At 39.1% G+C, this 72,089-nt stretch overlaps 1 protein-coding gene and 2 long non-coding RNA genes across 12 annotated transcripts in view; 2 read left to right on the top strand and 1 right to left on the bottom strand.

Annotated features, from left to right (window-relative positions):
* The window catches only part of LOC133577284 (myocyte-specific enhancer factor 2D homolog), a 38,944-nt gene extending 15,146 nt beyond the window's left edge, over positions 1 to 23,798 (bottom strand). For 6 of the 10 annotated variants that reach the window (XR_009811711.1, XM_061930957.1, XM_061930958.1 and 3 more), the window contains exons 1-8: positions 23,619 to 23,798; positions 15,522 to 15,746; positions 8,262 to 8,465; positions 8,046 to 8,183; positions 7,765 to 7,975; positions 7,621 to 7,677; positions 572 to 753; positions 319 to 348 (exon numbers count right to left, since the gene is read on the bottom strand). Coding sequence is in view for 9 of the 10 variants with exons in the window: in XM_061930957.1 (XP_061786941.1) it covers positions 319 to 348; positions 572 to 753; positions 7,621 to 7,677; positions 7,765 to 7,975; positions 8,046 to 8,183; positions 8,262 to 8,465; positions 15,522 to 15,575 (876 nt within the window). In the remaining variant the exon portion in view is untranslated. The remainder of the gene's footprint in view (positions 1 to 318; positions 349 to 571; positions 754 to 7,620; positions 7,678 to 7,764; positions 7,976 to 8,045; positions 8,184 to 8,261; positions 8,466 to 15,521; positions 15,747 to 23,618) is intronic. The other 4 variants (XM_061930959.1, XM_061930964.1, XM_061930960.1 and 1 more) reach the window with 3 other exon arrangements.
* Positions 23,799 to 34,416: 10,618 nt separating this feature from the next.
* LOC140677590 (uncharacterized) lies at positions 34,417 to 50,165 on the top strand. The gene is made up of 4 exons (XR_012049361.1): positions 34,417 to 34,665; positions 35,567 to 35,615; positions 37,111 to 37,307; positions 46,151 to 50,165. It is a non-coding gene; the product is annotated as an uncharacterized lncRNA (long non-coding RNA).
* A 10,699-nt stretch (positions 50,166 to 60,864) lies between these two features.
* On the top strand, positions 60,865 to 66,042 carry LOC133577269 (uncharacterized). The gene is made up of 3 exons (XR_009811710.1): positions 60,865 to 60,950; positions 63,942 to 64,054; positions 65,228 to 66,042. It is a non-coding gene; the product is annotated as an uncharacterized lncRNA (long non-coding RNA).
* The last annotated feature ends 6,047 nt before the right edge of the window (positions 66,043 to 72,089 follow it).

The following is a 72,089-nucleotide window of genomic DNA, read 5'->3' as shown; positions in this document are numbered from 1 at the left end:
ATATGTATATATATATATATATATATATATATATATATATATATATATATATAAAATAATAAATGTATATGTGGATTTTTTTTTATTAGGGGCATCATGGTGGACATACTGAATTAGATAATTCATTTATTGAAAGAGTATAACTTCCGAGACAAGACTACATAACACCACGCTCATGAGGTCTGAACCACATGCTGTCACAATGAACACTATCCCAAGAAAAATGAGAACGTCATCTTGTGCGACCATGCTAAAGACGCAGGAAGTCGTCCAAAACCACTGACTCATGCGGGGGAATGGGGGTGGGCTAATATTCACCTCGTTTACCAATTCCAGCTCATCCTCTGTCTGTAAAGGGCGGTAACAGAGAAGGTTACAACTTATTTTAAACGGTTAGTAGAATGTGACAAAACTACAGCAGAGTGGGAGTGGCCTGTAAAAACAAAACAAGAAAGGGGAAAGTACAAGCTACAAAATGTGCTAGCGACAGTCGAGAATGCGGACTAACGACTCTTGGTGGAGGTTTCATCTTCAACAAGTGTTTGACTTTTACAAAATGTAACCAGCTCACCATTTGCATCAGGCTCTTCCCGCCCTGAGAGGTGATGACGCGGAGGTCCGGCTTGCGGTTGTTAACCATCTGGGGGCTCTGAGGCGGGGGCGGAGACTTGGCTGGAGCCACCTTGCCCAGGCTGTTGCCGTTGGATACGCCCAGGAGGCCCGGGGAGGCCCTGGCACTGGTGTAGCCGTTAGCTGAGTAGAGGTAGACACAGTCAGTCGCCGCACAATTTAATTTGTCCATGATTGTGCCGAGTTCGCAACTTTGTCATATCACCACAAAGTCTGTTCATATTTTTCACATCTTATCTTGGATAACTGCTGGGACTCCACAGCATTTGCAAGTTCTCCCACTTAGAAATTAGGGATAGGTCTGAAATGTTCATCATAGATGTATTTCCACTAAAAGGAAAAATCCGGATATCACATTGTATGTTTTTTTAATGATTTATTTGTATTTTACTGGGGTTCATAAGTATTTGCACACCTGAGAACATCAGTGTTAATATTTAGTGCATAATGCAATTACAGCGGTCAAACGTTTCCTATAGTTCTTCACCATGTTTGTACACACGGCAACAGGGATTTTGGCCCACTCCTCCACACAAATCTTCTCTAGATCTGTCAGGTTTCGGGGCTGCCGCCGAGCAACGCGAAATTTCAGCTCCCTCCAAAGATTTTCTATTGGATTTAGATCTAGAGACTGGCTAGGCCACTCCAGAACCTTGATATGCTTGGTATGGAGCCACTCCTTGGTTATCCTGGCTGTGTGCTTCATGTTGGAAGACCCAGCCACCACCCATCTTCAATGTTCTGACTGAGGGAAGGAGGTTTTTGGCCAAAATCTCTCAATACATGGCCCCGTTCATCCTCTCCTTAATAGAGTGCAGTCGTGCTGTCCCCTTTGCTGAAGAGCACCCCCAAAGCATGATGTTTCCACCTCCATCCTGTAGGGATGATGATACTCATCCTTTTTTTCCCTCCAAACCCGACGAGTGGAGTTTATACCAAAAAGTTATATTTTGGTCTCATCTGACCACATGACTTTCTCCCATGACTCCTCTGGATCATCCAGATGGCCATTGGCAAACTTCAGACGGTCCTGCACATGGGCTGACTTAAGCAGGGGAGGGAACCTTCCGTGCAATGCATGATTTTAAACCACTACGCCGTAGTGTTCTACTGATAGTAGCCTTGGAAACAGTGGTGCCAGCTCTCTTCAGGTCATTCACCAGCTCCTGCTGTGTAGTTCTTCCTCACTTTTCTTATCATGAGTGATGCCCCACGAGGAGAGATCTTACATGGAGCCCCAGTCCGAGGTAGATTAGCAGTCATGTTTAGCGTCTTCTATTTTCTAACAATTGCTGCAACAGTTGATCTATTCTCACCAAGCTGCTTCCCAATTATCCCATAGCCTTTTCCAGCTTTGTGAAGCTCTACAATTTTGTCTCTGGCCTCTTTTGACAGCTCTTTAGTCTTGCCCATGGTAGCAGTTGGACCTTGACTGACTGTGGGCTCTACAGGTAATTTAATGAGCTCAAAGGGGTGGTGGGTGGGTGATTAGTTGTGGGGTAAAGGTGGACTTTTTTTTAAAGTAGACTGACAGCTCTTTGAGAGTCATGATTCTTGCTGATTCTCATGTGTGCAAATACTTATGAACCCCAGTAACATACAAATAAATCATTAAAAAATCATATGATGTGATTTCCGGATTTTTCTTTTTAGATTATGTCTCTAATAGTGGAAATACATCTATGATGAACATTTCAGACCTCTCCCTAATTTCTAAGTGGGAGAACTTGCAAAATTGCAGGGTGTGCAAATACTTGTGGACCTCACTGTGTGTGTGTGTATATATATATATATATATATATATTAGGGCTGCACCTAACGATTAATTTGATAATCGATTAATCTGTCGATTGTTACTTCGACTAATCGATTAATAATCGGATATAAGAGACAAACTACATTTCTATCCTTTCCAGTATTTTATTTTTTTAAAACAGCATACTGGCACCATACTTATTTTGATTATTGTTTCTCAGCTGTTTGTACATGTTGCAGTTTATAAATAAAGGTTTATAAAAAAATTAAAAAATAAAAACATTTTTTGCCTCTGCGCATGCGCATAGCATAGATCCAACAAATCGAAGACTAAATTAATCGCCAACTATTTTTATAATCAATTAGTTGTTGCAGCCCTAATATATATATATATATATATATATACACAGTATATAAACATTTCAGTAATTCAGTAAATTACAGTATGACCAATCTGGCAGTTAACCTTCTACTTTATTTGGCTGGCTAGTATTTGTAGAGAACAAAGACAACCGTTTATTGATAATTGGCCCTCTTCCTGGAGCAAACCAAGAAACCAAGCTTGCTGAGGAAGGGACGGCCTTCACCCTAACCGGGAAGGCGCCAACACTCTTTCCAAAAATATAGATTACTATTTGAGTCACACTAGAGCAAGCTCGGACACAGGCAATTGCAGTGTCTGTTAGCCCAGGTGATGAGTCAGTTAAGCTACAACTAACCAGCTGCAGGTTGGAATATTCCTCGTAGAATATTACATAACTCGCACGTTTTTTCTGTAGTGACTGTGCCTGAGGTGGACATGCATTCTACTGAGGTGCCAAATTTTGACATGTTAAATCTATCGCAGCACCTGTCATATCAATTCCTAGATGTGATCGAAATTATTTAAGGTGCACTGCACAAAATAGACGTAACATTATTAATACCAGTACTACGGATACCGTTAACAAAAATGCCTCAGAAAAGCCCACTAACTATAATATGGACTTATTAAACATCAGATAATTGTCTCCCAAAACATTATTAGTTAATAAGGTCATTAGCGACAACAATCTTAACGTCATCGGTCTCAGTGAAACTTGGCTAAAACCATATGAATTTTTTCTGCTAAACGAGGAATCTCCTCTAACTATACGAGTGCACATATTGCCCATCTCTGTAAAACGGGTGGAGGGGTTGCACTAATATCCAATGAAAATCTTAACCCTAACCTAAGTACCTAAGTAATAAATATAAATCATTGGAGGTGCTTACAATGAGGTCTGTCACACCGCTACCTCTCCATCTGGCTGTTATCTATCGCACCCCTGGGCCCTATTCGGACTTTATTAGTGAATTTTCAAAGTTTGTCGCTGATCTATTAACGCACACAGATAATATAATTATAATGGGGGATTTTAATATCCATATGAATAACCCGTCAGATCCTCCGTGCGGAGCGCTTCAGACTATAATTGATAGCTGTGGTCTTACATAAATAATAAATTAACCCACGCATCGCAACGGTAATAAGATAGATCTAGTCCTTGTCCTGGGTGTCACCACCTCCAAAGTTATGGTACTCCCGTACACTAAAGTAATGTCCGATCACTACCTTATAAAATTTGAAGATATGACTCATTGTCAACAAGCTACTAATAACTAGGGATGATACTCGAAACCGGTTTTCCCGGTTGTTCGATAAGAAAGGAACCGAGTCCTCGGACTCGGATTCCTTTTTGAGAACCGGTACCCGTTATCGAGACCACTATAGTAAAGAAAAAGAGTTGGTTCTTTATTCGAATCCCTGGGAACGAATCTCGTCCCGACAAGAAATGCCCCGGTGACATCACAAGAAATGAAGTCACGTAGCTCAGTGTGGCGAAGTTGGTAGAGTGGCTGTGCCAGCAATCGGAGGGTTGCTGGTTACTGGGGTTCAATCCCCACCTTCTACCATCCTAGTCACTTCCGTTGCGTCCTTGGGCAAGACACTTCACCCCTTGCTCCTGATGGCTGCTGGTTAGCGCCTTGCATGGCAGCTCCCGCCATCAGTGTGTGAATGTGTGTGTGAATGGGTGAATGTGGAAATACTGTCAAAGCGCTTTGAGTACCTTGAAGGTAGAAAAGCACTATACAAGTATAACCCATTTATCATTTATTAGGCGCAGACCGGAAAAAGTGCTCCAAGGCATTGCTTAATTTCACCAAAAAAAACGAGGAAGCGGCAATATGCAATTATTGCCAGGCTTCGCTCTCGTGTAAGCGGGGGAAGTACAACAAGCGTGTCGTGTCTTCGAAGCAGCGGCAGAGACGACGAAGAACGCCCCTCTTCTTCTGCCAGCTGCCCAAGTCCCAGCTACAGTGGCGGTGATGCCGGTTAGTAACTAACGTTAACTGTTAATTTCCATATCTGCTCACTTGTAGTAACGTTACCTCTTATGTCAACCAGGACTGCAGTAATGTTAGCTAGACTAACGTTACCTAAACATAGTCAGCGGCTAACGGTAACGTTAACGTGAGCCTTTTTGTATGTGTCTGGTAACGTTTACATTATCTTGTAATCTACACCACGACAGAGTTTGCAAGTCTGTCTAATAAACTAGTGCTTTCCTTATTTCTTTAGTTTATTTGGAACATGAACACACTTACAGTATAATACATCAGTTTCATATAATTTCACTTTACAGGAGTAGGAAGAAGTAAAGCTTATTTAATCCTACCTCTTTCCCACTTCTTAGCGTTTACAAATATATACATCATTTACTGACCTTTTTATAATAAAATATCTGTGAATTAGTATATACAACAGTTTTGTAATATGTAATTAATTAATTCAGTCAGTCATTATTAATATACTGAGGTGAAGAATATCTTATTTTCAATAAGGTTGAAAGTATTTCTCATAATTCTTCTTCTTTGTACTTTGTAAGCACTATTCATTTGAACAACCTCTTAAACTGGATCATATCAGTACAATGTTTAACTTCTTTACTTAATCCATTCCATCATTTAATTCCACATCATTTTAGCTGTTTGCAATTTTACCAAATCATCAAACTTTAATATTTTTGACTCAATAAATAAAGTGTTTGTATGTTCAACATTATGTATCAGTCTAATTGATCTTTTTTGTAACACGGTTAACGAATGTAGCACACATTTGTAGTTATTTCCCCACTTTTCTGCAAAATAACTCAGATTTGGTAATACTATAGTAGCGAGCAGTAAAGAATGTGAAATGATTTGTTAAACCAAATATTGTTTTTTTTTTTCCATATACAACAACCTATCTGGACTCGATAAGAGAATCGATAAGGAATCGGTTTGATAAGAGGATTCGATAATAGGCTCGAACTCGATAATTTCTTATCAAACATCATCCCTACTAATAACTAATGCTTTAGCGGCCGCAACATTAATGCTGTCACAACTACGACTCTTGCTGGCCTACTGCCTTCGGTAATGGCACCATTCCCAAATTACGTGGGCTCTATCGATAACCTCACTAACAACTTTACCGCTGCTCTGCGCAACGCCATTGATAGTATAGCACCGCGAAAGGTAAAAAAGGCCCCCAAAAGGCGTACCCCTGGTTCACAGAAGAAAACAGAGCTCTTAAACTATCATGTAAAAAGCTGGAACGCAAATGGAGTGATCCTAAATATTTGTTCAATAAAGTAGCATTGCTAACCCAACAAGGGACTCCTCTCAGTAGCTCTACCCACCCGGCTGATACCTTTATGAAATTCTTTAATAAGAAAATTTAACTCATTAGAAAGGAGATTAAAGATAACGTGTCCCAGCTGCAATTGGGTTCTATAAACGCAGATACAAATGTATGTACGACGGATATTGCTCTCCAAAATAATCTCTCTTTTTGAAGAAATAACAGAGGAACTGCTGCAACTTGTAGATGGGACAAAACAAACATGTTCACTTGACCCACTTATTGGGAAACTTATCAAACAGCTGTTGGTAATATTAGGACCATCAGTGCTAAATATTATTAACTTATCACTTTCCTCTAGTACTGTTCCCCTAGCATTCAAAAAAGTGGTTATTCATCCTCTGCTCAAAAGACCTAACCTCGATCCTGACCTCATGGTAAACTACCGGCCGTTGTCGCACCTTCTCTTTATCTCGTAAATCCTCAAAAAAATTGTTGCACAGTAGTTAAATGAACTCTCTTTCAGTCCGGTTTCAGGGCAAATCACTCTACAGAGACAGCCCTCGAAAAAATGACTAATGATCTATTGCTAACTATGGATGGTGATGCGTCATCCATGTTGCTGCTACTTGATTTTAGTGCTGCTTTTGATACTGTCGATCATAACATTCTATTAGAAGGTATCAAAACATGTATTGGTATGTTAAACTTAACATTTTTATCTTGGTTTAACTTCTATCTTACTGACAGGATGCGTCTCCCACCCCGTGCAGAGTTTCACAGGGTTCGGTTCTTGGCCCTGCACTCTTCAGCATCTATAGACCCTTTACAAAAAATATGAATATCATGAAAAAGTGATTTTATTTCAGTATTTCCATTCAAAACGTTAAACTTTCATAGATTGTAGATTCAGGGCCCACAATTTAAACGATTTCAAGTATTTAGTAGTCTATATGTACATAATTTGGGCCTCGAACTAAAAAACCCCACAAAAACAGGATTTCAAAAAATTTGAATACTGTGAAGAAATTACCATTCACTTCTCACAGTTTTTGCAGGAAAAAATAAATTGGGAGGCTTTATAGCGTTTTCTATTTGGGCTCCAGTACTCTGGAATGCCCTACAGGTAACAGTTATAGATGCTACTCAGTAGAAGCATTTAAGTCCCATCTAAAAACTTATTTGTATACTCTAGCCTTTAAATAGACCCCTTTTTAGACCAGTTGATCTGCCGTCTCCCTTTTCTGCTCTGCCCGCCTCTCCTGAGTGGAGAGGTTAACAGGTGACCACAGATCAGCCTCCACGGAGGAGGCGCTAGCCCACATCTGTGGTCCCTTACAAGGTTTGTAAACGGATAACTTTTTTTTTTTTTGACAATCTTGAGCCTTTTTTGTGGTGTTACATAGATTTTTAGCACTATAAAATGCGGGAAATAAAATATTAACTAAATAATGAAAGTTATTATTAAAAAATAAATGACTAGCAAACTAATACAATTTGTATTAGTTTCTCCAACTCTAAAAACGCTGCAACTTTTTTCTATGGGTCCTAATGCATAGACTGGACAACATTTTTAAAAAGTCACTCACGGACTGGACTTGGACAGCCGCCATTTGAATTATTCAGGTCACCTCCAAGAAGCGCTCCTGTTGAATGAAAAGATAGGAATCAAAATTTATCGAAGTGCTGTCTTGACTTTTTTACTCCACGCTTTTGTCTGGCTGTTGGCTCACCTGCACTGGCCGGTCGCTGTGGCAACCCAGGAGACACGGTGTTCCTCTGAGGAGCCGGTTGCTGCGGCGACAGGAGGTGGGCGTCTGTGAGCGACGGCGACGTTACGTAGGAGGTAGTTACCAGCGCGTTGCCGGGGTTACTGAATTGCAGCGTGTTGGGATTGGACACGGTGACAGGCATGGAGAAGGTCTGCGGCGGAGCTGTAGACTGCTGCCACATTTGAAAGGAACCATTATTTGATGCTCTGAAGGCACGCAAAGAGGAAATGAGGAAGACTTACTCCGTAGCGTTTGAAGAGAACATCCAGGTCTTCTGTGGTCTTACGGAACTTGTCATCATTGAGGGGACTCTGATCAATGGAGTCTTCGCCATCAGGCTCAGGACTGTCACAGCCATTGAAGCCTTTCTTTCTCAAAGTCTACACAGGCAAAATGACAGCAAAAAAGCTTGGAGGCGTTTGTACTTCTTGTGATGGAGGAGTTTCAGGAAGTGTTACCTCAATGATATCTGCATTAGTGCGACTCTCGTGGGGCTCATTGTACTCGGTGTACTTGAGCAGAACCTTGTCCATGTCGGTGCTGGCGTACTGGAACAGCTTGTTGGCGTGGTTGAAGATGATCAGGGCGATCTCGCAATCGCACAGCACGCTCAGCTCGTATGCTTTCTTCATCAAGCCAAACTTTCGCTTTGTGAATGTCACCTAGGAACACACAAACGTTCATGATAATAAATGCTCAAAAGGACCCTTTTAGACATACGCCTGAGACCAAACAGCTTCTTGTTGGCGTGAAGTCGTTGAGCTGTGTGCGTTTTATTTTCACCAACAGCTGCTCACTCAAGTGCGTGGTGTCAAACATGCAAAGCATTCAAGTGGCAGGAACTTGGACGAAACTGGAAACTGCAACCCCCACTCCAACCGAACTGCCTCAGTAGAGTTTAAATAGTCCACAAGAGACTTGCATTCAGTTACCTTCTGATACTTTCTAACTTCAAGTACTGGATGTATGTACTGTAAATGCTCCAATTAACACATCTACTCAGTGTAGTACATAGAGCTGGGTCATATGGGAAAAAAATCATAACACAATATTTTTTTATCAGTCGATATAGATATGTATTACAATATAAGGGATGTAACGATATAAAAATGTATTATTCCAGTTATCGTAGCCAAAATTATCACGTTATCTTATTGTTGAAGGTGCTCAAAAAAAAAGTACTTCTTGAGCACCTTCAACAATAAGGTGAAGGTTATCTTATTGTTGAAGGTGCTCAAAAAAAGTACTTCTTGAGCACCTTCAACAATAAGATAACCACATTGAAATTTTTTGATCAAGTTATTTAAAAAAAAAAAAAAAAGTAAATTAAATAGACACTCTGTTAGAAAAAACACGATTTGACATGTTTTGTGTTTCTAATGCTTCACTGACAATGTTTTAGTCTTAGTATTTTATCTGTTTTAATGGCAAAGCTTGTATGGTTTTAGATATTAGTTTGTACTGTAGCACTTTAAGATGTATATACGTAAACATTTTTTTACTTCCGGTTCCGGTTCACCGTGCGTGTCTGCTCGCTGACTGCTCGCTGTTTCGAAAAAGCTAAGTATCGTTCTATTTGTGTGCTTTTAAATTGTTCTGCAGCTTTCTTTATTACTTTCTCAACATATTTAGTAGTACTATTTAACTTGCAAATCACCCGATCTCTGTCTCACCACCCCTCCCGCAGCTAGCTGCTAAGCTAACGAAGCTAGCGCGGAGAAAGGCGTCGCCGGTCAGAAGGAATCTACTCCTGCACACCGTGACGAGGACTTCTCGGAAGACAGCAGGAACTTCACTCGGTGACAGAAAACACCGTGAGTATGGCTTCCTGCGCGTCTTGCACCTTACTCACAGAGAGGCTGGCTCTGCTAGAGGGCCGTGTCCGCCAGTTAGAGCAGAGTAATCTCGTAACTTTAGATGTTGCGGACACATCTGCTAGCGTTAGCTGTAGCGAGCTAACTAGCCCAGCCTGTAGTAGTCCTAAGCGGCCTACAAGCTACGGTGTACCGGTTGAGACGCATAATAGATTTAGCTCTTTAGCTAATCCTACACCCCAGTCTACCGGGCACCACACCTTAGTCATAGGGGACTCCATCACCCGAAACATAAAGCTTAGCAAACCAGCCACAATTAAGTGCATCCCTGGGGCCCGAGCACCTGACATTGAGGCTAATCTTAGGGAGCTAACTCGCAACAGGCCTAGTAAACACGTACGACAGGCTAATCGCACCACTAGTTATGCGAATATAGTTGTACACGTTGGCTCCAATGACACTAGAATGAGACAGTCAGAGATTACAAAGAGAAACATAGCCAGGACTTGTGATCTCGCTAGAAAGATGTCCAGGCATCGAGTAATTGTCTCTGGCCCCCTGCCTGCGAGAGGCAATGATGAGAGATATAGCAGATTAGTCTCGCTTAACAAGTGGCTGGCTAGCTTCTGTAGACAACAGGGACTAACGTTTATTGATAATTGGCCCTCTTTCTGGGGCAAACCAGGCTTGCTGATGAGGGACGGCCTTCACCCTAACCAGGAAGGCGCCATCATCCTGCCTAAGAACATAGACTACCGTTTAAGTCACATTTGACTAACTACACTAGAGCAAGCCCGGTCACAGGCAATTACAGAGCCTGCTCGTCCGGGTGAGGAGTCAGTTAACCTAGAACTAGCCAGCACCAGGCTGGATAATTCCTGTACGCATAGCAATTTTCTTAGAATAACACACAACTCACATAATGTGTTTTCTGTTGTGAATGTGTCCGGGGTAGATATGCATTCTACTGAGGTGGCAAATCATGATGCGTTCAGTCGATCGCAGCATCAAGCAAACAATCTGAAAATTCCCGTCGTATCAATTCCTAGATATGGTCGAAACTATTTAAAGTGCACTACGTATAATAAACGCAACATTATTAATATTTCTACTACGGATAATTTAAACAAAAACTCGTCAAAACAGCCCAATACTTATAATATGGGCTTTTTAAACATAAGATCATTGTCTCCCAAAACTTTATTAGTTAATGAGGTCATTAGAGACAACAATCTTAACGTCATTGGTCTTAGCGAAACCTGGCTCAAACCAGACGATTTTTTTGCGCTAAATGAGGCATCTCCTCCTAACTATAGGAATGCGCTTATTGCCCGTCCCCTTAAAAGGGGTGGGGGGGTCGCACTAATATACAATGAAAACTTTAACCTTACCCCTAACCTAAATAATAAATACAAATCGTTTGAGGTGCTTACTATGAGGTCTGTCGCACCGCTGCCTCTCGATATGGCTGTTATCTACCACCCCCCAGGGCCCTACTCGGACTTTATTAATGAATTCTCAGAGTTCGTTGCTGATCTAGTGACGCACGCAGACAATATAATCATAATGGGGGACTTTAATATCCATATGAATACCCCATCGGACCCTCAGTGCGTGGCGCTCCAGACTACAATTGATAGCTGTGGTCTTACACAAATAATAAATGAACCTACGCATCGCAACGGCAATACGATAGATCTAGTGCTGGTCAGGGGTGTCACCACCTCCAAAGTTATGGTACTCCCGTATACTAAAGTAATGTCCGATCATTACCTTATAAAATTCGAAGTTCTGACTCATTGTCAACAAACTAATAATAATAATAACTGCTATAGCAGCCGCAACATTAATGCTGCCACAACGATGACTCTTGCTGACCTACTGCCTTCGGTAATGGCACCATTCCCAAATTATGTCGGCTCTATTGATAACCTCACTAACAACTTTGACAATGCCCTGCGCAAAACCATTGATAGTATAGCACCGCTAAAACAAAAAAGGGCCCCTAAAAGGCGCACCCCATGGTTTACAGAAGAAACCAGAGCTCATAAATTATCATGTAGAAAGTTGGAACGTAAATGGCGCGCGACCAAGCTTGAGGTTTTCCATCAAGCATGGAGTGATAGTTTAATATCGTATAAACGCATGCTTACCTTAGCTAAAGCTAAATATTACTCAAATCTCATCCGCCTCAACAAAAACGACCCTAAATTTTTGTTTAGTACAGTAGCATCGCTAACCCAACAAGGGACTCCTCCCAATAGCTCCACCCACTCGGCAGATGACTTTATGAATTTATTTAATAAGAAAATTGAACTCATTAGAAAGGAGATTAAAGACAACGCATCCCAGCTACAACTGGGTTCTATGAACACAGATACAACTGTATCTACGACGGATACTGCAATACAAAATAGTCTCTCTCTTTTTGATGAAATAACATTAGAGGAACTATTACAGCGTGTAAGTGGGATAAAACAAACAACATGTTTACTTGACCCACTTCCTGGGAAACTTATCAAGGAGCTTTTTGTATTATTAGGTCCATCAGTGCTAAATATTATAAACTTATCACTTTCCTCTGGCACTGTTCCCCTAGCATTCAAGAAAGCGGTTATTCATCCTCTGCTCAAAAGACCTAACCTTGATCCTGACCTCATGGTAAACTACCGACCGGTGTCCCACCTTCCCTTTATTTCGAAAATCCTCGAAAAAATTGTCGCACAGCAGCTAAATGAACACTTAGTGTCTAACAATCTCTGTGAACCTTTTCAATCCGGTTTCAGGGCAAATCACTCTACGGAGACAGCCCTCGCAAAAATGACTAATGATGTACTGCTAACGATGGATTCTGATGCGTCATCTATGTTGCTGCTTCTTGATCTTAGCGCTGCTTTCGATACCGTCGATCATAATATATTATTAGAGCGTATCAAAACACGTATTGGTATGTCAGACTTAGCTTTGTCGTGGTTTAACTCTTATCTTACTGACAGGATGCAATGCGTCTCCCATAATAATGTGACCTCGGACTATGTTAAGGTAACGTGCGGAGTTCCTCAGGGTTCGGTTCTTGGCCCTGCACTTATTAGTATTTACATGCTGCCGCTAGGCGACATCATACGCAAATACGGTGTTAGCTTTCATTGTTATGCTGATGACACCCAACTCTACATGCCCCTAAAGCTGACCAACACGCCGGATTGTAGTCAGCTGGAGGCGTGTCTTAATGAAATTAAACAATGGATGTCCGCTAACTTCTTGCAACTCAACGCCAAGAAAACGGACATGCTGATTATCGGTCCTGCTAAACACCGACATTTATTTAATAATACCACCTTAACATTTGACAACCAAACAATTACACAAGGCGAATCAGTAAAGAATCTGGGTATTATTTTCGACCCAACTCTCTCCTTTGAGTCACACATTAAGAGTGTTACTAAAACGGCCTTCTTTCATCTCCGTAATATCGCTAAAATTCGTTCCATTTTGTCCACTAGCGACGCTGAGATCATTATTCATGCGTTCGTTACGTCTCGTCTCGACTACTGTAACGTATTATTTTCGGGTCTCCCTATGTCTAGCATTAAAAGATTACAATTGGTACAAAATGCGGCTGCTAGACTTTTGACAAGAACAAGAAAGTTTGATCATATTACGCCTATACTGGCTCACCTGCACTGGCTTCCTGTGCACTTAAGATGTGACTTTAAGGTTTTACTACTTACGTATAAAATACTACACGGTCTAGCTGCGTCCTATCTTGTCGATTGCATTGTACCATATGTCCCGGCAAGAAATTTGCGTTCAAAGAACTCCGGCTTATTAGTGATTCCCAGAGCCCAAAAAAAGTCTGCGGGCTATAGAGCGTTTTCTATTCGGGCTCCAGTACTATGGAATGCCCTCCCGGTAACAATTAGAGATGCTACCTCAGTAGAAGCATTTAAGTCCCATCTTAAAACTCATTTGTATACTCTAGCCTTTAAATAGCGCCCCTGTTAGACCAGTTGATCTGCCGTTTCTTTTCTTTTCTCCTCTGCTCCCCTATTCCTTGAGGGGGGGGGGGGGGGGGCACAGGTCCGGTGGCCATGGATGAAGTGCTGGCTGTCCAGAGTCGGGACCCGGGGTGGACCGCTCGCTTGTGCATCGGCTGGGAACATCTCTGCGCTGCTGACCCGTCTCCGCTCGGGATGGTGTCCTGCTGGCCCCACTATGGACTGGACTCTTACTATTATGTTGGATCCACTATGGACTGGACTCTCACAATATTATGTCAGACCCACTCGACATCCATTGCTTTCGGTCTCCCCTAGAGGGGGGGGGGGGGGGGGGGGGGGGGGGGTTACCCACATATGCGGTCCTCTCCAAGGTTTCTCATAGTCATTCACATCGACGTCCCACTGGGGTGAGTTTTTCCTTGCCCTTATGTGGGCTTTGTACCGAGGATGTCGTTGTGGCTTGTGCAGCCCTTTGAGACACTTGTGATTTAGGGCTATATAAATAAAGATTGATTGATTGAGATTGAAGTGTGTAACTGATAAAATCTATTAATAATGTATTATTTCTGGCGGTTGTGGACTCCTAAGTCTTCAGCGGTCCTTGAATGCACCATAAAAACACCTCGACATCGTATTCTCTGAGTATATTATAACGATCACTCTGTTATAAGAGAGCACAGCTTGTAGGTTCAATGTACACAACTGAATATTTAGTTGCAAACAGCAATGTTTTATATAGGTTTAGATCTGGTATGTTGTTTCTTAATGGGGAAAAATGTTAATGTCTCTTATTTTCATGATAGGATTTGAACTCGCGAGCTGGCACCAGTCAGTCTCGTCGTTTATCAAAGTGGGTTATTTGATCATTTTAATTTAAAACAGTAATATTAACCTGCCAATTTTATTTTGCAAATGTCATTTTGCTCACAGTTCCTTATGTTGTTGTTGTTATTATTATTACTATTAATGAAGCTATTGTTATTGTGTAAGTTACATGCACACAAGTGAAGCCTGGAGAGTCAATCATGGCAGCCTCATGTACATAAACGCAGTCCCAGAAAGGCAAACAACAATTTGCATAGTACAATGTGCAACATTATCTCATGTTTTTAATCATGTTTAACGACAACACATGAAGATTTTTAACTTACAAATGTTTGTTTCATTTTGCATGCGACACCTTATGTCACGCACAGGCGATTAAAACAACATTCTCCTTCATGTAAGTGTGCGCTGGTTTCAAATATAAATAGTGTACATGTACATTTCACTATATTGATGCACAAATATGTTTGGCAAAACACATGTGCCATTTCTCCATATCTGGTGTGATAGATACATGTAGATGGAATTCATGCCAAAAAAATAAAAGCATAAACCATAAACAAAGAGTTAATTATAAACATTTGACACTTTTTGTTGGATATAATTGTGTTGATGATGCTGTAGTTGTCTTAAGCAGGCTAGTTTTTTTTAGAACATCGAAAAAATTATATCAAAATTGTCTCTATAATTACTATGAAAAAAAAGTTACTTTGATCACACATACACACACAGTTATAATAGAAATGTTGAAATATGGCACCTGATGGCCATAAGACGTAACTGCACTTTTTGTCCATATAGATAAAAACAGTGTCCATGTATAAGATCTAGGGCTGCCAATTATGGCCAAAGTAATAATTAAGATTATTGTTATCAATATTGAAATCATGATTACTGATTGTTAGGTAAAGCAGTGTTGGGGTGTGAACGTAATGCCATCATGTCATTTGTATGTATGTATGTGTATATATATATATATATATATATATATATATATATATGTGTGTGTGTCAAGCATGCAAAATAGTGTAACACTAAACAAGGTTTCACATTTTGGCGATAATGAGGTGGCACTCACCTGTTTGTTTCTTTCATCTGTGATCCGTTGGATCTGTATCTTTTTCCTACCCATGATGCTTTGCGGCAGTCAAATTGTCAAGTAAAAAAAAAATTAAGTGAGGCCAAAAAGCTTTCTTTTCCTCGTCAGCCTGGATAAACACTCAGAAAGAAGAAGGCAGTGGAGGACAATGACGCACACTCATTTCTCTGGCAGGTTGTTTGTGGATGGAGCTGAAGAGAAGAGCTGCAGGAGACAAAGTGTTCTTGGTAAACATTCAGGCCAAAGACTATTACCATCATTATTAAAACTAGCCATTCAACACAATACCAAGGTGAGTAAGATCAACTTCCTGGTGACTACACATGGTTGCCTGGCAACTGTTTTCTCTTCTTGTAAAATGTAGAAACTTGGGTTAAACCGGGCCACAGAGTAAGAAATAATTCCACCATAGTATCTCAGGCCCTTCAGATTTGACCCTCCACATTCTGGCTTTGCTGTGGGGCCTGTTGCTGGGCCACACGGAAGCCATGAGAGGCACACGTGTTCCAAATTTAACACTTGCTTGCTTGACAATAATTGATCCAGTATGATACATCTCATGTTCCCATCCTGGTTGTGAGCGATAAATTCATCCTTTTATTTTATTTTTTTAACATTTGCTTATTGGATTTTTGACATATACAGTCCTGAAATACATTTAAACAAATGTCAAATGTTTTGTTCCTCCCCCATAGAAGAAACCAACACAAATTATAAGTAAAATAAAATAAAAATAATAAACCAGAAAAAAAAGATTTATCAGTCAGATAAGTATAGGCAATATTGACATGAATCCACAGACTGCACTCCTAAATGTCCCCAACACGGTGCAACAATACACAAAAGCAGACTAATCCAGTGAGTATTGCGCGATGTGATTTAGCACAATGCGGGGTTTCCCCCAGCTTGAAATCTACATGTGGCGGTGGGGGCGTGATCAATATGACGTAATTGTATAATTTGCATAATTGATTATGATGCATATATATATATATATATATATATATATATATACATATTTTAATGCTAAAAATAATTAACATCAATTTAAAAGTAGGTCTGTGTTATTAGTAATAAGTATTAACATTGTTGTTATATTGTTTTGCTCTATTTTTATAATTGTTATTATTGTACAATGTAACACGGGCTGTATACCAGTGGAAGTTGCTGGTCTTTCAAGTAGAGGAAACTATTTTTCAGCTACTTTTTAAACATGAGTACAGTCTCTAATAACAGATAAACGATATAAACATGCTAGATTTTACAAAGAAAATTTCACTTAACAAATTATAAATATCTCCATATAAACAGGAACAACAGAATGAACGTTGAAAAATGCTTTGGCAGGGTTTTATATTTCAAGGTTGCTGATTTGCTCATTTTGCTGTCAATCAAAAAGGTTCAGCCCAGGCTGGTCATCCAATTATCATGCGGCGACTCCCTTTCCATCCATCCATCCATCCATCCATTTTCTACCGCTTATCCCTTACGGAGTCGCGGGGGGTGTGGAGCCTATCTCAGTTACAATGACAAGTCACCACATCATGGCAGGGCCAACACAGATAGACAGACAACATTCACGCTCACATTCACACACTAGGGCCAATTTAGTGTTGCCAATCAACCTATCCCCACTTTCGATAACTCTTATTCATCCGGTCACCGTCCGTGAGCGGGACAAAGTCGAGCATTTATCCATTGATTGTCTAGGTTTGGCTGCAGAACTGTGACGCTCCCACATCGATAAAAAAAAGTGGCGCCAACTGTCGCCAACAAAATAAGATTTGCTATCTCGCAATAAATATGTTGCACAAAACAACTTAAAAGGCTAGTTATGTTGCACGATACAACTTAAAACTTATGTCACAAAAAAACCGTAAGATTTGTCACGTCAAACAAAACAACTTAAGACTCATTACACCACAAAATAAAACTTAAGACTTGTTACGTCAACCAAAACAAATTAAGACTCGTCATGTCATAAAATAAAACTTAACTTGTTTCGTCACACAACAACTTTGAAGACTGATTACATTGCACAATACAATTTAAGACTCATTATGTCACAAACTTTTTTTTAAGTTTGTTACGTTGCACAATACAACTTAAAAGACTTGATATATCGCAGGACACAACTTAAAAGACTCGTTATATCTCAGAAAACAACTTAAGACTTATGTCACAAAATACAACATAAGTCTCGGTATGTCACAATACAACTTTTTATATTGCATAATACAACTTAGGACTCAGTTTGTCACTCAATACAATTTAATACTTGTTATGTTGTACAATAACACAACATAAGACATGCTATGCCGCACAAATACAACCTACCGTATTTTCCGCACTATAAGGCGCACCTAAAAACCACAAATTTTCTCAAAAGCTGACAGTGCGCCTTATAATCCGGTGCGCCTTGTATATGGGTTAATATTAATATTAATTTTCATAAAGTTTCGGTCTCGCAACTACGGTAAACAGCTGCCATCTTTTTTCCCCGTAGAAGAAGAAGAAGCGCGCGGTGCATGCTGGGATATGTGACGTTTCATTTCCATTTGTGTGTTTATGTAAAGACCCCAAAATGGCTCCTATTAAGTGTGTTGTCTGTCTAATTATAAATAATGCAGACGAGGCGTGTTAACTGAGTTCTCAACGTTTACTCACAGCGTGCTCATAACCACATTCTAACTGCCAGCATACAACAACGCTTCTCAGGGCTACCACGCATGCTCGTCACTATCGTTGCATGCTGGGTAGTGTAGTTGTTATATTTGCTAGCTCATAACATCACATTAAGAGACACGCTTACGCGCTTAATTCAATACTCGCCGTCATTCCGGGTGGATTGACAAAAGACCTCCAGCCGCTAGATATTGGTGTCAACAGGGCATTCGAAGCTAGACTGCTAACTGCGTGGGAACAGTGGATGACAGAAGGCGAACACACGTGACGTTCACCAAGACAGGGAGACAGCGCCAGATGACATACGCCACTATCTGCCAGTGGATCGTAAATGCCTGGGCTGATTCAGTCTCATCTGTGGTCCGAGCTTTCAGGAAGGCAGGAATTGTCACTGAACTAATAAACGGCAACGACACTGACTCCATTAATGACGACTTCGACGAGACGGAGCCGGCCATGTTGGATGCCGTATTCGCTCAACTGTTTAATTCGGACACTGAAGAGGAAGAATTCGAGGGATTTGTGAATGAGCTATAACTTCATAAAGTGAGCTTTACATTTTTATTTAGTGTGTTGTGTTGTGTGACATTAACGTTTGAGCAACGTTGAGTTATTGATATATTGTTATTGCTCTGCACTATTTCACGTGTTACTATATTGTGATTGCACGTTTGATTTACGTAACACGAGTAAATCAGCTGTTTATTCATTTTGGGAGTGAACGGAGTTGTCAGAACGCTGGTTTGTTATCTATTAATAAAGTTTGACTGACCTATCTGACTGTTTTGTTGACAAAGGTGCGCCTTATAATCCGGTGCGCCTTATATATGAACAAAGTTTTGAAATATGCCATTCATTGAAGGTGCGCCTTATAATCCGATGCGCCTTATAGTGCGGAAAATACGGTAGATGTTTTTCTGTTTTTCATTTTTGAAACAGTCGAGTCGTTATGCCTCAATAAAACTTAAAATATTTTTAATATTGAAAAAGAATACTTAAAAGACTCAAAGTCACACAATACAACTAAAAAATGTTAAGTCTCACAATAACTTAAGACTTGTATGTTGCACAATACTTCTTAAGAAACTCGTAATATCACACAGCACAATCGAAGAGACTTGTTAATGTCGCACAAACAACTCAAAATACTTTGGTTGTATACCGTAATAATATAACAAGACATTTATGTCGCACAATACAACTTTGGTGTTTTGCATGTTTATAAACAGCCACGGTTAGCTTATGCTTACACTTGTAAGATACTCACAGGGTAGTGATGGCCACATTTTGACCCTGGAACTAATTATGTTTCTAGCATTTCCTGGGGAGCCAGGTGCTTCAGAGGTCAATAAATTGTATTGGATCTTAAGATGTTTCAGTGTCCTAAATCAAAACAGCTCACTACAACCCACAGACAAAAACCGCCATTGTCCAATGTGTTTATGAAGCTCATTAAATGGACCTTAAACAGCGAGATGGGATTTAAAATGCCACGAGTGATGTCGCCAATTAAGAGCGATCACTAAACTCTTCCCTCTGACCGCCCTGAGGAGGGTGATCAAGTATTGCAGTTATTGAAAGGCTACACAACGTCATATAAAAGGAGCATCTTTGATTAGCCACTGGAATAGTTTAGGTGCTGCGAGGCTGGCTGCCCTCCGCATGGCTGCCCCCTTATTAGCAGAACTGACACGTTCATGCAATCCTCTCCCCTCAAGGCGCTGATGGCTCAATTAGAACCCGGCTCGCAGACTGATTGGGGCGTGCAAAAATGGGGCCACAGTTTGGCTATCTGAAGGTTGACATCCAGAAGCAGAAAAAAAACTACAGATAGTAAAAAAAAAAGAGCAGAATCGTGTCCTTGTTATTTCAAGAGGGTAAACATTGTGGTCCTACATGTAGGTTAAATCAAGCAAGTGAGCTCCTACAGGCCTGATGAAGGAGGGAGCAATCAAGCTCAGTCTGTTTTGGAGTAGTGTCATTAGTGCAAGTGACCTTTAGTGGATTATGCACTAGCCAATGAAATGTGGTGTCAGATAAATGCTACGAGATTTTCACTACTGCACTCACTAATGTTTTGTTGCAATAGACCTTTACATAACCAAAAAACAAGCAAGTGTGTTGCTTGACAATAAATTATAGCCAGATGATGTCATGGCATTTATTTTTAAAATATTTAGCTCACAATCTCATGCAATGATCTGCTGTGATAGTAATATTAGCCCACAATTCAATCATTTATTTATTTGGTCAGTAGCTACAGTTCACCACACACAATTCTAACCTTTTAAGTACCTGTAGACTGAAAAACAAGTTTAATTTATACGCTTAATTGTGTTTCATTGTATCCATTAAACCATATCCAATTGTATTTACAATCCGCAAAGTATTTGAAAATACCGTTTAAACATCACAAAATGCCACAGATTCAGTCAGCCATTTTGAATATTCCGCGCCGAATGTCTTCGGTAATTTCTGTAGATTGACGTCACTGGAGCAACACTTCTGCACTCTGACCATATCACATCAGTCATACTGGAAATACGCAAAAATTAGAGAGATGTCCTGTCTATCGTTCACAATCACTGTATAAGACATGAACACATTTGTTGTTCTTTTTTGAATGCATTCTAAGTCTTAAATAAATAAAGACATAAATAGTCTGTCAATAGGGGTTCTCTATTCTCCCCACAAAACCCACTAACACACATCCAACAATACTCTATACACATATCGTGACCAGAATATTAACCAAACATTAGCAATGCTGTTATTGTAAGCGCTAATACAGACAAACTATTTATTAGCGGCGGATTGCTAACACAGCTCAGTAGCCCTCTGCTGGTTTACTCTGAGCTGGCCGTGATGTCCTGCTGCTCCCGCATCATCGCTTTTTGTTATTCAAGATTATAAATCATGCATCTAATCTGGATATTAGGAGGATTTAGCCAATAATTTAGAAGTTGTTCATCTGTGACATTCAATTCATACCCAGAGATGAAGACAAACACACACAACCAAAGACAGTGTCTGCAGGGAGACCTTTCGTTGTTTAACCTTTGTTTGCATCATGATTAATTCTTCATATAAACGGAAAGCTAATTGACATTCTATCAGTCGTCCTTGAAGTAAGAGCAGACATTGTACAGTAAACTATCGTTTTATTATGTTTGTAGTTTGTATTTCTTGTTTAGCACTTAGCCATACTGCTACATGATGCTTAGTGTTTCACTAAAGCTGGATCTGTTTAGCAGAGCTTCTCAAATGTGTAGCTCATCCCCCTTATATTCAGGATCATCAATATAGGTTTATGGATCATAATTTTCCCTAAAGTAATTGTTGTTGGCTCTCACAAAGTCTGCATGATTTGCATTGTTGGTGAAGAAGGGATCTGTGGTTCCTAACTTTACATCACGCGATGACGTGTCTGGCTAGCTCATTGTCTTCAAAATGGCTCGGGAATCTCTGAGATTGATACTATTTCGATCATATCAATTAACTCGCAAACTTTGTCAGTCTTTCGGTGTCATACATCAGATATATACAGGTATATCATCTTCAAAATAGAGGCAACTTGCTTTTCCACTCTACTGGCACTTTAATATGCCCTCTTTTATCCTCAGGTCTAAATAAAGTTTCTCTCAGAAGCGACGCGAGGCTTGACACGTTCAATAATTGATAGTATTGAGTGTGATGCATTTGAACAACTTGCACTTTTCACCCGCAGGTCCTTTTATTTTTGAAGTTAGATGCTCATATCTGAGGTATTCATGGGATTCCATTACAGCTGTCAATTCTGAAATTGTGGTACAGGTGCCACTAGTGGTACGCGGGCTCTATATAGTGATACACCAAAGAATCAATTATATATTGTAATGTAACCGTTTTATTTCCCAATATTCAAACACAGTTTTACTGTTCAAACTGTGTGTAATGTTCCAGTATACTTGCTAAATACCTACTCAGTGGCCTCGTGGTTAGAGCGTTCGCCCTGAGATCGGTAGGTTGTGAGTTCAAACCCCGGCCAAGTCATACCAAAAACTATAAAAATGGGACCCATTACCTACTTGCTTGGCACTCAGCATCAAGGGTTGGAATTGGGGGTTAAATCACCAAAAATTAATGCTGGGCGCAGCCAGCACTGCTGCCCACTGCTCCCCTCACCTCCCAGGGGGTGATCAAGGGTGATGGGTCAAATGCAGAGAATAATTTCGACACACCTAATGTGTGTGTGACAATCATTGGTACTTTAATTTAAATAAAACCTCTGCCTTGTTTTTGATGAATTATTTTAATATTGGTCATTATGGTGGTACTTGGAGAGCCAAGTGTTTTCTGACGTGGTGCTCAGTGAAAAAAGTTTAAGAAACAATGCAATACAGTATATTATAAAATAAACATTTGGTTACCCCACCTTCTGCCCGGATGCAGCTAGGATAGGCTCCAACACCCCCCGCGACCCCGAGAGGGACAATAGTAAATGGATGGATGATTATAATGAGGGTCAACGGGACTAAATAGTTCCCAAGGGGAGAGTGTATGCATGATTACAAACCTCATATATTCTGGATCATGGCATTAAAGCAACAGTAAACACAAATTCTCGCAACGTTTTATACAATTAGCCTCTAAAATGACCCATGTATTAAGAATCATAACAAGTCAAATACGCAGAATGTACATGTTTGCTAGCCTAAAGTGCTTCTAGGCTCAAAGCAGAATCCAGATTACAATAACAACTCCAAAGATAGAATATGACTACATATTAAATCAAAGCAACACAGTAAATATTACTAATTTCTACCCCCACAGTGCAGCTTCAAGGACACCAATGCAGCTGGAAGAGCTTTGAACAAAATGTCTCTTCGTGAGCAAGCTTGATGTTAGATTTGATTTCATGGCAAAAGTCTTGTTTGGACATCAGCTCCAAAACGTTTTTTAATGGGGGACTAAGTGGGACTGTTCGTTGTGTCCTTTGACAGATGTGAGACAAGCAGGCCCGCTGGCGCCAGACAGGTATCACATTTTGGACAGATTGGTAGCTTGCTAACCGAATAAATTGGTCTAAAACATAACAAAATGATGTTAAAATGAATGTTAGTAAAAATGGCTAGCGTCCACTGGGTTGAGACCATTAGACATTACTCTTGGTAAGGACAGCCATTACCTTCCTTACAACTCAGCTGGTTGAGCATTAGCACGCACTACTTTAATTCACGTCACAGCCACTTTCCTTCGACATTACAGCCGTTTGTTGGTGTAAATTACATGTTCAGTTGTTAATACTGTTAACCATTTACATTTAAATACATTTAAATCATCACGCAAGCTCCGGTGTGAAGAAGAGGGAGAGGGGGAAGACGCAGGAAGGAAATGTATCGCTCTACTTACCCTGAAATATAACCGATAAAAACCCAAAAGACACGTCTGCCGACGCTAGTTCCGTATAGGATACTTCTCAGTGAAGAACCATTGAGTATTTTACGCTAAAATGGCGTCTCGGTCTGAAAGAATCTGCAACATTTTATTCCATTTCATTTTTTTAAGTCACTATACTGTCCACCAAGGCGATACAGTGAAAGCAGCGTATAAGCGACGTAATTGACATCACACTATGAGTGACACGTCCACGAGCCAATAGAATGCCGAGAAGCAAGTCCACTCGACCAATCGATTTGCATCACGCTACAGTGGGCCGGTCTACAAGGAGAGGACATGACGGAGATGACGGCCATGTTGTGTGCCATAGTGTTCGTATCCCTCCGCCACACAGTATTTACCTTTTGCATGATTTTTGCATGTGGGCAAAATGTCAGTACTGTATAGTGCCTGTGCTACAGCCCGCTAGCTCATTTGTTTGCCGTGCATGGCACACACGACTTGTTTGTACGCTACTAAAACCTGGAAAAATTGTGTTTTCCAGCAGGTGTTTGACGCTAAATTCGTCCTCCTGTAGATATTGGAACAACGTCACTAGACGAACCAGACGCATCATACCACCATGCACTAAGTGGACAATTTTAAGATAGTTTATTGATCTTTTGCTGGAACTTTGCTACAGCAACCACATTTACACGCTGTATAGTACAAATAAAAATGTTAAAAAATTAAAATTATAATAATATTGAATATGTATTATGACTACTTGCGTGTCGACTATACATTCCACACACATTGTGTGTGTATTGCTTTAAGGTTGTGATCTGATTAAAGGCTGACAATGCAATTGTTCATCAACCGTACAACCTTTTTAAAGTTAGCGTGCAGTGCTTGCACTCAAACAGCTTCCTATGCAGTGCTCACTTGTGATTGTCACCAAGGAAACACCAATGTCAATTTATTTTAAAGCATAATGCAATTTAATAACGCAATTTGTGTCAATCACTTGAATAACTATAGCTCAAACCCTCCTGCTGTTATTTATTTTAAAGCCTGAACATTCACAGCAAAATAAAAAGCAGTCTACTGCCACTTTGCATACAGTTTTTGTTATTGTGTTAGTGAATATAATTTGTTTTAAGCATATTTGTCTCAGTTTCATTCATATATATGAATGAAACTGAGACAAATATATGTGGGCTGTTCAGACAAAAACATTGACCTTTTTTGCATGGCCTGGAGTACCCCAAGCAACTTCTCTAATAGCCATTATATTTGATCACATTAATAATATATGAACAAACCATGTTTGAAACTTGTATAAATATACCACAACCGCATTATATATATTTTTAATAGTAAACAGATTGATTGGCAACACTAAATTGGCCCTCGAGTGTGAATGTGGTCTATCTGTGTTGGCCCCTGAATGCAGCTTAGATAGGCTCCAGCACCCCCCGTGACCCCGAGAGGGACAAGAGGTAAAAAAATGGATGGATGGATATTTTACCACATAATAAACTTACTTAATAAACTGCTTTATACGCTTTGGCCAGGTGAGGGCGGTATACAGGCAAACATTCGTATTCCAAAACATGTAATGCATAAAATGTCCACAAAGTGGGAGTATTGTGCTGGATTTCACTAATACTCGTTTATTCGTGTGTACGTCGAAGAGAAATAAAGTATTAATATAATTATTATCATTATTATATTTTAGTCTGAAATAAGTTATACAAAGCCTTCAAATATAAATTTATATTTATACACATATATATACATATATATACACACACATATATATATATATATATATATATATATATATATATATATATATATATATATATATATATATATATATATATATATATATATATACTGTATACATACATACATACATGTATGTATGTATGTATGTATGTACGTATGTATACAGTATATATATATATATATATATATATATATATATATATATATATATATATATATATATATATATATATATACAGTGACGTGCAGTCACTAGAGGCGGGGCCTCACCTGCCATCATGGAAAGAAAAAAAAAGTAAAAATAATTTTTTTAAATTAAATTGTTATATGTATCCAGTGGTTATACTATAAAGTTATTTTCCATTTAACTTCACCCGTTTTAGATTATTTTTATTTAAAATCGCTGAATTTTCACATTTGCCGTTCAAATACTGAGAAGAGACGGTGCGGTGAACAGCAGCCAGTTGAGGCACGTCACTGCGTTGTGCCTCACCATGGATTGCGGACTCGGCTAACTGCTGGTCTGCTGTGCAGTGAGACCGTATTGCTATATGAATTATATTATACATTTCCATAGTTTAGTTAGCTGAGGTATATAATGTACAGTGTATTTTGTCAACAACTGTATGTGTGTAACGTATTTCTTGTGCTGAGCGATCATAAAACAGCTGCAAAAGACGCACTGGCTGAGGCTCGCCTCCTGCACCCCCGCCGTAGAATGCACGGCAACCCCTGACGGGAGTGTTATATCAACTAAAGCCCACACTTAAACTTTCCACGTGCAAGATTGAATCTATTTAAAAAAGTTATTTCATAAGAAGCCAAAAAGTGCAAAAACAATAATGTTCGTGTTGGAGGAGTTGTGAATGACTGCAGGGCCACAACATTAGGTACACCTGCAGACTGCAGGTGTATCTAATTCACAACTCCTCCAACACGAACATTATTGTTTTTGCACTTTTTGGCTTCTTATTAAATAACTTTTGTAGCCTATTTTTATGGGCTTTCCTCTTTGTGATGTTAAGTTCCTGTTATGCGCTGTTATACAGTATATGCCTTGAGCTCTTATTTTGAAAGCGCTAAGAGCGGAAGTGATGACACGGAGTGGAGCGGAAGTTTTTGAAAGAAGGTAAATAAAGTGGTCCTCGTGTAAACTGGAGCCTCCGTGTTTGGTATTTTGTAGTTTCATACAGTATAGGCGACATTTATAAACCCTCGGTTACACTTTTTTAAATAGATTCAATCTTGCACGTGGAAAGTTTAAGTGAGGCCTTTAGTTGATATAACACTCTCGTCAGGGGGTGCATTAATCCAGCACAACAGCAGCTCATGGACTTATTTTATAAGTAAAGGTAAGACCATAATAACGTTTTTTTTAATTAAATGTGCTTTTTTGTGTGCTACAGTTTGTATGTGTAAAGTTAAAGTTAAGTTAAAGTACCAATGATTGTCACACACACACTAGGTGTAATGAAATGTGTCCTCTGCATTTGACCCATCCCCTGGGAGGTGAGGGGAGCAGTGGGCAGCAGCGGCGCCGTGCCCGGGAATAATTTTTGGTGATTTAATAACCCCCAATTCCAACCCTTGATGCTGAGTGCCAAGCAGGGAAGAATGCTGGTATGAGCTTTTAAACATAACCCGTTAACTGCTGCCAATCAAATGGTGAATAAGATACTCTTTAGGGTTCATATGTTTGTAAATCTGACTGTGATGAAGTCAGTGCCTCACCAGCCATGAACCTCACCGCACGTCACTGATATACACACACATACATACATATATATATATATGTATATATATGCATACATACATACATACATACATACATACATACAGATTATGAACTTTTTTGAAATCATGCACACAGTTATACTTATAAGGGAGTATTATTGTGTAACAAAACTTAGAAATGATAAATCATACTAATACTTAGTTGCAGAATGTATTTTACTTCGTTCCATAATTCTCAAAAGGAGCAGACAGGAGGGTAAATTGTAGGCAATTAAGGAAAGTTTCCCCAGACAACATAACCTTTATCTCCAATAGTATTTCTAATAGAACCACAGTAAAAAGGTGGTTAAAATATGAGTCTATCTGGTGTAAAAAAACAACAACAAACTTACGATGTGAGTAAAACTGTAAAGTACTGCAGTGCAATTCTAGAAAATTCCAAATAAACTAACACATTGTCTTCTAAATAAAATCAATTTGGAGAGAATTAAGTATATTGACTTATCCCAGTAATTAGGGCCAAATATTTCATAACGCGTCATAAGTCATAAGTAGCTATATGAAAACAACCAGCTTTTGTCTCTAAATTACTTTGCAAATAATTATTGGTTCTTATAATTAAATTAAACATGAAACAATACACTGTAAAAAAAATAATCCTATTTTTATGGTTAATTTACTCTAAATTTCTACTGTAATTTTTCTATTTTTTTCAAATAGTTTCTAAAACTGTAGAATTGAAGACATTATCTGTAAATAAACAATCCGCCTGTTATTTTAAGTAATATGCCAGTAATGACAAACTATGTATATTTCTATTTTTTTTTACAGAAAAATACCAAATTAATTATACATAGCATTTTTTGTTTTCTTAAATTTCAAATTCATGTAAAATTACAGTAATTATCTTTCATTAAATATGTAGCTTGTTATATAAAAGTCTATGTCCAGACTAACAATCTAACACAGGGGTGTCAAACTCAAATACAGAGTGGGCCAAAATTTAAAACTGAACAAAGCCGTGGGCCAAGGTTGAACAAATTAACCTTTTAATAGGGACCCAAACAAGTTTTGCATTGAATATTGAACAAGCAAGGCTTATATAACTTTATAGTTACATTCAAAATCGAGTTTCAAATAATAATAATAATAATTAAAAAAAATCAATGGCATATCAAATACAATTTAAATAAAAATGGAATGCCTCTTTTCTATTTGCAGCCTTCTGAGGTAAATATCAACATTAACTTTTTCCACAGGCTAATAAATTTGAAAATAAAATAACAATGAATAAAACAACCATTCAGGACTTTAAACTGCTCAGTTTGCAACACACTAATCAAATCTGATGTGCCCAAGCCAGATACCTGGCATCTTTTCTTGGAAGCCAGTTCATTAATGTCGGGGCTCAGGCTTTGAGCTGAGGCAATCTTCATTATCGAACGAAGGTGTTCATCAGTCATTATATCTTGTCCACCCCGACCACAGTCTTGGGGGCGTGCCTTAAATGCACTGCCTTTAACGTACTCTACGAGCTATCATCACATCCGCTTTACATCCATTCTAACATCGTTCAGACCCAGTCACAAGATATGTGCGGCTTCTGTACGCACACACGAGTGAATGCAACGCATACTTCATCAATAGCGATACAGGTTACACTGAGGGTGCCAGTATAAAAAACTTTAACATTGTTAGAAATATACGCCACACTGTGAATCCACACCAAACTAGAATGACAAACACATTTCGGGAGAACTTCCGCACCGTAACACAACATAAACACAACAGAACAAATACCCAGAATCCTTTGCAGCACTAACTCTTCCGAGACGCTACAAAATACACCCCCGCTACCACCAAACCTACCCCCCACACACACACACACCTTGTAGCGTCCCGGAAGAGTTAGTGCTGCAAAGGGTTCTGGGTGTTTTTTCTGTTGTGTTTATGGTGTGTTACGGTGCGGATGTTCTCCCGAAATGTGTTTGTCATTCTTGTTAGGTGTGGATTCACAGTGTGGCGTATATTTCTAACAGTGTTAAAGTTTTTTATTCGGCTACCCTCAGTGTAGCCTGTATCGCTGTTGAAGAAGTATGCGTTGCATTCAATTGTGTGTGCTGCAGAAGTCGCACATGTTATCTGACTAAGCCAGCACTCATTGGACTGACTGAAAAGCAGACGTGACGATTTTCGGGATGGGCGCTGAAGTTTGGAAGACTCCCGGGAGGGTTGTCAAGTATTGGAATTAGCGGTGAATGCGGTGTTACCGCGGCACCGCCGCAATATATAATCGGTGGGCCAGCTTTAGTGTTAATTTGATATCGCCTCAAGGGCCAAGTGAAATTACACGGCGGGCCAAATTTGGCCCGTGGGCCAGAGTTTGACACCCATGCTGTAGAATAAAGGTATTTTTCTGCAGAACTGTTTGCATCGTCACTTTATCAAAGGTGGTTGATCTTAACAATTCAGAAAAAAACTGTAAAATAATGGTATTTTTCTGTGGAACTGCCAGCATTGTCACTTCATTAAAGGTGTTTGATCGTAATAATTTGTAAAAACTCTGTAGAATAAAGGTAATTTTCTGCAGAACTGTTTGCATCGTCACTTTATTAAAGGTGGTTGATCTTAATAATTTAGTAAAAATCTGTAAAATTACAATATTTTTCCTGCAAAACGTTTTCTGTAAATATAATGTTTTTGATCATTATTTGGTTTACAATGTTTTACTTTAATTTTATGGTTTTCGTTTGGCAGCCATAGCTGCCAGTTGATGACCGTTATTTTTACAGAATTTTTTTTTACAGTGTAAATAAAATATATTGTGCATGTATTTTATCACAAGTAATAAGTTTTATATTTAATTTCTTTGTATATAGATTATTTATTTTATCTTATATCCTGACTTGTTGGTGTTTTGAAGTCAAGTGCAGTGCATTTATCTTATTTGCATTGTCCTCAGTCAATTTATCCAAAATAAACCCCACTAGATTCAACAAAACGTCTTATATCTTTATTAGAATTTGAGATATGTGAGCTGCTTTTTCAATAAATACATGTGCCAAGTCTACGTTTGTGAGTTATGCCTATATATATTTTAGAAAAGAAACAAATATCATCAAAAGCAGATTGCTATATGCAATGGGATTGCATTTAAATGTGGACCATGTCATCATTTTGCACTCCCATCCAGAAATGCACAAATAATAGCTCTTCTGCACGTGTTCAGTGATGTATAAAAGAAACACAACTTTTCCAAAAGATTTGATTGCAAATATTTTACAAGACGCATGTGCACGTCGAGGAAAACATTCATCTTACCTCCATTATGGCTGCATGCAGCATCTTCAACTTGCGTACATCTGAGAGAAGTAAACCACAGAAAAAACGTTTTAGTTAACTCATTGTCTCCTAAAAAGTTCGTTGAAATAGTCAACATAACAAAATGATAATAATGTATTGGAGTTTGAGGTGATTTGCATGCTGCATATTTTAGCCTGGAGGTATTTCCCTGCTCATTGATGTGGTCTAGACAGACATGACATGGGTCAAAATTTCCTGCATGCAAATGTCGCAGCAGCATGTCTGCACACACACGAACACACGTGCACGCGCACACAGAGTTGAGGCCCTCAATGGGCTTTTCATTCATTGACTCACCACATTTGGGATTATCATGATAATTAAGGCAATACAGAGCCTTATATGTCCACTATCCACATATTTAAAAGTGATAAATGACTTTGCAATGAGCTGAAAATCACATTTGACCTTTCTGCTGGTGCCCTTCCTTCATTTTTGTTTGTGATATAAAGTAAAGTGCTATACAGCAATAACCATTCGACTATGATGACACTTAGTAAGGAACACTTATTGCACATTTGAGATGATGGGAACATACAGGTAAAAGCCAGTAAATTAGAATATTTTGAAAAACTTGATTTATTTCAGTAATTGCATTCAAAAGGTGTAACTTGTACATTATATTTATTCATTGCACACAGACTGATGCATTCAAATGTTTATTTCATTTAATTTTGATGATTTGAAGTGGCAACAAATGAAAATCCAAAATTCCGTGTGTCACAAAATTAGAATATTACTTAAGGCTAATACAAAAAAGGGATTTTTAGAAATGTTGGCCAACTGAAAAGTATGAAAATGAAAAATATGAGCATGTACAATACTCAATACTTGGTTGGAGCTCCTTTTGCCTCAATTACTGCGTTAATGCGGCGTGGCATGGAGTCGATGAGTTTCTGGCACTGCTCAGGTGTTATGAGAGCCCAGGTTGCTCTGATAGTGGCCTTCAACTCTTCTGCGTTTTTGGGTCTGGCATTCTGCATCTTCCTTTTCACAATACCCCACAGATTTTCTATGGGGCTAAGGTCAGGGGAGTTGGCGGGCCAATTTAGAACAGAAATACCATCCATCCATCCATCCATCCATTTTCTACCGCTTATTCCCTTTGGGGTCGCGGGGGGCGCTGGAGCCTATCTCAGCTACAATCGGGCGGAAGGCGGGGTACACCCTGGACAAGTCGCCACCTCATCGCAGGGCCAACACAGATAGACAGACAACATTCATACTCACATCCACACACTAGGGCCAATTTAGTGTTGCCAATCAACTTATCCCCAGGTGCATGTCTTTGGAAGTGGGAGGAAGCCGGAGTACCCGGAGGGAACCCACGCATTCACGGGGAGGACAATACCATGGTCCGTAAACCAGGCACGGGTAGATTTTGCGCTGTGTGCAGGCGCCAAGTCCTGTTGGAACTTGAAATCTCCATCTCCATAGAGCAGGTCAGCAGCAGGAAGCATGAAGTGCTCTAAAACTTGCTGGTAGACGGCTGCGTTGACCCTGGATCTCAGGAAACAGAGTGGACCGACACCAGCTGGACTGCTGCTGAGTGGTCCAAAGTCATGTTTTCTGACGAAAGCAAATTTTGCATTTCCTTTGGAAATCGAGGTCCCAGAGTCTGGAGGAAGACAGGAGAGGCACAGGATCCACGTTGCCTGAAGTCTAGTGTAAAGTTTCCACCATCAGTGATGGTTTGGGGTGCCATGTCATCTGCTGGTGTCGGTCCACTCTGTTTCCTGAGATCCAGGGTCAACACAGCCGTCTACCAGCAAGTTTTAGAGCACTTCATGCTTCCTACTGCTGACCTGCTCTATGGAGATGGAGATTTCAAGTTCCAACAGGACTTGGCGCCTGCACACAGCGCAAAATCTACCCGTGCCTGGTTTACGGACCATGGTATTTCTGTTCTAAATTGGCCCGCCAACTCCCCTGACCTTAGCCCCATAGAAAATCTGTGGGGTATTGTGAAAAGGAAGATGCAGAATGCCAGACCCAAAAACGCAGAAGAGTTGAAGGCCACTATCAGAGCAACCTGGGATCTCATAACACCTGAGCAGTGCCAGAAACTCATCGACTCCATGCCACGCCGCATTAACGCAGTAATTGAGGCAAAAGGAGCTCCAACCAAGTTTTGAGTATTGTACATGCTCATATTTTTCATTTTCATACTTTTCAGTTGGCCAACATTTCTAAAAATCCCTTTTTTGTATTAGCCTTAAGTAATATTCTAATTTTGTGACACATGGAATTTTGGATTTTCATTTGTTGCCACTTCAAATCATCAAAATTAAATGAAATAAACATTTGAATGCATCAGTCTGTGTGCAATGAATAAATATAATGTACAAGTTACACCTTTTGAATGCAATTACTGAAATAAATCAAGTTTTTCAAAATATTCTAATTTACTGGCTTTTACCTGTATAGCCTCCTGCATGAAACCCAGCAACTATTTTTGTCCTCTGTAAGGGACACTTTTTTCAAACACAAAAACACACAAGTTGAAATGTGCAGAAGATGCATGTTGGGCTGCGGTCATATTTGATGAGTGTGGCTTTTTTCTTCCCGAAGGCTGCCTTAATAGAGAATATTTTTTATTTAAAAAATTATAATAAGCTTGTTGTGTTTACAGTTTTTAAAGCATATTTATTTTATCAACAGATTGAGGTGGTTTTGACTGCATATAGTTATTTTCAAAGAACAATTCCTCCAATTTCCTCTGTTGTGGACATGAGCTGCATTTAATACTTTTTGTATCCAATATTATGATGCTTGCAATAAACGTATCGAGATGCATTCATGACAGGACTGAAAAAGTGTAGCAAAAAAGCCAAGACAATTTCGAGTTCAAGTGACAGTTTTTAATATTTATTATTTTTAATGTGAATGTGGAGTAAAACTGTGGAACAAACTGGACTTACAACACAAGCAATGCCAAACTATTAATCGATTTAAACTATTATACAAACATGGGGTCTGGTTCAAATATAGAGATGAGGGTCTTTAATTTGACCTGCTGCTGTACTCTGTCTCAAAGTGTTAACATGTGCTCAATGTTTCCTTACCATTATTGTCTATTACCATTATTGCTATGTTGTCTATTAACATTGTTGGTAAATTAATTATTCCTACATTGTTGATACAAATTATTGTTACAGTGTAATAATTATTGTTACCTGTGGTAATGCCACTATGATACAACATCTGTATTATAATCCTTGAGCAAAGTAAGAGTGAAACTCATGTGAATAATCATTGAATGGAGAACTGGGGGTGGGATTAAATAAGTTATCTTTTCCCACTCCCTTTCAGGCAAAACTGGACAATCATGCATTACATACTATACATTACCTTTTGCACTATATTAATTTATATTATTACGTGTTGTCAACTTTGTACTTTTTTATGTCATTGCCTGAAATAAATAAATAAATGAAAACAAAATTGAAAAAAATGAAAATATACCTGTGAAAAATAAATACCCAAATATACAGTAATTACGTTTTATAATGTCTATATTTTATGTTGATTTACGCTATAGTTGGATTATTATCATACTGATAATCACGGTCATGTTTTCTTTTGATTATGTGTAAGTGTTTTGAATACCTTTTCAATTTAATACAATTAATTATTAGTAATATTATAGAGCTGTAAACTGTGGAAACAAGTTTTGCTCCTATAGAAGATGATGCATGAAGAAAAATAGTTAGGCACCCATTACTGTTGAATAAAAAAACACATTTTCTGGTTTAAAATGTATGGCATTTTGTTTTCATGCAAACAAAAATGCAACTTGCACGTGAAGGAATGGGATACTTTCTTGCATAATATGAAACATTTCAGAGGAGGAGGAGGATGGGAGTAGTGGGCGTGGCCTCGGACAGCATATATGATTTTGGACAAACGAGGTGCTCATGCACTCGGAGGGAGACAAGATTGGAGGACATGTAGTTCCTGTGCTGGGGTGCAGGACGCTCCTGACCTCCCCTGCGAGGAGGGGAGACCGGACGAGCGTGCACGAGGTTCTGATGGATGTGATTTGGAGACAATAAAAATGGACAAGATCCGGTGCGTGGACGTCGCCACATGCGCGGCATAAAAAAAAAGCTCAGTGCGCCACTCATAGACACGCTCATCTGGGGGATGCCTGCATGCACCGGGAAGCTCCATCATGCACGACAACACAGTAAGATATTTCCTTCTTTTCTGTGTTTTAAGGAGGCTCAAAGCGTATTTTTACGCATGCAAGGCCGACTTGCCCTCTAATAAATCCACATTCTAACCTCAATTCATAATGCCTGTTTATGACACACACAAAAAAAACGGGAAGCAGACATTCACTTTTCAGATAATATTGCACTGCAGTAAAAGTACTTTGCTCAAATGTTCAAGTACACGACGTCTAAGTCACTGCTGTAAAATGTACTCTGAGAGTATTCAAAGTTACTTGTGTGTGTGTGTGTGTGTGTGTGTTGCCAAAACTGAAAAGGTTCAACTATAATTAACACTTTTATAAATCAAAGTGCAGAAATAAGATGAATGCTTATCTAACATTAAAATGCAGCAATTAACGAAAGATAAAGGTGTAAGTGTAAAAACAATAACGTACTCAATTGTGCAGGTGATTTGCACTACGTATCACATGCACACTAACATGGCTGCCTTTTAAAATAGTTTATTAGCACTATTTGACACCTTTAATTGAGAACAAAAACAGTCAAAAAGCATGCAAAAAAGGATACATTATTAGACACGTAGCATTTTATATGGAGCAAGTCGAGGTGATGCTGCATTATATTACATTACATTACATAAGGCCTGCATGCAGCAGATACTGAAGCCCTCTTTTTTTGTAATATGACACATTTATACTGCACTACTGGGGGAGGTTTATTTTGGATTAAGCAGAAATATATTAAAAATGTGTAAAAAGTACGTTTTATGCATGCCAATACCGGCTTTAATTAATTCATCCATTGAAGGTGCCGAATTAATGCCTCTCAATATGAAAATCTCCGCAAAATCCCCGGATGTGAGGGTTCTCTGAGGGTTCGCCATCTAAATATGTTTATGTCTATGTGATATAGGTTCACTTCAAGTGTAGCAACATTCAAGAAAATGCCACTCAACGTGCAGGTAAGATACTTTCTTCATAGCAATAACAATTAAGTCAATGAAGTCAGTATAAATGCAACTAATTGATTGCTCTTGAAAATCCCCATTTTGTTGGCGCAATTTTCTATTCCCCTGATCACCTTTTATTTTATTTTTTTTCTACTGCATGCATTGATTCAATATGGCTTTGGTAATATAAATGCATCACATATTCCTGCACTTGCATACAGGCTCATAAGGATTTTAATAAGAGTCGACCACAAATCCCTTCCATAAAAACGCTCTGCTAATTAATGAATATTTTAGTCATATTTGGTGGTCTAATTAATTCACCAAAGAGCTGTGAAAATGAGCTCTCAGAGTAAGACGCTATAATCAGATTAAATTGTCGTTTACTAGAAAATGTAGTTCAAACACTCCAAATATGAAACACATCTTTATTTAAATTGCAGTGTCATTACTTAAAACTATTTTATGTTCAAATGTGTGCATAATGTGTGATAAGTAAAAAAAAAAAAAACGATCCAAAATTAAATAAGACTATAGCTTTTTGTTTTATTTTGTTTAAAGAATGTGGCCACGTGTTTGCGCGCGCCTGTGTGAGTATTAATTAGTAATCACACCTTCTTGCCCACACGCAGGTAGTGACGTCAATCCTCCATCCTATGTAGTATTTTCCCCTCTCTAATTATAAAATCGTTCATTTATAGAAAACGTGACATTAGTTTTTTTTATAATACATGTTTTCTCAGGTTTAACAATTTAGAGGGTGTTGAAATGAGAAATTAAAAAACAAAAAGAAAGTGTATTAAAATGCTCCAAATGTTCAGTTCAGTTTCCATTTTTTTTCGAACATGCATACAATACAATTACAATGTAATGCATCACATATTTCCAGTTGCTTCATTACAGCATGTCCGAAAAGGAGTAGGAAGAAGCAGAGCTTATTTATTCCAACCTTTTTTCACATCATAGCAGTTTTATCAAATTTCTTTGTTCTCTGTCTTCAACAGAACAGTGAATAAATAAATAATAGATACATAAATATACCATGAGTATGTAAACACATATTAAATACATAAATTATCATTATTTATTACAAGATGTTTATCATAATTGTTCTTGTCTTGGTTGAGTTAACAACTGTTAAAGCACTAGATGTGGATACAATATTTTAACGTATAAATATTTTACATCAGGATAAATGTGACGCTGGCTTGCTATACCAAAAGGTTGCATTACACTTTTTATACAGTATCCAGTAAAATAATTTATATAAAGTAAAACACACTCCTCTTACAGCACAGTTGCTTCCTTTTTCCCCCTTTTAAGCAATGAAATCCCTATAAAAAAATTCTGACTCTTTTCTCCTAGCCACTAAATCTTTGTTTTCGTTTTCAGCTTCCATATTAAACACATTTAATAGCTTGGAAAATGTATTGTAGGTGCACTATTTGCTTCATTTATGAGTCATATTAGTTCAATGTTCTCTAATCAAAGCACTTTCTCGTCACAGGTGTGTGTGTGTGTCACTGTGCACATTTGTGTGTGTGTTCAGGCCTAAGGGGTTGTCTGTTATCTTTGGTTATCTAGCTGTATGAGTGGCGTACATTCTTCATAAAGCTAGATAACCGAAAGTAACAAGAATCCCATTACGTGACTGCACCACTGAAGGAAATTCTTTAAAGAGAGGATGCTGCATGAGGAAAAAAGGTAAGATGGTGGGTTGTACAGTATGTACGTGTTTGGACAAAGAGGGGAGGTTGCACCTTAAGGGTGATATGTTAACTGCTGTTATACATCTTATATGTTTTTAACAATATAAAAACACCTTCCAAAAAGTAAAACACTAAGACTTAATTCTGTATGCACACATGCACAGAAAAAAACACACTTTTGGCATTCAGAATGCTGCAAGCTAGTCCTATACATGAGGAGTAAAATAGAAAAAATATATAATATTAATTATCATTTTAATATTGGCAATCTCCTGGGAATTGCTGCACATTTTATATATTTTATGTAGAAAGAGGCCCACTTTCATTCTTATTTCATAGAGACTTGTTGCAACTGCAAAATTATATTGGCTCAAAGGAAAGGATGTCCAATGTGCGGCACAGGGGCCATTTGCTGCCCGTGGCTTTTTTAATTTTTTACTTGGCCCACTGCATATTGAAAAAAAGCAAAAAAGGTGAAAAAAAGATCAACATGGCACAATTTAAAAAAAGGCTGAAATGTACATGCCTTTACTTAGTGTATTTGTAACACTTTTTTACTCTTTACAAAATAGAAAATAATATTTATATTAAAAAAAAAATTCTGTATACGGCCCTCAGTGGAAAAAGATTGGACATAAGGGTTTATTAAAAACTTCAATGATATTTTATATATAAAATGCAGCTGGGATAGGATATATATATATATATATATATATATATATATATATATATATATATATATATATATATATATATATATATATATATATATATATATATATATATATATATATGTACATATATATATATATAACAGCATGTTACCATTGTTTGGATCCACATCTCCCCTCCTGATTCTCCGGTGGTCCTCTGTACTTGTTCACACACTTAGGGACTCATTGCTGTCAAGTGTTCACTTGTAACAAGTGTGTGTCTAGCAAAACGCTCTTCAAAATGCAATCTCCATACCACTTGGGTAACCCTTACTAAGTGTTTATAAACTGTTTGTGCACCGGTAATGAATGTGTTTAACACTAAATAAGCTAACTCAGTTTATAAGATTCCAACCTTTAAAAGGTCTATGAAATTTACTCACACATTTGACCTCAGCCCACTTCCCAAAAACATGCTGTAATCCACTTTCAACAATTTAAATAAATATTTTAACAATTACTTCATTAATTCAGACATTATTTTTAAAATTCACATTCGAGGACCTCAGAACAAAAATGTCCACTTTCCAAAAATTGCTGTAATAATAATCTACTTTCAACAATCTAAATCCATCTTTTAACAATTATGTAATTATTATGTTTAGAACTCAAACTCAAAGACTTTAAGACAAAAAATGTTGCAAAAAAGACTGCATACTGTAAAAATAATCCACATTTGACAATTTATTCAATCTTTTAAGAACTACTTGACTGATTCAGGTATTATTATTTTTAAAACATTCATTCGAAGACCTGAAGAAAAAAAATGTCCATTTCCCCAAAACTGCTGATGTGAGAATAATCCACTTTCAACAATATCATCGAGCTTTTAAAAACTACTTGATTGATTCAGGTACTATTATTGTTAAAACTCACACTCGAGGATCTCATTTTTGGTTGACAAAATATGTCCACTTTCCAAAAACTGCTGTAAAAATGAACCACTTTAAAACCATTTAATTGCTCTTATACTTAACTAATTTAGGTATAAATATTCACACTCGAGGATCACCAGACAAAAAATGTCCGCTTCCCAAAAACTGCTGCAGAAATAATCTACTTTTAAACAATTTAATTAATCTCATAATTGATTTAGGTATTAATATTTTTAAAACTCACACTTGAGGATCACCAGACAAAAATGTTCGCTTCCCAAAAACAACTGTAAAAATAATCCACTTTTGAATAAATCTTTTAAAAACAACTTAATTAATTTAGATATTATTATTCTGCGGTTGCAAACGGGATGGTGGTGGTGGTGGGGGGGGGGGGGGGGGGGGGATAAAAGCGTGGGAGAAAACACGCTTTGGTCGTGAAGACAATGATGGAGGGATGAGGATGAGGCAGTCATATTTTGTGCTTGGGGGAGGTTGGTTGCCTCAGATCCTATATATGCCATCTGTGGGTAACACACTTACACTGTGAGGCTTGCAAACACTATACTATACTCTAACACAGTGGTTCTCAATCTTTTTTCAGTGATGTACCCCCTGTGAATTTTTTTTTAATTCAAATACCCCCTAATCAGAGCAAAGCATTTTTGGTTGACAAAATATGTCCACTTTCCAAAAACTGCTGTAAAAATGAACCACTTTAAAACCATTTAATTGCTCTTATACTTAACTAATTTAGGTATAAATATTCACACTCGAGGATCACCAGACAAAAAATGTCCGCTTCCCAAAAACTGCTGCAGAAATAATCTACTTTTAAACAATTTAATTAATCTCATAATTGATTTAGGTATTAATATTTTTAAAACTCACACTTGAGGATCACCAGACAAAAATGTTCGCTTCCCAAAAACAACTGTAAAAATAATCCACTTTTGAATAAATCTTTTAAAAACAACTTAATTAATTTAGATATTATTATTCTTAAAACTCATACTCAAGGGCCTCAAGACAAAAAAAAAGTCTGCTTCCCAAAAACTGCTGTAGAAATAATCTACTTTTAAACAATTTAATTGATCTTATACTTAACTGATTTAGGCATTAGTATTTTTAAAACTCACACTCGAGAATCACCAGACAAAATGTCCGCTTCCCAAAAACAACTGTAAAAATAATCCTCTTTTGAATCAATCTTTTAAAACTACTTCATTGATTTAGGTATTATTTTTTTAAACTCATACTCAAGGGCCTTGAGACAAAAAAAAGTCTGCTTCCCAAAAACTGTTGTAAAAATAATCCACTTTTCAACAATTTAATTGATCCTAAACTTAACTGATTCGGATAATATTATTTTCAAAACTTGCACTCGAGGACCACAAGACCAAAATGTCAGATTCCCAAAAACTGCTATAAAATGATCCACTTTTAACAATTTAATCGATTTTTTTTTTTAAACTACATTATTTCAGGCATTATTATTTTGAAAACTCATGCTCAAGGGCCTCGAGACAAAAATGTCAGCTTCATAAAACCTGCTGCACATTTTTGTATATAGCTAAGCCTACACACCGTTTTAAACATCAATAGAGATCCTTACTTTTTATTAAGTGGAAAGGCAGCCTTGCAAAAAACAGTAAACCGGAATTAAATTATGCTGCATGCTTTGAATAGGAAGATGTACTGCCATCTGGTGGAAGAATATATAAATGAAAAACTGAAGGCCAGTAGTACAGATTTCAATTCAATTCAATTAATTGTCATTGTCACAAAGAACAAAATTATGTTAAGAGCGTCAACACTGCGTAGTTTGATGTAAAGTGCCACATTTTCCTGAACCCCAAAATCTCCATAGATAACCCAGCGTAAACATTCAACAGATCAACAATTAACAACCTTGTAACATTGTAACATACATGGAGATGGTGACAAAAGTGCAGAAATGCAAAGTCCAGTTCAGAGCTATTGTTGGTGGAAGTGGTTATTGTCTATGAAAGGGGGTCAGAGAAAGTGTTCACAAAGTAGTTCCAAAATGGCATTTCCAACATGCTATTTTTTGTCACAAGAAACAACTTTTTAAAGTGTCTTTTAGCCTAATTTAAAAAGTGGCCTGAAAAAAGTGAATTTCCAAACATTATACGGGGGAACCTTAAGAGTGTGGCACCTTCCTTAAAGTGACGGCATACTTTCCCTATCTGTAACTACACGTACTTCTTTTGGGGTTTTGCCTTTATTCACCTAAATTTTCATTCTTCTCATTTCTTTCCCAGCTTGCATTCTCAGATGGTTGGGCCTCATTTGTATGCATTTGCATAATGAATGTCATTTACATGCTCAGGGGGGCACACCATACCATGAGAACCGTCTGTGTTGTCTGTGTGTGTGTGTGCGCGCGCTCATGCATGGTGTTTGTTAATGTGTGCGCGGTATATCAAGCGCATGTAAATCATGCATGCTCTTTTTAATACACAAAATGATTAGGCGTGGGTCGACAATGTGCAAACAAAAATAACTTTTGTTGTATCTCGCGAATGCCTCAGCAATGCGCCGAGTCGACTCCCCCTCCTCAATCCCATAATCCTCCTCTTCCTCCGCCCCTCCCTCCTCAGTTTGTCCTCTCCCACGCATGCAAGTCACAGTGCTGCCACCATCTTAGATGCAAGACTGGCACAAAATGGCAGCAGGAGAGAATCATGGCCACCTTTGCACCCCGGCCCCGCAATCGTCACACTGAATGCCTTAAAACAGATTTTAATTACCGCCGCTGTGTTAATTGCAGCCCCCAAACCCCCGAGAGATGAGGCGGCGGGGATGATATATATATATATATATATATATATATATATATATATATTTATATAGCGAGCGCCGATGGCTTTTGGGCGTTTGCCATTTCGGAGGGCAGCTGTGGTTTTGGCGCGACGCCTGCACTGCGGCGGAGTGTCTGTTTTCTTGGCAGCGCTCAAGACAAGTGCACAATTTTCTACATCACGTTCATTGGCGACGGCTATTACTTCCAATATTTGAAAAAAATACCTACAAGCTACCTGATTACTGCTAAGCGCCGTAATTAGCGACCTTTTGGCGACTCACAGGAGATGATGTGTTGCCATGGAGATGACTTAAGATGTGTTTAACTGCAGTCGTGTCATCTAGTTTTTAAAAGAATACAATAAGTTTGGTGGTTTAGCGTATCGCCGACGATCCTCAAATGAACTAGCAAGCACACGAGGGAACCTTCAGGAAAGGAACCTTCCAAGTAAAGAAGAGGAGGAGGAAGGCTTAGCGGGGGGCTTAGATAGACAAGGCGAGGCGGCATGCTACAGTGAGATCTCAATAGTGAGAGGCCTTCTTTGTGCTTCTGTGTGAGGTTTATTTTGGGGTGGGGGGGTGTGGGGGGGTTCACAGACAAGCGACACATTGTCCTCCCCGATGTGTGGCGGCACTTGTGGCGTAACGCCATTATTTAGGCCAGTGGAGGGAGCAGGGGTCTGGAGACCGGCTTAACCAAAACGCCAATTAGAGCTGGATGGTCCTGATTAATGGACGAGGGAGATTGGTAAACAATGGCGGCCATTGTCAACATAACCACCCCACTGCTGTCCCCCACCCAAGGCATACATACACAAACCCCTACCACACTGAGTCCGTTCTCACAGTCCAAGCATCCCGCCTAACAAACACACGCATGCGCACGCACAATTAGTTAGAACATTAGCATTAGCAGTAAGCATTACTTCCTTGTTTTTGTACATTGGAAATTCCATCAGCAAAAGTAACATTTTGAATGTAGTATGATTAGTCACAGAGGACTTATAAAACTTATAGTGCTGAGGGGTCTTTCCTCTTATGGTAATCCCTCCCAAGCCATGCAACGCTCTGCATTTCAATATGGCCCACTTTGTTTTCTCTCTTCTGCATAATTAGCCCCTGCATACTCCAATCAGGACGATGCCAATGTGCGGTTGCCACGGCGACCCAATCAGGGCTTATAGCCCCTCCTTCTTCTTGCCTCTGCGGTTGCAAACGGGATGGTGGTGGGGGGGAATAAAAGCGTGGGAGAAAACACGCTTTGGTCGTGAAGACAATGATGGAGGGATGAGGATGAGGCAGTCATATTTTGTGCTTGTGGGAGGTTGGTTGCCTCAGATCCTATATATGCCATCTGTGGGTAACACACTTACACTGTGAGGCTTGCAAACACTATACTATACTCTAACACAGTGGTTCTCAATCTTTTTTCAGTGATGTACCCCCTGTGAAATTTTTTTTAATTCAAATACCCCCTAATCAGAGCAAAGCATTTTTGGTTGAAAAAAAGAGATACAGAAGTAAAATACAGCACTGTGTCATCAGTTTCTGATTGATTAAATTGTATAACAGTGCAAAATATTGCTCATTTGTTGTCTTTCTTGAACTATTTGGAAAAAAAGATATAAAAATAACTAAAAACTTGTTGAAAAATAAACAAGTGATTCAATTATAAATAAAGATTTCTACACAGAAGTAATCATCAACTTAAAGTGCCCTCTTTGGGGATTGTAATAGAGATCCATCTGGATTCATGAACTTAATTCTAAACATTTCTTCACAAAAAAAGAAATCTTTAAAATCAATATTTATGTCCACAAAAAATCTAGCTGCCAACACTGAATATTGCATTGTTGCATTTCTTTTCACAGTTCTTTTTGACAGACATTTAAAAAAAATCTCACGTACCCCTTGGCATACCTTCAAGTACCCCCAGGCCCAGGGGTACACGTACCCCCATTTGAGAACCACTGCTCTAACGTATTCACTAGAGGTGGATGATACTGCAAACGATGATATTGATCTGGTACCAGATAAATACAGTAATGAAAAAGATATACCTTTTGTTTAAGATAATTTTGCCTTTAAATTGTTTATCATGATTACATTCAGACACAGCAAAATATTTTAATATCTAAATACAAAAAGAGAATACAGTGTAACAATATGACCAAATGAATACAAGTATTTCCTTTTATTACACACAAATATTTTAACAAAATTAAGTTAAAAGTATAAAACCTTTATAATGACTTTAAAACTAAAATGACAGTTTCCGCACCAAAGTTAGTGCAATGGAGTGCACATGAGAGCAGTGGCGTGTGGGTGGAGTGATCTGTTTTTTTACATTTATATTTTTTTTCTGAACGCATACATTTTAAAAGAGCAATTTTAATCTTGATGATGTGAATTAATTGGGAAAAAACTTTATACCAAGCAGGAAAATTGTTGTTTATTTCAACTATTTTCCCTAAAATGCGCATTGAGCTATAAAGTGTGTTTTATCCGATTACTTGATTAATCCAACAAACTAATCAAAAGATTACTTGGTTAAAAAAAAAAAACTTGATAGCTAGCATCATGCTATTATCGATCTGATACTGATACTACCCTTGGTATTGATATTTGGATTGATCCGCCCACTCTCAGTACTCACTATAATTAAGTACACATTTTCTGTTACTGTTTTAGGCTGAAGTCTGTATATACAGTGCATCTGGAAAGTATTCACAGCGCTTCACCTTTTCCTTGTTATTTTACAGTTGTATTCCAAAATGAAATAGTTTCATTTTTGTCTTCAAAATTCTACAGCAATACCTTGTGACAATTTGTACATTTTTTTTTACACAGCTTTTGCTCAATACTTTGTTGATGCACCTTTGGCAGCAATTACAGCCTAAAGTATTTTTTAAATATGATGCCACAAACTTGGCACACCTATCTTTAGGCAGTTTCTACTTTGCTCATTCCTTTTTACAGCACCTCTCAAGCTCCATTAAGTTGAATGAGAAGCGTTGGTTTTCATCCAGGATGTCTCAGTGCATTGCTGCATTTATCTTTCCCTCTATCCTGACTAGTCTCCCAGTTCCTGCCACTGAAAAACATCCCCAAAGCATGATGCTGCCACCACTATGCTTCACTGTAGGGATGGTATTGGCCTGGTGATGAGCGGTGCTTGGTTTCCTTCAAACATGACGTCTGGCATTCATGACAAAGAGTTCAATCTTTGTCGCATCAAACAAGAGAATTGTGTTTCTCATGATTTGAGAGTCTTTCAGGTCCAATTTGGCAAACTTTTAACAAAAAAATGGCTTCCATCTGGCCACTCTACATACCGGCTTGCTTTGTGGATTGCTGCAGAGATGGTTGTCCTTCTGGAAGGTTCTCCTCTCTTCAGAGGAATGCTGTAGATCTGAGTAACCATCGGGTTCTTCGTCACCTCCCTGACTCGACTCAGATGAATGCAGCAATGTACAGAGACATCCTGGATGAAAACCACCGCTTCCCATCCAAGCTGATGGCTTAAGACAGTGGTTCTCAAATGGGGGTACGTGTACCCCTGGGAGTACTTGAAGGTATGCCAAGGGGTACGTGAGATTTTTTCAAAATATCCTATAAATAGCAACAATTCAAAAATCCTTTATAATTATAAATAAAAACCTATCTTTTTTTCCAAATAGTTCAAGAAAGACCACTACAAATGAACAAATATATACATTTGAAAAATCAGAAACTGATGACATAGTGCTGTATTTTACTTCTTTATCTCTTTTTTTCAACCAAAAATGCTTTGCTCTGATTAGGGGGTACTTGAATTTAAAAAAAATTCACAGGGGGTACATCACTGAAAAAAGGTTGAGAACCACTGGCTTAAGAGGTGCTGCAAGAAGGACTGGGCAAAGAGGAGTGGTAAAAACTGCCCAAAGATAGGTGTGCCCAGCTTGTGGCATTGTTTTCAAAAAGACTTGAGGCTGTAATTATTGCTAAAAGGTGCATCAACAACCATCAACCTTCCTGCTTGGCACTCAGCATCAAGGGTTGGAATTGAGGGTTAATTTACCAAATGATTCCTGGTTGCGGCCACCGCTGCTGCTCACTGCTCCATTGTGGTGATGGGTCAAATGCAGAGGATAATTTCACCGCACCTAGTGTGTGTGTGACAATCATTGTCACTTTAACTTTTAACTTTAACAAAGTATCGAGAAAAAAGATGTGAATACTTGATTTGTCTTTTTTAATACATTTGCAAAAAACAAAAAAAAAACAATGTTACTATGGGTATTGTCTGTAGAATTTTGAGAACAAAAATTAATTGATTTATTTTGGAATAAGGCTGTAACACAACAAGTGCTGTGAATACTTTCCGGATGTACTGTACATGTTTTTGCACAGTTCTTAACCCCCCACTTTTGTTTCCTCCTTAGAAAGCGTTTGGCCACATTACGCACATGCGCTTGACGGGACGTTCTCCTGAACTATCACAGCACAGTGGACTGATCCGTGGTTGGGATGGCTGATCCGCATAGCGGATGATAACGGGCTTTTTTCAAGTCAAGGTTAAAAGGATTCGTCACGTCTTCATTACCTCACAAGTTGATAATAACTGTGATGCTTCTTAGTTTTATGCAATATGTCAAATGTTTTTTCATAGATGAGGAGAAATACAATTATTTTTACTATTATGTCCTATTTTAGGTTGGAGTGTAGGCCTAACATTTATATGTCTCATTTGTATAACATTTTTTATGTGTACAATCAAATGTCAATGACAATCTGTGTGACTAGAATGCATGTGATGTTTTTCCTCAATGCATCATAACTTACCGATTTACTATATGCAGTGTATTTGTTCTTGTATTTGACGAACTGCATGCAGGATGCACTGCTTTGTAATGTCAAATGATGATGTTTATCGTTGTCTTACATATGCACACTATTGTTTTCAAATCTATGCAAATGGCCTTTTGCACATAAAAACTATTGTTGAGTTTGCACACTAAACGGCTTGATGCCTGTGTGAGAAAGTGATACAGCAGTACAGGAACACTTCTGCAATGATTGTATGCATTATAACTGTTGGCAAACATGTACTTTATATCAGTTTCATGTTTGAAATATTTATTTGACAATTCACTACTGCAGGGATGTTCCCAGTGTGACAAATCTTGGCAAGCTCTTTTATTGGCCTTTGATTATTTTAAAAATGATACAAGTTTGTGTAGTGTATATATTACACTGATTTTTCTAATTTAAGCTAAGATGTTATCTTAGTACAAAAAGTGGGAAGAGTTTGGACACTCCTGACTTATATTGACATGCTATAGCTGATTGCACACAAGTCCATTTTTCATGCCCTATCTTTGTTCGCCTCAGGAAGGGGAAGCAGTGCAGTGTCAACACCGTGTATGGTGGGGATGGTGCTCTGCTGACCTCGACTGCGGATGTTGTGGATCGGTGGAGGGAATACTTCGAAGACCTCCTCAATCCTACCAGCACGTCTTCCTATGAGGAAGCAGGGCCTGGGGAATCTGTGGTGGGCTCTCCTATTTCTGGGGCTGAGGTTGCCGAGGTAGTTAAAAAGCTCCTCGGTGGCAAGGCCCCGGGGGTGGATGAGATCCGCCCGGAGTTCCTTAAGGCTCTGGATGTTGTGGGGCTGTCTTGGTTGACAAGACTCTGCAACATCGCGTGGACATCGGGGGCGGTACCTCTGGATTGGTGGTGGTTCCTCTCTTTAAGAAGGGGAACCGGAGGGTGTGTTCCAACTATCGTGGGATCACACTCCCCAGCCTTCCCAGTAAGGTCTATTCAGGTGTACTGGAGAGGAGGCTACGCCGGATAGTCGAACCTCGGATTCAGGAGGAACAGTGTGGTTTTCGTCCTGGTCGTGGAACTGTGGACCAGCTCTATACTCTCGGCAGGGTCCTTGAGGGTGCATGGGAGTTTGCCCAACCAGTCTACATGTGCTTTGTGGACTTGGAGAAGGCATTCGACCGTGTATCTCAGAGAGTATGGGGTTACGGACTGTCTTATTGTGGCAGTTCGCTCCCTGTATAATCAGTGTCAGAGCTTGGTCCGCATTGCCGGCAGTAAGTCGGACACGTTTCCAGTGAGGGTTGGACTCCGCCAAGGCTGCCCTTTGTCACCGATTCTGTTCATAACCTTTATGGACAGAATTTCTAGGCGCAGTCAGGGCGTTGAGGGGATCTGGTTTGGTGGCTGCAGGATTAGGTCACTGCTATTTGCAGATGATGTGGTCCTGATGGCTTCCTCCGGCCAGGATCTTCAGCTCTCACTGGATCGGTTCGCAGCCGAGTGTGAAGCGACTGGGATGGGAATCAGCACCTCCAAGTCCGAGTCCATGGTTCTCTCCCGGAAAAGGGAGGAGTGCCATCTCCGAGTTGGGGAGGAGATCTTGCCCCAAGTGGAGGAGTTCAAGTACCTCGGAGTCTTGTTCACGAGTGGGGGAAGAGTGGATCGTGAGATCGACAGGCGGATCGGTGCGGCGTCTTCAGTAATGCGGACGCTGTATCGATCCGTTGTGGTGAAGAAGGAGCTGAGCCGGAAGGCAAAGCTCTCGATTTACCGGTCAATCTACGTTCCCATCCTCACCTATGGTCATGAGCTTTGGGTCATGACCGAAAGGACAAGATCACGGGTACAAGCGGCCGAAATGAGTTTCCTCCGCCGAGTGGCGGGGCTCTCCCTTAGAGATAGGGTGAGAAGCTCTGTCATTCGGGGGGAGCTCAAAGTAAAGCCGCTGCTCCTCCACATCGAGAGGAGTCAGATGAGGTGGTTCGGGCATCTGGTCAGGATGCCACCCGAACGCCTCCCTAGGAAGGTGTTTCGGGCACGTCCGACCGGTAGGAGGCCACGGGGAAGACCCAGGACACGCTGGGAAGACTATCTCTCCCGGCTGGCCTGGGAACGCCTCGGGATCCCCCGGGAGGAGCTGGACGAAGTGGCTGGGGAGAGGGAAGTCTGGGCTTCCCTGCTTAAGCTGCTGCCCCCGCGACCCGACCTCGGATAAGCGGAAGAAGATGGATGGATGGATGGATATCTTTGTTCTATGCAAATTATATTGTTGATATGATCAATAAAAACGTGTTTACAGCGAGACAATAACCATATGTGTCTGTAATTATTTATCACAGAAAAGGTATATCTAAAGTCATGTCAGGATAAATACTGTACTGCCGCATATGTCTAAGCCATTTTGGCTCGTTTCCCGTTTGGCTCGCGTTATGTTGCTTTTTATGAATTGAATGTCGTGCTCCGACAGGAACAGCCGTCTGCAGGGAGCGTCTCCCATCCTTGTGTTCACATCGGCTGATCAATGTTTACACGCTCTGCACAATTCTAGAGGTGACCCATAGTCACATCTGGATGCGTCTGCATGGGGTAAAAACATCCTACAGCTGTTCCTTAAGTAGGCGTACAGGCCATTGGTTCCAGTTGCTGCTGTGATATAATTGTTTTACTTATGTGCCCGTTTAATCAAGGAAGAGAGGCCAGGCTATATGTGACGGATGTGAAGCCTCAAAACGTGCGTTGATGAATGACTAATCATTAAGGTCTATAGAACTTTGTACAGGAAGTGCGTTGTCCAAAATAAAACTCTGATGCTGAAATTTCTTTAAAAGTGCTTTAGAAAGCCTATTTTTGGTGTTTACAGCCTTAATGCTAATTAGTTGTTTGTCCACATCTCTGACAGTGGGAGTGTGTCTCCAAAAGACACAAAAAATGTTTCTCAGGAGGATATAAACTGTAACTCTGCACCAACGCAATATATTTTATATATCACAAACAATGTAACATTAAGACGGGGCGCAGAAAGACACAAATATTAGCAACACTACTGTTGGAATAATTGTTTGTAAGTTATCACAAAAGAAACATTATATTGCATTATGTTCCTGATGAGAAGATGAAGGCTGTCTTTCGAGGCCTAACAAGAAGAAGAAGGCTCGTAAAACTCCACTGTGATTTCAACACGGACAGATGGCAGGATCTGCTCAACTCCCAGAGGAACTCTCTTTGAAGTGTTAAACGAACTCTCTCTGAAGTATTTCACAAACTCTCTTCCAACTATTTGGTAACCGAGATCAACGCTGTTTACGACCCGCTGCCCTCTTGAAGTCACTGTGGTCAGGAGACGGGAGGGGTTATCCATTGTCCTCCAACACCTGCCCCAGCTGGATCCAGGAAGAGCCCAAGCCCGAGAAATCCTCTTCTTGGACTTCAAAGCGACCGAAAACAATGACTGTTTTACATACCTCCCCATTCCTGCTGAGACAATGTGTTGGTGCGTGAACATTGAATATTGTAATAAAGAGGAGACGAAAACCTTCTTCGTCAGAGCGTGCTAAGACACTGTAAGAGGTTACAGGTTGACGCATGTCTCTCCTCAATTGAGTCCAAATTGAATTCTGTCTCTTTTTGATTCCTTGCCTTTTGTCTTGTTTAATAGATATCACAGTGTTTGAATGTGACATCTAATTGGTCCTTCGAGCCGGATTCCAACACGTCTGACGATTCCAGCAAGAATGAGTGAAACCAGAAAGACCATGGTAACCAAATCCTGATTGAGGAACTGCTTTTTCTTCATTCGGGCTGGAATTGAAAGACTGACGGAAATCCAAGGACAAGAGGAAGGAACGCAGAGAGCAGTGAGTACGTTTTAAATTGACGAAGAAAGAAACGACTAAGAAAAAGCGTGTGACTGAGGGTTACGACGCATAGACAAACCCTGTAAATCCTAGGCTCTAACAGGTAAAAAGGCCAAATAATTAGAGGGACGTCGGAGTCCAACGTCCGTGAGTATTACAATTTTAAATAAAAACTGAATTAAAATAAAACTGAAGAGGCCAATATACTGCAGGTAAACGGAACCACGAAAACTGGAATCCGTAATATCCATAAACAAACATACTAGGAGGTGTCGGAGCCCACAATAATTTGAAATATCCGTGAACCATTATCCTGAGGACGACGGAGTCCAACAGACCTAAAATGGTCTATTCAGAATAAAAACTGAATTTTGTCCGTAAAAAACAATAACCTCGAGGGCGACGGGGTCCTCATGAAATATTGAAATTTCCGTAGATCAATATACTGAAAGGTGTGAATGTGAGAGTGTGTGGGAGTAATCGCCATTAGGCTATCACTCCATATTAAAGTTGTGAGAAGTAAATAGTGGGTTATTGTGGATGCTCTAGGCAAGACACCTCCACTGGGGAACCATCTCCAGTAGAAGCGACATGTACCACAATAATAAATTAAACCACTATCTTACAAAAAAGACAAAAGTAATCCTTATAAGTTCGGCTCTGTAGGGGACGACGGATTACTCCAAATTCTAAAAATGGAAAGAGGGACACAAAGAAGCGCAGATCTAATATGGTCTATTACAATCTATTTAAACCAAAATAGAAGACAACAACCACGTCAGCGGTTACACCCGACTGCGTGTTGGCGTTGTAGCAGAGAAGGACATTTTGCAAGAAACTGCCCTGAAATAAAGAAAACATTTAAATAGGAGACATCCAAATCTCCGAAGACCACACGAAAAGACAAATATATTGATAATAAGGACATACTAAATTATGAGGACTTAAGTAAAAAACAGCGAGTAAATCAGAGATAATAATAATATAAATAAAGGGTAAAGAAATAAAATTTTTGTGTGACACCAGAGCATGTAAAAATTAAAGAAGTTAAAGTACCAATGATTGTCACACACACACTAGGTGTGGCGAAATTATTCTCTGCATTTGACCCATCACCCTTGATCACACCCTGGGAGGTGAGGGGAGCATGTAGAGAATAAAATGACTGTGCTAGGTTTAGCAATAGTATCAGATTATGAAGGAGGTTCAAATAAAAATAAGAATAGGTTAAAAGAAAAAGCAAATAGGAGAAAAATCTCAAAGTGCTAAAATGAGATAAAAGTAAAAATAGATGAAGAAATGGGAAGAAATCAATAAGAAAAATTAATGCAAAATGAAATAAACTAATGCGAAAGAGAGATAATGGGGGTATTGAAATAAGAGATGAAGAAAAGGTAGACTGAAGATATACATGTATGTTTGGATATATAAAGAGCGCTTTTATATATACAAATATATATATGTATAATTAAATAATGGAATAAATAAAAACCTAGATTAATAACTATAATAAGAGTTGAGATGTATAGTATGATAAAATGATAAAGTGGGTTACATGTTCATTAGCTGAGGAAAGAAGAGAGAAAAAAGAAAAAAAAAAAAAGGAGAAAAGCTCAAGTGTTGCTGACCTTTGCCCTCTAGGAGTGCACTCACGCACTCATACACCACCGTGTGTGTGTGTGTGTGTGTGTGTGCGTGGCACAGTGGGGGAGGTGTGAAAGTGAATTTATTACATGTAAATTTAAAGTAGGTTTAACTTTGAAGTGTAGTATAACATTCTTAAGTTAGATTATGTTTTAGACATTTGCAACACCATACATCTGAGTGTTGAGCTAAGATAAGATAAGGACATAACATAGAATAAATAAGGAGGTATGGCAATCAGGAAAACGATCAGCTAGCGATAGACAACTGATTGCTTTAAATATTGTTGAATAGTAATTGCAAATAAAAAATATAAACAATGGGAAGAATGTAAATTCAGAGTTTAAAAGTATAGATTAAGTGGCATATAGACAGTTAAGTGAGTTTAAAATGTTACTTAAAAAAAAAAAACCATAAAGTAATATGTATAACATTTGAATTAGGAGAAAAATAACATTAGCGTTATTAAATCATCTACATAGTGAAAGACACAAAATAAGCAAAATAAAAGTATAATTATGCAAAAGAGAAGTAAAGGATCTAGGACGTTCTCTAAACAAAAATGCACGCACTATTGTGGAAAATAGAAAAACTAAGTACGACAAGTACACAAACCACAAATAAAGAAGCAAATGAGGTCATTTCTAGGATTAACTAATTATTGTAGAAGTTGGATACCAAATTATGCTGAAATAGTAACTCCTTTAAGTAAATTAATGAAAAATGTAATCATCTGTAGAGTGGAATTCAGAAGCTAAAGCAGCATTCTGTGAAATAAAAATAGAACAGAATGTGCGATTGTTCCAGTAATGAAAATTTTGAAAGCTATGAAATGACCATCAAATTGCTCAATGCAAGCGGCAGAACTAGAAGCACTAATAGAAGCATGTAAAGTAATGAAAGATCAAAAGGTCACAATATATATAAAGATAGCCAAAATATAGAAATTATAAAGTCAACAGGAAAACCTGTAACACATGGAGAACTATTAAAAGAATTAGTAGAAGCAGTACAGCTACCAGCTAAAATAGCAATATGCAAATGTGCGACACACACCAAAGGAACAGACACAGTATCAATAGGAAATGTGTTTGCTGACAAAACAGCAAAACAAGCAACAGAAAAGGAAATACATATTTCAAACTACAAACTAGCGCATGATATACTAAAAGACATGCAACAACAAAGTACTCCAAAAGAAAAAGATAAATGGATTTTAAAAACGGAGTCACGTTGATCAAAGAAGACATCTATGTATGTCCAGACAATAAACTAATCTTACCAAAAAATCTATATAAGTGGGTAGCAGTTTTGAGCCAAGGTTGAACTCATGGCTCAACAGGAGGGATATGAATGCCCTTATACAGAAGTACTATACTTCCTATAGTTTAATTCTTATAAAAAAAAAGTGTATAAAACATCTACGCAATTAACTAAATAAGAGTGAAGGAAAACATTATTGTCTGGTCATAGTAGATACATTTTCAAAGTAGGTAGAAATATTTCCTAAAGGAAAAGCAGATGTGCTGACAGTAGCAAAAGCATTATGCAAATACTTAGTAAAAATGTACATTAACATTACAAGTACAACAGGACTAACACCATTTGAAAGATAGTGGAAAGACCAAGCTAAATACACTTAGCACATAGTAAAAAGGTCATATAATGGGAAAAGTATTTGGGATTGTATTTACATTGTAGAAAGGTCATATAATGGGAAAAAAGTATTTGGAATTGTATTTGTGTTATCAAAGGGACATGTTAACTAGCACACTACAAATTCCACTGTGACAAAGTTGTAAACATACCATTTGATGGTGTGTCAAAGTTTGATAATAATTGGTTCCTGTTTTGGTAATTAATTTGTTCCTTATGGCGGAGCAAGTGGGAAAGGCTACAAAAACTGATTGTGTTGTATGTATAAGCCCAGACAATTACTCAAGATGAGTCAAAAAAAAGTTGAATTGAAGTAATGAGCAAAACAAAATTGACCCTGTAGCTAAAGAGACAAAACAGAAACCAATATTTGATAAATATGTGAAAAAGCTAATTATACCTGCATTAACATGCAAGGCTCTGTACAACAGTTAGGAAGCGTATCATCAGATAACTGCATACACATAGTAAAAGTATCAATACAGTACAAGAATTGTTAACACGCCTTAACAGTTTGATATCTGAACATTGGAAAATAATTAGACATGATGTAAACTGGCAAAGTGTTGGAGATCCAACTTATATCGATGCAATAGGTGTCCCAAGAGGTGTACCTGACGACTATAAATTGGTAAATCAAGTTGCAGCTGGATTTGAATCATACGTCTACTGGTGGTGTACGATTAACAAGAATGTTGACAGAATAAACTATGTCCACTACAATGTACAGGGATTGGAAAATTACACAGGCCAAGACTTGAAGCCGTCGCTAATCAACTCGCCACCGCCACCTTCTTTATGGCTTTTCAAAACCGTATGACGCAAAAAAGGGGGCGTGTGCGCAATATTTGGTGAACAGTGTTGCATGTTCGTACCAAACTGCACTGACGCAGAAAGTAGCCTGACCAAAGCAATGGAAGGCCTGCACACCCTTAACGGTAAACTGAAAGAGCATTCAGGCATAGATACATCTATGTGGGAGGGGTGGTTGGACGTGTTTGGCAAATACAAGTCTTTGGTATCTGGTATCTATGGCCGTGTTCAGCAATACTGACGTTGTGTGGATGTTGTTGTATTCCCTGTCTGTTCTCTGTTTAACCGTCTGATTACCACAGCGATTAGCCCAGCAGATGATAAAGCTGTTCAGATGTACTTCCTGGTGGACGACAAGGAAGATGAATCTGAAGACGAGGATACCTACCAGGATGGTGTTCCTGATTTATTTCCAGAAATGTCATAAATATGAGGAAAAATGTATGTTCAATTCTGAGTGTAAACATAACTTTGTCGTAAGGAAATTAACCATTAACTGAAAATTGCAAGAAGAAGTTATTAGGGATAAGGAGATTATGGGAACGTTTTTGCGATAAACAGGAGGGAATTGTTGGAATAATTGTTTGTAAGTTATCACAAAAGAAACATTATATTGCATTATGTTCCTGATGAGAAGATGAAGGCTGTCTTTCGAGGCCTAACAAGAGGAAGAAGGCTCGTAAAACTCCACTGTGATTTCAACACGGACAGATGGCAGGATCTGCTCAACTCCCAGAGGAACTCTCTTTGAAGTGTTAAACGAACTCTCTCTGAAGTATTTCACAAACTCTCTTCCAACTATTTGGTAACCGAGATCAACGCTGTTTACGACCCGCTGCCCTCTTGAAGTCACTGTGGTCAGGAGACGGGAGGGGTTATCCATTGTCCTCCAACACCTGCCCCAGCTGGATCCAGGAAAAGCCCAAGCCCGAGAAATCCTCTTCTTGGACTTCAAAGCGACCGTAAACAATGACTGTTTTACATACCTCCCCATTCCTGCTGAGACATGTGTTGGTGCGTGAACATTGAATATTGTAATAAAGAGGAGACGAAAACCTTCTTCGTCAGAGCGTGCTAAGACACTGTAAGAGGTTACAGGTTGACGCATGTCTCTCCTCAATTGAGTCCAAATTGAATTCTGTCTCTGTTTGATTCCTTGCCTTTTGTCTTGTTTAATAGATATCACAGTGTTTGAACGTGACAACTACCATAGCTATGTGAGCTACAATGCTAACATACACTTACATTTGAACAGCAACATCATGTTAGGTTAGCCTCTTAACTCAAGAAGAACAAAATGATCAAATACACAGCTCCCATGTCTGTAATAGGCAGATGGATAGTTGTCAGATATGTATTTTGGAATGGGTAGCGCAGCCTGTTTGAGTGGGGAGGGGGTTACAAAGTTGTCCTCCATGAAGGTTGTATACAGTTGTCCCTTGCCACTTTGTGCTCAGAATTCAGTGGCTTCACTCTATTGCAGTTTTTCAAAATATATTAGAAAATCATGTCACGGTTCCACGCTGTTTCACGTTTTACTATAGCAAGTCTATTATTCAAAAATATGCACATTTGACATATTTTTGGTCTAAATTAAGTGTTTGCAAGCATAACACTGATCATCACTGAACAAGTTGCAATATTAAAGTTAATTGGTGTGTTTAAGAACTGTGTGCGTGTGTGAATCTATATTACTGTACATTATGTCTTATTTATGTATTAAATGTATACAGTACGGTATATGTACAGTAGATTGTATTTTTTTGTCCATTATATTGACTAAAAAGAGTGTATCGGTGACTATAGGGCAGAACTATCTACCTAGCGGCCCGGGGGCCAAATCCGTCCCGGAAATGACACCTTACCGGCCCCCGAGCTCAGTTCAAAACTTGGGAGACAAACATTTTAACATTGCTAGCAGACATAGAACACTGGAGTCTAAACTTTGATTGACATAACTGAGGCGTTCCTCAAGGCACCCCTTTAAGTCCTCCTTTTTGGCAGTTATTTTTCGTAATGTGACTAATGCAAGCAAGGTATTGCTGTAGCTTGTTTTCTTCAGATGCAGTCAGTAGTTATTTTTTAAGTTCTTTAGTTATACTGGTAGTGTTCCTTAAGGTTCCATCTTAGGTCCTCTCTTTTTCATCATGTGGGCTATTCAACGGATGGCCTGCGAATTTAGTTTAAAAAACTTGTGAGGGACTCACATTTTTGCAACAGATTCTTAAAAACACTAGTGCGCTGTCACAGAGATGATCTTTGACAAGCGCTCCTCTAACTCTGACAAAATAAAAAACACCAACATTAAACGTCTACTGTAGAGATGCCTTTTTTCCGGAATATACAAAATAAGAATAGTAGTGAAGGGAGACGTTTGTCTGTAGTGTAAACTACATTATTTAATGTAGTATATACTGTACGTTCCACACTGCTAGCAATAGTGTCTGGGTTATCTCTTCAACGGTTTAAAAAGAGTGCATATTTTTGCATAAGTTGTTTAAAATTTAGACGAGTCAAGCGAGGTAAATGGAACGCACCATTTGATACAGAGGTGGTTGTTATGGTGCGTTGAAGTACCTTTGAACAGAGTCGGACACCGCAATGCCCACCAGAACACTCATACCAGAATCAGATCAGAAATACTTTATTAATCCCCAAGGGGAAATTTGGGAAGCATAAGAAACACAAAACATGCAAATTAATGGTCTTTTTAATCCATTGAAAAGATTTCAGTGAGTGTATAAGTAATTTTTAAGCACATTCAACAATACTGCAAAAATAATGACAACCGTGATTATTTTGATCACAATAACCGCCCTGTGAAATTTTCATATTGTTACATCCCTAACTCCAACAAGGAAAGTTATTTATAAATAAGAATTCCTATTTCGCGGAAGTTTTCTTATCGCGGTCTGGTCTGGAAACAATTAACAGCGACAAAGGAGCAGCTCGTCCAGCGAGGGGCGGGTCAGAGGTGACTTCATGTCCATGAGTAATGAGAATTTACCTTCATGATGTCATGATAACTTAGAGATTTAAAATCAAATGTTTGAGTGCCTCTTCTTGAGATGACAGAATTTCTGGTGATCATAAACTTTAGAAACATGTGAAGATTAAACTAAGATAAGCTGTAGTTGTAACAGTTTATTTTGGTAATGTTAAAAACAACGCAAAACAAACAAAAGGAAATAATTTTAAAAACATTACAGTCAATTTCATGAATAGAAACAAATACTTCACAATAAAAACACTTAAAAAATACAGAGTTCCAAAAAGGAACTATGGTTGAAAAGTATTTTTATACCGCACTTTTAGCTTAAATAATCATTTTAAAAGTGATAAATTGAGGGGAGTACCTAAATTCAGCATTCAGCTTTTGTTTGAGTTAATTTGGTTTCCTTCCAATATTAGTTTTTATTTGCCTATGGTGCCTAATTCCTGCATACAGAGGGAGCAATGTCAGCATTACAAGACTGCTTTGAAACCACAGACTGGGACATGTTTAAAGCAGCCGCCACCGAAAGTCACCACACATGTGTGGAGGAGTATGAAGAGTCTGTGTCCGCATACATTCAGAAGTGCATGGAGGATGTCAGTGTGATCAAGAACATCCCCACATGGGCCAATGAGAAACCCTGGATGAACAGTGAGGTACGTGCAATGCTAAAGGCTTGGAACAAGGCTTTCAAGTCTGGCGACATGGTGGCACTAAAATCTGCCAGAGCTAACCTGAACTGTGCCATTAAAGTTGCAAAGCGTGCTCACAGTCAGAAAGTGCAGGACTTCTTCGAGAACCCTACAAACACTAGACGAATGTGGCAGGGCATACAGGTCATCACGGACTATAAAGCTGCCCCCTGTCCCTGTGACAACAATATCAGCTTCCTAGATGACCTTAACAACTACTTTGCAAGGTTTGAGGCACTTAACACCACTCCGGCGAAAAAATCCACCGCTCGCCCTGATGAGCAGCCGCTCAACCTGGATATAGCGGATGTCCGGAAAACCCTGAGGAGAGTGAACCCCCGGAAAGCACCAGGACCTGATGACATTCCGGGCAAGGTGCTTAAGGGATGTGCAGACCAGCGAGCTGGGGTTCTCACAGACATCTTCAACATCTCGCTGACCAAGGCTGTGGTACCATCATGTTTTAAGACGGCCACAATCATTCCAGTGCCAAAAAACCCCACAATCTCCTCCCTCAATGATTACCGCCCCGTTGCACTCACCCCCATCATAATGAAGTGCTTCGAGAGGCTGGTAAAGGAATATATTGTCTCCAGACTTCCCCCCACATTTGACCCATACCAGTTTGCTTATCGCCCTAACCGCTCCACAGAGGACGCCATCTCCTCTGCACTCCACCTGAGCTTAGAACATCTGGAAGGAAAGGACACACACGTGCGGATGTTGTTCCTGGACTTCAGCTCAGCATTCAACGCCATCATCCCGCAGCACTTGGTGAGCAAACTGGCCCCCCTTGGATTCAGCACCCCCCTTTGCAACTGGCTGCTTGACTTCCTCACAGACAGACCCCAATCTGTGAGAATGGGCAACAACACCTCCAGTGCCATCTCCCTGAGCTCTGGCTACCCCCAGGGCTGCGTCCTGAGTCCGCTGCTGTTCACGTTGATGACTCATGACTGCTGCGCCAGGTCCACTACCAACCACATTGTGAAGTATGCGGACGACACGACAGTAGTGGGCTTCATCCGTGACAACAACGACATGGTCTACAGGGAGGAGGTGAAACATCTGGTTGACTGGTGCAGAACCAACAACCTGGTCCTGAATGTCAACAAGACCAAGGAGATCATCGTTGACTTCAGGAAGCACCAGTCCAGCCACGCTCCACTCTTCATCAACGGCACAGCGGTGGAGATAGTAAGCAGCACCAAGTTCCTGGGGGTGCAGATAACTGACAATATAACCTGGTCCCTACACACCGGAGCTCTTGTAAAAAGAGCTCAGCAGCGCATGCACTTTTTGCGTCGGATGAAAAGAGCACAGCTCCCTTCCCCCGTTCTTACCACATTCTACAGAGGCAGTATAGAGAGCCTGCTGACCAACAGCATCTCTGTCTGGACTGGAGCCTGCAATGCCTCAGACTGGAAGTCTCTCCAGAGAGTGGTGAGGACGGCGGAAAAGATCATCAGGACTCCTCTTCCTCCTATGCAGGAGATCGCAAAAAGCCGCTGCCTGACCAGGGCTCAGAAAATCTGCAAAGACTCCTCCCACCCCCACCAAGGACTGTTTTCACTGCTGGAGTCTAGAAAGAGGTTCCGCAGCCTCCGAAGCAGAACCTCCAGGTTCTGTAACAGCTTCTTCCCTCAGGCCGTAAGACTCTTGAACGCATCATAATTAAATTATCCCCTCAACTCCCCCCAAAATGGATTAACTCGCTGGAATAAAAAAGACAATATAACATACATCCATAAACGTGGACGCATGTGAAAAAGTGCAATATATTTTTCTGTACAGTAATCTATTTATTTATTTATATATATTTATATATATATTTATTTATTTTATATATATTATATATATTTATATATATTTATTTATTTATATATTCACCTTATTGCTTTTTTATCCTGCACTACAATGAGCTTATGTAACGAAATTTCGTTCTTATCTGTGCTGTAAAGTTCAAATTTGAATGACAATAAAAAGGAAGTTTAAGTCTAAGTCTAAGTCTAAGTCTAAGTTATGCTTAAGCCCCGTCAACTTTGCCCAAGTGGCTGCACAACGAAAATGGGACTTGACCATAATGAAACACAAAATTAATTATTTGCTGTTTTAAGAAAAGTTATGTATAGAAATGTAAAATAAAAACTGACTAATACGTAAGTTTACATTACCAAAGGGTTTGGTTGCCATGGCAACATAACTAAATGAAGACATTGTTATAAATCCCATTTCAACCAGCAACATCTCGTATCTTATAGCATTTTTGACCTATGAACGAGACCATGAGTCCTGATGAATGTGGGTGGGGCCATATGACAGGTAGGTTGGCTGGGGAGGGGCCAGTTAAGAGTTGCAGACTAGCTTTCAGACGCGCAGAGAAAAAAGTCTCGGGAACTGTCTGATTGTAATGGAATCAAAACAAAACAAAAGCGGACGTCTAGGAGGGAAAATCGTGGGAAGGTCCTGATTAGCATTCTGCAATGCAAGCCCCTAGGGGCCCCCCAGCCCAACAACCATCTCACCAACCCACATCAGTGAAGAATGGCTGCGCGGCGGGAGGAGGGCGGGCGACCAGGCCGCAAAGGGCCAGACTGGAGATGTGGAAAGTCAAGGAAGACAGCTCCACAAAGAAAGACATGGCGCTAGGAGTGAGGACAGGGGGAGGAGATGGCGGGGTTCCTGGGTGCCGTAAAATTTGGTGGAACGAGGGGAACGGGTTCAAGTTCAAGAGCAAAGCCTGCGTCTCAGTGATGAGGTAATGAAGAAAGTTGTGTCTTAAGCTGTTATTGTGACAAAAATATGGACAAAACTAATACTAAATGTTACTAAAAACTTAACATACAGTATTGGTAAATATTGCTAAATGCTACAGCAGACACTATTAACTTAATATTTTCTTTATGATAAAAAGGAAATACTAACAGAACCCATCAAGGTCTTGTTTGGGGACAGAAATTCAACATGCGACCTTTGGGGGCATTTGGACAAAGGTCACTTCCTCCCTAATTCATCACACATAATTGAACCATTAATGTGTTAGTGTGTGAGGTGGTGGTGTGATCAGGAGAGAGCGGTTGCCCTGTGTGACCCTCTTCCACGGCCTTTTAAAGGCTCAAGTTTATTGACCTTTGACCCCAGTGAAAGTCATTTCCTGGCCGAGTGGTGAAGACACCTGCAACGTCCTGCTGATTGAGAGACATCCGTTCTCACTGCCTTGAGGCATTTTTATCTCATAATTGTATATGCATCTGCCAAGACTTTAAAAGGTGGTGTGATTGCATGAAATAATATATCCTGTTTTAAATATAACACTTTAATGCATATTAATTCATTATCAATATCATAAAAAATGTTACGCAATTATCCCATCTACAGCACTGAATGACTCAAAATCTCCAAAAAATGTCTCTGCCAACGCATTTTGGGCAGTTTTGTAGTGTTAGCGTCACAATGGAACCGTCGACCCACATTAGGTATAATGCCCACTCTGCAGAAATGAGTTTTCTTTTTACTGAAGCACTTAAAAGCAGTTTGAAATACCACATTTATACGGGGGCCGAAAAGGGCGAGCGTGCAGAAACGTCCAGAACATACGCAAACCGCTAAAACACATGCAACTTTACAAAACACAACACACAAGTGCGGGGCAAATGCACAACAAAAAACAAAAACACACACAAACCCCCAAAACCTGTGCAATACGAGGAAAAATAAATCATAAAATCAGCAGCTCTATAATATTGTACAACAGTTTAATAAATACAGAAAGTTTAGGGACAAATGGGACAAAAAAAAAATACATCTTTAAATAATTACTTAAATATGTCAATAATTAATCAAATCATAAAATAAATCATAAAATAATTTAATCATAAAACAAATCAATAATTCAATGATTAAATGTAATTTTACATTAAATAAATTCATACAAATTGAATAACACATTTATGTATTTGATTCCAATTATAATGAATTAATGACACATTTAAGTAATTATTCAAAAATGTTTTTATTTGTTTTGTCCAATTTAGTCCTCCATAGCCAAGTTCAGGTTTGATCATATCCTCCGTTGTGTTTTCCTTGTATTGTATGTGTTTATTTGGGATGTGTGTGTGTGTGTTTTGGATGCTGCTACGGGTTTGTGCCACACTTATGTGTTGTGTTTCATGAAGTTGCATGTGTTTCGGCGGTTTGCGTATGTTTTCGACATTGCAGCGGGTTTGCCCCTGTCGGCTTTTAATATCACAAAAGGAGTAATGGGTCCACATTAGTATAGATGAATAACACAAAATTGTCTGTTTTTTTAATTAACATAAACATGATGTTAAAGGTCCATCCATCCATTTTCTACCTCTTGTCCCTTTTGGGGTCACGGGGGGTGGTGGAGCCTATCTCAGCTGCATTCGGGCGGAAGACGGGTTACACCCTGGACAAGTCGCCACCTCATCGCAGGGCCAACACATTCACACTCACAGTCACACACGAGGGCCAATTTAGTGTTGCCAATCAACTTATCCCCAGGTGCAATGTTTTTGGAGGTGGGAGGAAGCCGGAGTACCCAGAGGGAACCCACGCAATCACGGGGAGAACATGCAAACTCCACACAGAAAGATCCCGAGCCCGGGATTGAACTCAGGACCTTCGTATTGTGAGGCACATGCACTAACCCCTGGTTCCCCGTGCTGCCCCTGATGTTAAAAGGTGTTCAATAAAAATTCTGTCAGTTTTACCGGGTACCGATTCACGTAAAATGAAACGGTACAATATTTCAATACCTTTGTTAAAGGTGACGTCACGTCCGGTTGTAGACGCCTCACTGGTTTAAACACTTGGCGAGGAAATTGGCGTATTTTTAGGTGATGTTGCAATCATCTATTCTAACACAGCAAGCGTGCCTGACAGAAAGCACTCAAAAGTAATGCTCCACTTTTCAAAATGCATTGGCTCAATGCTAATTTACATTGGATATGCCTAATTAATGCTACTGATTAGTATTAGCGATTCTATGTGGCGATTTCATCACCTCCAAATTTGGTAATGAAAACTACAACTAAGATACAGTATATATTACAATCAAACAGCTTGTGTGTAATAAATACAATACTTGCAGTACAAACACTTTGTAGGGCTCAACAAAAGCAAAGACTGGCACACTATAAGTGAAGACTACTTGCAGACTAAGGCAACACACCAAGGACAAACTGAAACGAATGAATACTTGCGCATATGAGACTCAGAAGTAGGGATGGTCACCGAAACCTGGTTCCATAATGGCACCAGCGTCAGTGGTAGTACACAGACAGACCAAAAAATAAGCTATCAGTGCTAAATGAATACTGACTCAGTAACCTGCATCAAGCGCTTTGTATTTTACAAGTAACATTTGGTAAGAAATGTAGCATCCCGACCGAAGCACACAGAGTCCGACGCTCTTTTAAAACGTATTACTGCCCTTAACACATCAACAGCTGCCCTCATAAGACCGTTAGCAGCTAGTAGCCACAACAACACAGCAATTTCTCATACCAATGATGGTAATGCCGAGCAAGGATGCATTCACGAACCCCTGGAAATAAAACCATCAACATAACAAAAGTTGTTTTTTGTACACTCGCCGTTTTGTATTTCTGCAATAATTCTGACAATTTGTTGTGGATTTTTCTACTGTACTTCTTTTTGATGGATATGAATAAAAAAATGCGTTCAATAAAATGTAATATTTTATTTTCTTCTATGTTGGAAAAAGCGGAAGTTGCGAAGCAAGGTTGGTTGCATGACAAAGGCACTCGCTCTGTGGTAACCGAGCAACGCAGGAAGTGATCACTGATCTGGGGAGTGACAGGCTAACAGACCAATCAGGTAACAGTATTAACTATGCATTTTGGTTAAACCATCTTGTTGTCTCACGGCTGATTCTCTACATGGAGTGAGAAGAGAAAGTAAAAATGAATGCTGCAGAGAGCGAAGAAATTGTCAACAAAACAGGAAAAGTCACCTCGACAGTGTGGCAGTTTTTTGTATTTCTTAAAAACGGACCGTAGTCAGACCAATATGGACTACCTTGGCAGCGCTCACCCTTTCGCACATGGCGAAACTTCCTGGCTGTAAACCTGCAGAAAATAGTTCTTCTCAGGTTTCTCAATGTTTACATGTTCACACTTTGCACTATAGTGTTACACTTTATTAAGCATTTCTTACGTATTCCTTATTAATGCACCTTAATTTTAAGAGGTTATTATTAAGTATTTGTGATTTGAGCATTTTGTTTACATTCAGTGTTTTCCATGGTTGTGTTGTCACTTCCTTTCCTTTCTGCCTTGATAACTGAGGAGATTATAATGAAAAGAATGTTACATTTAAAATAAAAATGTTTACATTTAATATGTTTTTCTCCTGGTTCTTATTTTCGATAGGTCATAAAAAATATCTGTAAATATCAATATTGACCGATATAAAATGCTTATGTCGTGATGCAGTTTACAGCCCAGCTCTACTTAGGACACATTTTTGACACATCTATTTTGACCATAATGGATGTGTGTCGAGTCATTTTCAGTGGATAGTAAATCTACACTGCTATACAAGCTGCACGTTGACTACTCTAAAGTATATCCAAGTTCATTTGCTGTATTCTTGCACCTTTGCAGGGCAGACGCTCCACACTTCATTCCTTTACTATTGACTGACAGGGTTAAAAAAGCCTCGTTGACCTGCTGGTTTTTCTGAGTTTAACCTCTTGACCTCCTTTTTAGGAAAGTTCAGGGGTCACGGTTCATTGACCAAAGGGTCAATAGGAAGTTGGACATGAGAAGGAAGCGTGTCGCCCGTCGTATTCCCCGCGCACAAGCACAGAAACCAGCAATTAATCTCCACACTTTGGCTCATACATATTGTTCCGACCTTAACTGTGCTGAATGCATGAAAAAGAGCGTGTGAATCTTGGGAGTGCTCTATTCCCCACAAAATGTCTCTAATCGCTCCACTCCACAAAAAGAGTCTGGTATTGAACACTTTTGTCTTATGTTTTCCCAGCACGCTAACAGAGAGATGGCGCAACAATATCGCACGGATTCATCCAGATGAGGACACAGGCACAAAACGTGGGTGCAGGAATCAGCCATGAGTATGTCACGGCATGCTGGAGGGTCTGACTACTTAATTAGATGTACAAAAAGCCTGGGTCAGACGGAGCAGACAGCCAAAGAAAAGGCAGGCGGGATGAGGCCCTTCAAACTGTCTGCATCGCACTGTGTGTATGTGTGTGTGTGTGTGTGTCTGGGTGGCGCTGTGAGAAAGTGTGCACTATGTGTCTGGACGCATGTGGGTGTGCCTTCATTGGCACTGACACGCTTAAAGTGAAGGTGAAGGCATAGAGGCATATGCAAGTACTCCTGCAACAATGAAATATTAACATACTAATAAATGTGCTCACATATTTAAAAAGTAAGCAGAAAATGTAATATAAAACACCAACCCTTTCTTAATTAAACTAAATAATAGTTTCTGCCCCACAGTTTTCTCATTAGCATAGGCAAGTTGAAAAGGGAGATAGAACCTGTTGCTTACAAAATGTGCTTTTATCTTCTAACAGTGAGTTGAAACGCCATTACGGTACACAGTCTAATATGATCTTACTCATTTTTGCTTGATACTATCATAGTTGTATGACGTTATTAATCATTCATTCATTTTAAGTTAAAGGTTATCCGCTGAGTGGCAATAAAAAGCAATCATCAATAACCCTGACAGCCCGATGCCATTATTGACGCATACATGAACAAATACGCGTTTTTTAATGGATACTGCATATGGGTCCGCTCTCATAATACGTTTCAAATATGTTGAAAGAGAAGGTGGAGAATGTGGCGCATAATTAACAAGTCACAACACTTATAATAATCACTTCTTTGTACTCACTCTTCGTCGCCTGTCAGCACACCCGATAAGTCAACGGGAGTCTACTGGTGAGAACTGGGACTGGGAGACCTCCATCCATCTATCCAGACCAGCTGCAAGGTTTTTTTTGTCTGCAGGCGACACAGAGAAGAGGTCAGAGGTCAAAAAAGTTCACAGGAAAGGGGGAGCCTTTCACATGTTAATTCTAAGAGGAACACTAGAAAGACATGGAGGTGACTATAACATTGACAGCAGCGTGTTTGGTTAAATGTTTGATAGACGCGTGGGTTTAGCAGGTGGAGAGGAATGTCTTGAGCGGTTCAGCTCTAAAAAATATTGTGGAAAAATACTGCAATTACATAAATGCTTCAAAGTTGCAAATGCAAAAAAGAAAATGCTGCAGCTGCAACACACTCAAACCCAAAAGCTGTTTTTTTGTATAATTTTTGTGTTTTGGAAGTGTTTTTAGAATTTGCAACTACTGTAGTTGTGAGGAATTCTAGTTTTCTGGTACAATAATCGACTCATTCATCCATCAAATTAATGAAAACATAGAAATGTTTCCCAATGGCATAAATACAGACTGACACTGATATTACATGAGCTTTAATATGAATATATCATATACTCTATCTGGCCATTCATCAGCATTAAAATAAACTATCTAATTTATGAACATTAAAGCTGTTGGGCCGGCAGAAAATATCTGTTTCTCAGCTGTGGTCCGTATGGGCCACGGCGGTATTCAGTTGTAATACACCTTTCCACCGTTTGTGGCAGTAATGACAATATCAAACACACAGAAGAAGTCTGGTGCTAAAGTCAGAGAAGTTTCTTTAGTGCAAACAATATTAAGCTGTATTTTCATTTACACTTTTAATTTAAACATCCATTTATCCATCCATTTTCTACCGCTTGTCCCTTTTGGGGTCGCGGGGGGTGCTGGAGCCTATCTCAGCTGCATTCGGGCGGAAGGCGGGTACACCCTGAACAAGTCGCCACCTCATCGCAGGGCCATATTCATTATTATTATATAGTATTAATTTAAGTAGAATGTATTTATTCTAGCACTGCATAATTGTAAGTATATTTAATTTTCATCAGTCCCTTCCTTTGCTGTATACTTGATTACTATTTTTGTAACCTGACCTAAGCCTTAATATTATTTGTGATTAACACATGCATTCATATCATTTGACAAGGTTTATCCTTTTAAACTGTAAGTAAATTATATATAATGATTTAATACTAATAAAATCAAGAGTAAGATTAATATTTGTGTGGGCCCCTGAGGTCAAAAAGGTTAAGAACCCCTGCTTTAGCGCATGGCATTTTTATTCCCAGGGTCATGAGTTCTAGCCTCATGCTGGCGTTCATTTTTACAAAAATTGTAATTTCATTTAAACATATTGGATGTTAAGTTACAAATTTTCTATTATATTTTTTTAAATGAATCCGACATGTCTTTAAAAGGAATGGTGTCACAATTGAGGCATTTCAGATCACACTGGCCCCCTGCGGGATATGTTAAGTACTGCAGGTGAAGGGAGCACCAAGCCAAAGCTCTCTCGTTGTCAGCCGAAACAAAACTAAAAATGTTTTTTTAAAGTATAGGAGTGACATTACTAATATTTTAATCCACAGACTTGTACAATTGCTAGTTTTAGTTGAAATTATTGCAAATTTTAGTGGTGAAAGAAATACATCAAGGCCCATCAAAATAAAGCAAATAATGACTTATCTTTGCAGTTCACATGACAGTTTCATGTTTATTCTCAATTGACTTGGAAAACCGATGACCTGTTGCTAGATTTCTAAATATTTGTGTCTTTGTGAGGACTACGGCTAAGAATAATTATGTTTTAGAGATGCTCTCAATATTCACACCTGTATTAACGCTTTAGAAAAAAAACACAAAGAACATTGCAAGTGAGTTAATAATCTCCAACAAACGGTTAACCCCACATGCTGCGTGCTCGGTTTAGGTTCAAATAATAACCTATTTGTGTTTTCACACTATTGCCTGTCATTCTATCCCCAAAGCAGCCCTCAACCTGTCTCTACCAGGCGCAAATTGGTGCAGTGTGAAAACAGCCACTCCTCGGTGCTGTGGGCCTAATTGGCTAGGATTAGAGGCGCTGTTATATCAGACAGGTGACTTCCTTACAGCATGCTGCAAAAGTCATTTATGTACATCTTGCATCCACACATCTTTTATTCTTCTAGTTTTACCTCCCTTAGAAATCTGCATAAAATAAAGGCTACTGTGATACAACCTATCAGAATCAGAATATTTTTGTGGTTTTTGATATATTTATTACAAATGTTGGTTTGATTGACAAGAACAGAGCAACGTTCAGCACACATATTGCATTTTTTTGTGGGTTGCACAGAAAGGGAAGACAGACATGTTTTTGTGGGGGTGAAGAAGGGTGGTGGGCAAAGACCGTTGGCGAGGTTCCCAGCAAGCGTGCCTTTTTTGTTACCTCTCACTCTTCCGTCTTTTTGGCTCTCGTTCTGTCCATTTGTCGATGGATTTAAAAGTGGTGTGAAATAGAAAATTATTCCTCTGGTAAAATTCATCTTTCTTAGTTACTATATTTAAAAAATAAAGTAAGATGGGATTGATTGGCTTGCAGTTCACACCAGCCCAGGGTCATTTTCGGGTGTCAGAAGACTTGCCTTTCAGGACCGGGGATGTGGGTCTCAATTAGCGAGCCACGCGTCCTTCGGTCAAAAGAGGAACTCCACAAGGAGTCCTTAAAAACAAGCTTCTGTTCACGCCAACCTGACCTCTTGACCTTAGGGTCGCGGGCCACAATACCCACCCATCTGGAGCTGTGTTCTTTAGGCCAAAGAGGGTACTGACATCCAAATTCAGGCCGAGCATGTGAGTGCTATTGAAGCCCTGAGAACACCTTGTTGCACATCCGCCCATCTTTTATGAATCAGCCCTAATTATAATTTGTTATTTGAGGCGAGGCACGCACACGCTCCCAGCTGGGGAGTATTGCAGCTTTAGTGCTGTGTCTTTGGGACCGGCAGAAGCACTAATGACGGTGTGCTCCAAAAGGTGCAGGCTGCCTTGCTCAGAGGTTCTTACTGGGCTGATTTATATTTACTCAGTGGTTTTGAGGTTAAGAGCAATGTTGTTGAAGACTAAAAGACCCACAGTTGCAGCTGCAATAAAACATATTATCATAATACTATACTATTATTAAGAATACATTTTGGGCAGTGTCAAAAGGGAGCATAGTTTTAGGTAAAAGAGTTTGAAAGTTGTCTTTTCACTAAATGCAATTAAAATGGTGTCTTATTTTTTCCAACCCATTCCACAGACGCCAACAAAGATGATGCGTATTAATATAAATAAATACAAACAAAACATTGAATAACGAGAGACAATATGCACTTGAACAATTTAACTTTCCTGAAGACGTTGAGGCTTTTAGTAGTAACAAGAGAACCATTTTCCATGAACTTTACACCATTTTATTTTGCTTTAAACCCACTTCCGCAGATCATGACGCAGTGCTGCCATCTTGTGGTGACCAGACGAGACTATTGTCACAGCTTCACACTTTCACAGAGACGCTTTTAATGATTTTCGTTTTTAAAAGTGGACATACTTTTACGTTCACATTAAAAAACAAAAACAAAACGGACACATGAAACAACAAAACGCACGAAAAACGACACTTTTGACGAGACATGGCTGCCATTTTGAATGATTTTTTAGAACTATTATTACATAAATTACTTTGTCTTTTAGCTTACTAAAATTCACATTTGTTGTGAAATACAAAACTTTGACACTTACTTACCCATTTTGAGCACTTTCATGTTGTGGCGCGCAGATTTTCAAATGCTTTTTTGGCTGCGTGACCAAATCGTGACGTGACTTCCCGCATAAATTAAGAGCAGACGTTGGCACATGCGCACTCGACATAGGTGAGCCACGTGGCCATTCAGCAATTACCCCTGATTTGACAGTGTACATAAACAAGTTCGTCCCCTGCATGGCTGCATTTAGTATTTTTTTATGCTTTAATTGGTTTCATCTTTATAATAATATATATTAAAAAACGGTTTATACTTAATATTTGAAGGTTGAAGAAAAACATATCTACCGGTATGTATACATATATTTATGTATACATAAATATATATATATATATATATATATATATATATATATATATATATATATATATGTATATATATATATATATATATATATATATATATATATATATATATATATATATATATATATATATATATATATATATATATATATATATATATATATATATATATCAGTGACGTGCGGTGAGGTTCATGGCTGGTGAGGCACTGACTTCATCACAGTCAGATTTACAAACATATGAACCCTAAAGAGTATCTTATTCACCATTTGATTGGCAGCAGTTAATGGGTTATGTTTAAAAGCTCATACCAGCATTCTTCCCTGCTTGGCACTCAGCATCAAGGGTTGGAATTGGGGGTTATTAAATCACCAAAAGTTATTCCCGGGCGCGGTGCCGCTGCTGCCCACTGCTCCCCTCACCTCCCAGGGGGTGATCAAGGGAATGGGTCAAATGCAGAGGACAAATTTCATTACACCTAGTGTGTGTGTGACAATCATTGGTACTTTAACTTAACTTTAACTTTACACATACAAACTGTAGCACACAAAAAAAGCACATTTAATAAAAAAAAAACGTTATTATGGTCTTACCTTTACTTATAAAATAAGTCCATGAGCCGCTGTTGTGCTGGATTAATGCACCCCCTGACGAGAGTGTTATATCAACTAAAGCCCTCACTTAAACTTTCCACGTGCAAGATTGAATCTATTTAAAAAAGTGTAACCGAGGGTTTATAAATGTCGCCTATACTGTATGAAACTACAAAATAACAAACACGGAGGCTCCAGTTTACACGAGGACCATTTTATTTACCTTCTTTCAAAAACTTCTGCTCCACTCCAACGTGTCATCACTTCCGCTCTTAGCGCCTTCAAAATAAGAGCTCAAGGCATATACTGTATAACAGCGCATAACAGGAACTTAACATCACAAAGAGGAAAGCCCATAAAAATAGGCTACAAAAGTTATTTAATAAGAAGCCAAAAAGTGCAAAAACAATAATGTTCGTGTTGGAGGAGTTGTGAATTAGATACACCTGCAGTCTGCAGGTGTACCTAATGTTGTGGCCCTGCAGTCATTCACAACTCCTCCAACACGAACATTATTGTTTTTGCACTTTTTGGCTTCTTATGAAATAACTTTTTTGAATAGATTCAATCTTGCACGTGGAAAGTTTAAGTGTGGGCTTTAGTTGATATAACACTCCCGTCAGGGGTTGCCGTGCATTCTACGGCGGGGGTGCAGGAGGCGAGCCTCAGCCAGTGCGTCTTTTGCAGCTGTTTTATGATCGCTCAGCACAAGAAATACGTTACACACATACAGTTGTTGACAAAATACACTGTACATTATATACCTCAGCTAACTAAACTATGGAAATGTATAATATAATTCATATAGCAATACGGTCTCACTGCACAGCAGACCAGCAGTTAGCCGAGTCCGCAATCCATGGTGAGGCACAACGCAGTGACGTGCCTCAACTGGCTGCTGTTCACCGCACCGTCTCTTCTCAGTATTTGAACGGCAAATGTGAAAATTCAGCGATTTTAAATAAAAATAATCTAAAACGGGTGAAGTTAAATGGAAAATAACTTTATAGTATAATCACTGGATTCATATAACAATTTAATAAAAAAAAAAAATGTTTACATTTTTTTTCTTTCCATGAACTGCACGTCACTGATATATATATATATATATATATATATATATATATATATATATATATATATATATATATCCATCCATCCATCCATCTTCTTCCGCTTATCCGAGGTCGGGTCGCGGGGGCAGCAGCCTAAGCAGGGAAGCCCAGACTTCCCTCTCCCCAGCCACTTCGTCCAGCT

This window comes from Nerophis lumbriciformis, linkage group LG37 (assembly GCF_033978685.3).
Source record: "Nerophis lumbriciformis linkage group LG37, RoL_Nlum_v2.1, whole genome shotgun sequence".
In the NCBI taxonomy this organism is placed as follows: Eukaryota; Metazoa; Chordata; class Actinopteri; order Syngnathiformes; family Syngnathidae; genus Nerophis; species Nerophis lumbriciformis.
The sequence above is the reverse complement of the archived record's forward strand: the minus strand, read 5'-3'. Positions and strand labels throughout refer to the sequence as shown.